Here is a 52,713-nt window from a genome sequence, read left to right on the forward strand (position 1 = left end):
CCGAGCTTTAAAGCAGCAGCCCCTTAAACCTATATGGGGAGAAATAGCGAGCCTGTGCTCAGCCAACAACCTGAGCCCCTCCTCATCTTCTTCCCACGCGCTCGCGTTCCTAAACGCAACTCCTGGAAGATCCTGAGTCCTCTCCCCCTCCTTAGCAGAGGAACTGCCAGGTGTAGAAGAGCCCTCAGGGTTTGAAGCACCTGAGGATGAGTTGTTCCCAGCCCAGAGCAGACTCGTGAAGTTGTTTAGGTTGCAAAAGACCCTCGACATCATCACGTCCAACAAAAAAAAAAAAGTCCTATACATGGCCCCAGTAACACCTGGGACAAGCTGGTTGATGACACTGCTTTAGGACAACGTGTACACAGGCTCCCGTGTCCCTACATCTCCTGAGCCACCCACCAAAGCAGCCAAGGTCAGGGAAGTGTTTTTATGAGGTTTGTCCTTATTTATAAAGTTTGTCGTTAAACAGCGCCTGAGTGCAGCTTGCTCTGGGGTCAGGCCACCCTCCGCTCCCTGCTGTAACCCTATGGGTGCTGGTGAGGCTGGAGGAGACTGAATCCTGCTGAATATCAACTCCCTCCTTGCTGACGATGCCATAGGAGCCAAGCAAAGGCCCTTATGGGCTCCATCCCCAATATCTTGTATGTGCTTCACGTGCTCCTGAGCTGCCACCAGCAGGTGACCGTATCCTTACCTGAATTTAAGGTAAATTCGGGAATTTGAAGCCAAGGCCTGGGTCCTTCCTCAGCCACAATCAAGGGGATTGAGAGTGGTTGTACGACAGCAGAGCCGTGCTCCCTGCTCACTCCAGCCATTCAGTTTTTCAACCAGGATGAAGCAACCTGCAGCTCCTGCTTTGCACCAGCTCCAAACCCGCACGGGAGAATTTAAAGATCTGCTCAGCGCCAGGGGTGAACAGGGGCTGATTTACACCTTGAGATACGGGCACACGAGCAAGCTTGCTCGTTTGTAAACCGAGGATGATTTATCCCTCTCGATTCAGTATCTTTCAGGAGGCACGGTATGTCAGCTCCATTCAGCAGCCCTTCTATTTATTATTTTATTCCCGCATAATCTGCGCTCTGAACAAAGCTGCACATTGTTCTAGCCCCTGGCTGACAAACAGAAACTGTTTCTCAAATTCCTGCTGCGTTGTTTTCCTCCCGTTTTGCTGAATCAGCTTTTGACTTTCATGAAAAAGCTTTATTAAAAAAAAAAAAAAGTGAAATCTGCTTTTCTAATTCCACCTCCCTAAGCAGCTTCAGCAGCGTTTTGTTGCTCCGACAAGCCAGGATGCTCTTTGTGCCAGGTTGCCCAGACTGCTCTGCCCCTAACATCCCATCCCAAAGCTCCGAGAAACAAAGCAAAGGATGCAGACTGGGCTTGGGCACATATTAACACAGCTTTTCCATCCTGCTTTTTTTGGGGGAAAAAAAAAGAAAAAAGTTTTTAAGGTGGGGCACAGCAGGTTGCAGATTTTAGGAGCTGTTTGGGTGAACTGTGCTCAGAACGGGTCCTCCACCCCACAGCGGAAAGGTCTGTGGGAGGTCACAGAAGCCAAGGAAAAGCTCCCAGTGCCCGTTAGGCTGCAGATGGCCTCCCTGGTCGTTGCAATTAGGGCTGACCTATTGCAAAACGCACGCCAAGCATCTCCCTCCTGGTTTCTGGACTCCTGGTGACTCTCCAGAGCCCCCGGAGATTACGCTGAAGCAATCGCAGATAGAATATTTTGACTGGCTGGCTGACCACAAGAAGGGGCTCTGGTTGTAACAGCAGAAGTAGATCCAAGGTTGGTCATCAACAGCGATACTTGTGGACAACCTTGAGGTCACAGTCTAGCCCAGACATACCAAATATACTCCAAACCCCTCAGCAAGCTGCCGAAACCAGACTCTGAGGTCGCTTGTCTCTGTTCCTACAGGATGCTTGAAACCTACCCAATTATTCGGGCCTTGACCCCGCAAATTCCTCCACGACCATAACCTCATTTTCACTGCACCTACAGGCCCCAACCACAGGCGAAACCGCTTCAGGTTTGGACATCAGCTGCTTATTGAAGCTTAGGAGGTGGGAAACGATCAATGTCACCAGCAACCCAGCCTGGCTGAAGGTGATTTTCAAGGGTAAAATCTGCTTAAAGACAAACATTTATGCTGGCTGCATCTCGAGCGCGTGGTTTTCCTCTTTGATTTGTATTGCAGATGCACAGCAAACACAGGACAGTGTTGCAGAGCCACGTGAAGGTTACCAAGGGACATCTCAGGACATGCCAAGTGTGCCCCCAGTTATCCATGTGGCAATCCCATACGCAGCTGTGTGCAAGCACAGGTTAGAATAAACAGGAAGACCCGGCCCGTCTGAGTCCCACACACGATGTCAAAGACCAACATTGACCAAAGAAGAAAAGAAAAGCCAAACTTATTTGGCAGCTACAGCCTTTTCCACTGTAGGACGTTATCAGAGCTCCTACCTGCAGGAGAAACAGTTCCTGATGTTGGGAATTGATGTCTCAATTCCCTGCCTCCGGGTAGAGTCTTGTCCCCAGCATCTTCTTTGCACCCTCAAGGGAACACACCAGGAGGACGGCATTTCTGTGGAGGTCCCTCATTAATCCTGTAGAGCTCCAGGGCAACCTCGCATCAGTTACAGAAGTAAAGCCAACTCCACTCATCCACGACCAGACCTCTCAGGTAACAGCTGAGGGACGGATTCCCCAAGCGCCTTCAGTCTGGGAGCGTTCAGGTCAGGGCACGCCAAACCAAAGGGTCCATTTGCTGTCAGATCGCAAGCCAAAGTGGTGCCAGACTGACTAAAACACAAAAAAAGACACAGAAGGGCCTGAAAGAAGAGCTTTGTGCAGAAAGACCACCGATAAAACACTTTTCTCTGTGACAACACATCTAGTTTTGACTGTATTGGCTTTTTATGGCCCAGTTTAGGGTCTTAAGATTACACATCTGAATTTTTTTTTTTTTATGGCTGTACTTTTAAGGTGTTCAGATGCCAAGAGAACAGGTTTGCAGGTGGGAGAAGAGCTGGCTTAAGTGCTGTCTTCAAGAGATAAACCCAGTAACTGGAGGATGGGACCCCTGTCTCTTGATGAGGGGCCTTGGCTGACCCTGTTTTATACTCATCTGCTGCTCTCATGTCCCTTATTCTTCAATCATCCAGAAAACAGACCTAAGATGGCAATGCTCCCTGCATAGAAGCCCTCTCCTAAAGCAGAGGAGACCGTGCCGTACCTAAATCTGAGGTCCCAGACCAGTTCTCCGGCATGTTTGCAAGCACACTCCCACCAGGACTCGGCATTTTATGGACTTTGTGGTTGATGTTTTCACTCTTGAAGAGACAAGAAACACAGGTTTTGCACAGGAGTTTCTACATACACAGGAGTTTTAGTCTACGAGCACCAATTTCTAGATCTGTAGGTAAAAATAAAACACTCTTCTCAAGTCTACACTCACCTGCTGCACAGGGTCTGGGCTTCTTGTCAATCCTCCCCAACCTCCTCTTCCTCACACCTTCAAGCAAAGCTGGCCCAAGCATACTGAGAGGACACTGGATCAGACCTCAAACTGCTGTAAGCTCTAGGCGCCTTTGGTGTGAAAATTGGCAAGTTCAGGGGTTATTAAAAAGGTGCTTTGAGTGCCAAGAGCCTCATGAGGCAGGGAAGGCCTCCCACCACGAAGGGGTTCTGCTCCCAGCTGGGGATCTCTGTCTACGTGACAGAATATAAACCCAGGGGAGCTTCCCAAACAGCTAACAATTATTTCAAGAGACACCTATTATTGCTTGTTTGCCCCTTTTTTGGTTCTGTTGAGGTTGGTCTTCACTAAAACTCGCCTTAGTATATTGTAATGCATTTATTTTGACACGAAACTATTGACTTTTTCACCCTCCTTCTTTTTGCCCCCCTCATTTAAGGTGCACTTGGGATTTATCCCACCCATACAAAGTGTGTGTTTAGACCACCAACATGCTGGGTAACTCCTGGCAGGAGCAAGGAGCCAACTTCAAGATGAGCAAGGGTTTCCCTTTGCATAGCAAGGGTCGCAAATGTCGACCTGCCCATGATGTGTGACCACGAGAAGTATCAAGGAGGCTTCCCAGAGCCCTTAGACCTCACTGGTAGGTATGGAAATCAGGCTGGAAGAATAAAAAGACACACTTGGGGATTAGTTTCGGAGCATATGGCTGCATGGGCTTTGCATTTTCAGCCACTGGCGCGTTAGAAGGGGGAGAGGCACTTGTAGGAGATGGAAAAGTTTTGTTGCACATGAGGAAGGAGAGAAACTTCATTATAATCGCTTGATCACTCAAAGCAAAGCAGCCCGGTGTACCAAGCCCATCACAGCTTTCCTCTCAGAAGTACTATCAAACATAAATCAACAGCAATTACATGCTATGCAAAATCGGAAAACCTGAGAAGGACCTGCTGTAGATTTCAAGAGAAGAGCAATTATTATTAATAAATAGATCCAACTCCCAGCATGGTCAGTGACGGAAAATAGGACCTCATTTAGTAGTACTCAAAATATCTTCCTAAAAAAAAAAAAGAAAGTTTTTCAAAGCACTCCATTTATACCTAGTAAATACAAAGGATGTGCATTAACATGCCTAAGTGAGCGATTTTTGCTCATGGGCTGTTGCAATAAAACCCAAGGTATCTTTTACATGAAGCCAAATGGAAGAGGTTACTTCAGCAGAACTAATATATATATATATTTTTAACCCAATGCCTCAAGGCCACAGTAGCATTTTGGGACTTGTTTCTGAAAAAAATGTTCCTGTTATTATGTACTGAAGACACAATATTCCCACTTCCATGCCCTGAAAGCTGCTTATCCGGTGAACGCAGAAATACAGCTTCACAGGTATGAAAGGCACCCTTTCCCAATCAGAGCTGATTTTTTCCTTGCTAAATAACTTATTGTTTGTTTGCTTTGAAAAATATGATAAGATAAAGGTTTATATTTTCTTTCTCTGCATTTAAAGTTAAGAACAGTTTGCTCTCCGTGGTCAAGCTTTTGCTTGCGTGATGATAAACCCACCCGATCCCGACTGGATCACGGGCAATACGGTTCCATCCACTTCAGCCCCGCAGCTCAAGAACGCATATATCAGGAAAGTATTCACGCTGACTGACCCCCATAAAGAAATAAAGAGTATCATTTCCTGTGGTTAGCTGTGCCAAGAGTTAAACACCTGATGACTTTCCTTTTACTCTATGCAACTCAGCCGCCAGTGGTAAATGCGTGTCCCTTTTTCCTAGGTTAAAATAGTATTTACTAATTAGGACTTTCTCCTGTGAAAGTAGTCATTTACACAGTGAAGTCACCACGTAATCATCTTGCTGATCCAATAAGTAGACAAGCTCTTCAAACACAGCAGAATTCAACTTCTTCCCCAACCCTTTTCCGTTGTCTCAGCCCAACTCGACTTCTGTTTACTCTCATGCACCTTGCCTAAATTGTCAACATCCCGTAGTATTATATCAGGTTTGTGGAGCTGAAACATTGGTCTGGCTATCACTATACACAACGGTAAAAATGATTATCCCTGGTAACTCCTCCAGAGTTTCTACATTGAGTTCTTTATCTTGTTTTCCTTAAAAAAAACAACACACCAACCATCCAACCAACCACAACAACAAAAAGAAAACCACCACAGTCTGCTCTTCAGACACCAAAGGTTTAGATCCGACTTAAATACCTGAGATGAGGATGCAATACCTGGTCTTTTGGAGTTTATCCTAGGTTCCTCCAAATCACCCCAATCGCAGCCCACTTAATCCTTTTTACGGACGCAGGGAACAGTACTGAAATCTTCATCAGTTTTCACAGAGTACAAAGAAGCCTTTCCAACGTCAAAGCATCTTACATCGATATACTGCCTTTATCAACCGAAGCCGTAATTTCCCCGGGTAGTGAAATAGGACTGTTTTGACAAAAATCTGCCACTTGGCAGTGGGGAGCTCAGCATTTAAGAGCACGCTGACAGCACCATATGCCAAACTTCCCATGAATTGTCCTGCTGGTTCATCTTTAAACAATTGCCTCTCTCCAGGTACATATGTTTTAGCTGATTTACATCACAGAGTGTTTTGCCAGGCCAGTCTGGCCAGCACAGCTAGGTTTTAAGGAATATTCCATGCTAAGCCCTTGGTGAGCAATGACCAAGCACCTCTTACGCACCTGAAATCCTCAGCAAGTAAAATCCCCGATCTTTGCTCTGCCTCACGTCATGATAAAAATCCTCTTAAGTGTCACAAGAACAAAATTTTTTCTGATTCCTTAGCCAGTTTGCACACTGCTGTCGTCTCGTTACTTGTCGTCTGCAAGCATGGCGAGCTCACAACAAAAACAGTGAACTGGGAATGGGAGCAAAGACTAGATGCTTTTTTCCATGTTTAAAACAGGGGAAGAGCAAACAAGGACCTAACTAGTAAAATCTCCACTGCTATGTGGTAAGAGAGAGAAGAAATTACAAAAAAATTATCAGATGTTACAGCATCTGAGTCTTATTTGCTACCAAGGAGAACAAGATAATGTACATTTTTCTTTGTTTCTCATAAACCATTTTTTTCATGCCAGGTTTCCAGAGCATGGTTCTGCAACACGGTGTTTTTCTTGACTGGGCTGAAGGATAATCCAGTTCTCTCTCATCTGGAAACACCTTACAAAAACACACTCAGCGTTTATGGAGTACCTTTAATCTTAGCTGAAGTGTTTATGGACCACGGGTCTAATTCCACATTCAGCTGCATCCCTGCAAGCCTGCGCTGGTTGGGAGAGAGAGGAATTAAAGGATGGCAAAAAAATCACTGCAATGTGTGCAACAGCAAAATACAAATTAACTCCGTATGAAGCCCATTTGGCTCTGGCAGGGCCTATTTGTTTTCTCCCTGTTTTTCTTTATTCCTGGCTATTCCTGCTGCTCAGCATCAGGAGAAGATAAAGAGAAGGCTGTAGTTCACCTCGCATAATAAAACAGAGTATTACAGGGTACTTAATTGGTGAGGGAAAGATAATAGATCTTGGAGGCCTCAAAATTGAGCAAAATCCCATTTTGCCAGGTGCTGTGCAGGTATCCGCTGAATAATAACGTTCCCCAGGGATCATATTGCATAAAGCAGCAATATGAAACGTGTGAAGAGAAATAAAGGCACAGGAAAAAAAATAAGGCAAATCAGCCAGATCACAAAACCCATCAAGAGCTCCTGCTAAAAACCTACATGGGCCACACAGGCCAAATAACCTCATGGGAAAGCTGCCTCCTTCCTGCATCCTCCAGGCAGTCTCAAGGGCTCAAGGTCTGTCAGCAAGCACGGCCTTAAGAGAACGACCTCCTTAAATAACACACAAAAATCCTGAAACCCTAAAGCCTTTTTAAAAAAAATACAGAAAACCTTTCAGCTGGAAGGACCGGGTCAACCGAAGGCTCAGCACCACCCTGATTTGCTGCAGAGCTGGGGGGAGAAATGCCGTGCATGAGGCACGTGCGTCTTCGTGCTACTCTGCCAACAACCAGGCTTCTGCCTGCTTAGGGGGTCTGCTCCGTCAGGGTCTGCAGAGCTTGAACAGCTTAAGGCTTTCATCTGGAGGGACTGAGACGTGCTGTTTTTCTTTGAGACCTCCCCACGGCATTCATTAACGTATATCGGGAGGAGCTCATTTGCCAGGAGTTTTCCCCAAACCTCTCCAGGTTTTGGAAGACAGACAGAAGTTGGGCACGCTCAGGGATTCCTGTCTTAAAAGTCTGACATCTTCCCCGATCCGACTGTTTCCTCTGCCTAGATCTATCAAGCAAAGTCTTTTCTGAACCATCCAGAGCCGTGAGATTTGCTGAAGCTTGAAACACCTCGGTCTCATGACAAGGACGGCGCTGGGTGCAGAGCACTGGGACGCGATAAATCCCCGCTCAGGACACACGGTGGGCAGCGGTGCAGAGCTCCGTGATCCCAGGGTCCTTTTTGGCTGCTCCCAACCTCAGAGAAAGCAAGGCAGACCATACAGAGGGGCTATTTTGTTTGAAGGGCTTAGCCCAAACGCTGCCAGGTGGAAGCCAGCCAAGATGCAGCAGACCGTGACGGACAGACCCGCACCATCCAGACAACAGCAGGCACCAGAGGCGAGAATTTGGCCAAGAAGGGCAAAACACACACGTCCACAGAGTCACTTACATGCAGGCCCATTTCGGTAGGGGGTCAAGTCCAATTAGGTACTTTATTACCCATTTAAGACTTGTCTGGCTTTCAGGGCTGGAAGAATGGCGGTGTGCGCACGTGAATCCGTGCCTCCACCAGGGACGAACGGTGATTTGCATTTGAAGCGAGCCACTGATCCCATTCCCAGGCGGTTTACTTGATGCATGGCTTAGCAGGAGGGGTGGTTCAGTTTTATTTACCCCGGGACTTGGCACAAGCCGATGGCTCCGCATTCACCAGGGGCTCCGAGGACATCAGCCCCGGCTGCCTCCTCTCGTTTTCAGAGACCACATAGAAAGACTGCAGGTTTGCATGGGAACGAAGGACTGTGCACCTCCAGCGCCAGGTCATCATCCCTAAAACTGAGGCTCTGAAGAGCTGGGTTGTTCTGTCGTTCTGGGTAGAAGTGATGATGTAGTCTTCATAAATCGGTTTTAGGAGAACACTGTCAAAAGTAAATATGCTTTTTATACAGGAACTTGTTCATTATCCAAGTGAAGCGTTCTCATACAGAAGCAGCCAGAACTTCTCTGGCTCTCACGTTGCTGGAAGAAGAAAATCGTGTGACATGTTGCTGGAGGATCAGTTTTTCCCTCGGTCGGCAGAATATCATCAGCTCTGACTCAGATCTTTTCACTTTAGCTAACTGCCCGTTGTCCAAAACACAGAACCCCATTTTCTCAACTTCCATGTGGTCACCCCTTGCATGATTGAGACAGAAAGCGCGTGGCTTGAATGCAAAAGAGAAGAATTTCTTAGAGGTATTTGGCAGAATGCCACTTCAGCCAAGTAACAACAGAGATGGGACTCGTACTCTTATCTCTTCACCTACTTGGGACTTGTACTCTTATCTTTTCACCTACTAGGTGATAAATGCTTCAACAAATTTAAGAAGTCAAGTGGCCTGCACGACAGAGCTCCTAATCCAGGAACAGATGTAAAATCCTTTCCATGTTAGCCAGTTTTGAAAGCTGGAACAGGCATTGGGAATATCCTTGTGCCACGGCTTGCAATCTTAAATGCAATGTACTTGATACGTGGCCACCACTATATTCTTGCTCGGTTGGTATAGCACCCGTGCGGAACAAGATGTCCTATATAAAAGCATTTTAGCAGTGCCCTCAGTACCGCAAAGTTTTTGCGGGCAGAAAAATATAACCTCCTAGTGGAAGGTGCCCCTGCACTCAAAGAGAAGATAGTGGTCAAACATCTAAGTGCTGGGATGTGATTGTTGAAGTTTTTGACCAACGTTTCCCACCGATGCATGGCTACCTTGCTGCAGCACCCAGGTAAGGATGGAAACTTCAGTTCCCGTATAGGAGGTACCTAGCAGAAACAGACAAAGCTCTTTCAACGTTTGGTTCGTTTTCCAAATAATACTGTTTGTGACAACCACATTGCACTGAAACGTGCTAAGCATCAGCCAAAATTAAGGAAAAAAAATAATTTGAACCTGAGCTGTTTCTTGAGCAAGGACTGGTGGCCTCAGTCACTTAGTGACGATAAGAAAGAGCAAGGCTTGGGGAAATTGAGGTAGAATACATGAAACAAGGTAAAAGAACATAAAAATCAGGGTTGAATCCTGCTGAAAAGGTGACCGAGAAAGGCTAGGATGGATATAATTGTCAAAAAACTAAGCACAGTAGGAAGCAAGCATGTGGTAGAAGACAGAGTGGTTTGAGTCTGGGTTCAGAAATACCACCAGGCTCAGCCAGCTGAGGTCCGTTATGAAACGGGACAATTTCAAGCAGTCCCAAAGAGACATGTCCCAGAGGTTACCAGAAATGCGAGGTTGATCAAGGACAACAGCACAAGCTGGATGGGGACGACGTGCATGAGAAACCTCAACAATAACAGGGAATGTAACAAGGGAGTGAGTCAAAGGGCTTCAAAATAAAGCATCATCAGGTTCCTAAATATAGTTCAGTTGTCGTGGATGTGAACTTGCACCAGTCTCCCACATGATGGAAAGAAGTCAAGAACAGTCAAAGAGCTGAGGTCAGTTGACAGGATGCGACACTCAATACGTGGACGTATAAAACAATTGTTTCAGGTGACAAATGACAGCAATAATAGATGCTGGGGAAGAGTCAGTGATTCATCAGATGCCCAGACACACAGAACAGTGAATGAGAAAAGTGAATGCTGACATCAAAGTCAGCCACAAAGAAAGTTCAGACACCAAATTAAGGCCCTAGATCTTGAAGGGAATACCGAAATGCCAAGGGGTGCAGAAGAACTGGCTCGCAAGGATCAAAAGCGAAGGTGCCTTTCCTTAGCAATCTGAGTGAAAAACTGAAAATCTGGCTTCTGAACATCTGTTCCAATGTGCAGGACTCAGGCAGCTGAAAATCCAGCCCTGGCCTCTTCGGAGCTGCTGCTGTGTCACAGGAGGAAGGGCTTTTCCTCCCCCATGTGCAAATAATGTAGGCAGAAACCTGATACACCGGTCCCTGAGCCTAGCCAGCAGCACACTGATGCACAGAGACCACTCTCCTGAGCTTAAAATAAGTAAATAAAAGCTCTGTTTGTAGACTTTCTACCTGAAACATTTGTTTAGAAAATTATCAGTTACACATGTTCAGGGAAGTCTGCTTGTTTAATATCCATCTGTTCCTTCTGGTGTAGAAACACAGATTTCCCATACCTAGCTGCATCTCTCAGGTCAGCATTGCACTTGTTGGGACAGTATTTTGGGAGCCATAATCCTGCAGTAGCTCAAAGCCTGGCCAGATCAGTACCTTTTTACCTTTTTCAGATGGTGGAGCACCCAGTTCTGCATCTGGTACATCCTGAAAGGAGCTGCTTAGGTTTATCCGACTGCCCAAACACAGTTTCGAGCTTTTTCCTAAATCCAGCCCTCACTGTATATCCTGACCTTCTGAAAAATCTTGCCTGAATACTTGGAAACACACCCTGGAGCGACTGCACCATAAGGTTTGGACCAGCATCTGAGAGCCTGAATGCTTTAAATGTCATGAACCTGCAAAACTGGGCAGGAGAACTGCCTCACTCCCAGTATTACTGGTATTCTCTGATTTTGCTTGGAACGGCCCGATACTGCAAAATACAGTCTCGGTAGACTTTCAGGGGTTTAGTAAACACTAGTCTGGATATTCATATCTCCATCTATTAATGTAAGCATTATGCAGTGCGTGCACTGCTGTTTCACTCACGGGTCAGCTTAAGGGCTCGCTGTGCTTAACCGGGCTCTGCTCAAGTCCGGCAGCACCACCCCAAAAGATCTGTTATCCAGAATCTGTGCTCGGGACTCAGGTTACACCAGGCTCCAGGGAATTAGTGGTTGGAGCTGGCCTTTTCATCCGGCCACTTCTGTAGTTTAAGCACCTGCGATCTGTGTATTCAGAAAGTCCTGGAGAAAAATGTAATAGGGGATGAAGAGATAAAGGGAAACAATCACAATATTAAACATCAGAAAAGCATGAGAGAAAACTGAGGGGGGAGAAAGCAAGACAAATCTTAACGATTGCATGAGAGGAAGGGGAAAAACAACAAGGATTGATTAAAAAAACCATTTTGGATACAGCTGCTAAGGGGAAATCTTTGCTACGGGGAATTCAGCAGTTGGCGGATGTGGATCGCTCCCTGTTGCTCTGCCTAGAAGTGCATCCTCACTTTTTTTGGCACTCCCAACCTGTCGTCTTTTTCTTCTGTTCAGCTTGTAAGTCATTTGGGATAGGACTTTTTGTTGTACGGCAGACTTGTCCAGCAAGACTCTGAGCATCGTGTCTTCTACAGGTGCTAACAAAGACCGCTCTACCCCAGGGAATTGAGTTTTGACAACCTAGAAACATAGTCAAGAGATTCCTTCTTTCCTGCCAAAAATGTAATTTGCCTTTTTTTAAAGCACACCCATGAAATACATAAACAGGAACACTAAGTTCTGTTTACGGGAAACCTACAGAAACTTGCTGCATAAAGAACAACCACCGCCAATTCTTTTCTCCATCAGGTGGTCCTCCCAGATGTCTCTACCTGGTGGGCATTCATCAGCTTCTCCTCGTGTTTCTGGGACTGCTCCAGGTAATTTTGAGTCAAGTTAACCAGGCGGCTCTGCTTTACCCTGCTTGGCTGCCTTGGCTTTTGCGGAGCGTTTTAGGGATTGCATAAATGACCAGACAGACATAAATTCCCCATGAATATATAATTGTTAAGGAGCATCTGTGTTTATGTCATGACAAACCTTCCCTGCTAGGATCCTATTTATCTAGCCACGGAGCTTGTGTATATATTTCTCTCCTCCTACTTAAACTCTCAACTGAGAATCCCTGTCAAAACCTCTGGATGCTCTTGGAAAGTTTGAAATTAGAGCAGATCTCCTTGGGTGGCTCTTACTTCTACAGTGGATCAAATCCAAACTGGAGGCCAAACTGCAAACAGTTTGGAGGCTGCTCTGGAAGGCTCCATCGAGTCAGCCTTGTACGAGGGCCAAGGCCTTACTTCTGCCCAGACTGTAACTCCCAGAAATGCGTTAAGACTGGGATCAAAGAAGAGAAGAAATGGAGAAGAATCACTGCTGGACTGCTAATCCTCCTCATCCCCACCACACCGTTCCAATTTCAGGCCACCAAGCAGAACACAATAGCTGCGTGATGGATGAGTTTGCCCGCTCACTGTACACAGGCCTTTCCCTAAGTTTAATCAGACCGTTTTAGTCACCTCTGGTGCACACGATTTGTGCCAGATCTGGATCTCTAAATCAATCAGCCCTTCAAAGGGAAAGGCTACACCTTCCCACATGTTTGCACAGCATCGAGGGCAATAAATCTGGTTCTGACAGGGCCTCCAGACAAACAATACCAAAAATAAGTACTCAGCGTCAAAGTACAGCAGCTTTCTCGTTCAATACCAGATGAAAATTGGGCTGGTATCTGCTCAGAGCGAGATGTTCACCAGGACCTTGGCTTTCCCCAGCCTCAGTCAGTCAAAACTCCTACCTGCTCACTCCTCAAAATCGATCTGGAAAATACTTTACATTCCTTTTTCGTACCACATAGCCTCGCTGCCAAATTGCACACGCCTACGTTTGGCAGGACTCCCTGACCTCGTTATGCTCTATCTATGAGTCAGAGTAGATTTCCCATGTATCTTCTGAATTAACGACACCAATACTCGCAGGGTGAAAGGATTCGCTGAGGAACGGCTCCAAGTCCCTCTCTCAGTTCTGAAGTAATTTCTGATCTTCACAGGAAACCCATTTTTCTTCAGGCAAAGCTACTGTGATTAAACAGCACAAGTCCTGCTTCAGCAAGAGCACCTGGGCCTACAGTGGAAGCTAGGAGAGGGCCAAGATCTTTGCCCTTCTTACACCCCTATAACATCTTTGCAGCTACCAACGGAGGTAAGAAAGCCACCGTTGGCTCTAAGATATCAATGCTTGAATGCATTGAGTGCTTTCTGTATGCCAACTGCCAGAAAGACATGATTAGGCCTCCCCTCCACGCTCCGTAGGTACGTCCCATGAGTTGCTGTGCCTGAGCCTTACCCCCCTCAATCCCTACGTGCTGTAGGGAGGCTACAACAGAGCCCTTTTTCTGGGGAACCCAAGGAGCCATCTCTTCTCAGGGAGGTGTTGCACCTCAAAGCAATCCACCAAACCTAATTCATCATTTTGAACCGTAATTCATCGCTTGCAGAGGCGCCAGCCCCACAGCAGTGCCCTGAGACCACCACAGCATGGCAACATCCAGCCAGCAGGCCTGGCTCTCCCTTTCCCTAACAAATAACATCTCTGCAGACCCGAGGATCACAGAATCGCAGAATTGTAGGGGTTGGAAGGGACCTCAAGAGATCATTGGGTCCAATCCCCATCATCGGTCCAACCCCCAAAAGGATGCCACTTCCTTCCTGGGGAAGGATCCGCTCACACCATTGGGTTATGCTCGGGTCATGTTTGTCAAGATCTATTTTCCCCTACAGTAAAGGCAGCCAGAGGCTTTGTTTATTTGTTTAATAATTTGTTTGGGTTTGTCGCAAATAGAAGAAATCAAACTTCAGAAAAAGCATCACGGCAAATTGCAAGACTTGTGAAAGAAACCCGTGACCTGGCAACGCTACAGTTACATACAGGAATTTGGGGATTTAAGAAATCAGGGCTTCAGAAAATGCATGCGCTAAGAAACTCTGGGCTGGAGAGCCAGCTTCAAACCCAACATGAAGCCAACCAGTTAGTTTTGCAGCTGTAGTCTTAATCCTATCATCTTTGGCTTTCACCTTCACCCCATAAAAATCCAGAGGAATCGAAAGCAATAGCTTAGCACTGAATTACTGCAACCAAGACCTTCCTGGCCAACCTATTCCCTGCACTTAACCGGTACACAGGCTTACTTAAATTGAAAAAACAAATGGGTAACTTGAAAATATAAAAAGGGCTGAGATTAACTGAACCATACTCCTTGCAATATCATTAGATATCTTCTTGAAATATCACTTTTTGATTCGCAAAGCTTAGGGACATGTGGCACATCCAGGGCCATAAAGGGCTTCAGAGCATGATATTAGAAGTTCTGGGAGAGCAAACCTCCAGATTATTGAAGTTAGCTAAAGAAAAAATTCAGGCTAGCCCCCCTTCCTTTGCAATTTTTGACTATTTTTTTTGGTGTTGTGTGGAACATTACAGAACACACAATAATTACTTTTTCTTACAGTGTTTTAGAGAATCTATTTCTATTTTTAGTTGTGCTTGGTAAAAATATCTATGAAATAAGAAGTCTATAGAAAAATACTCATTTATGAAAAGTATTTTTGAAACAAACTGCAACCACCAAAGAACAACAACAACAAAAGCCAACAAGCAACCACAATTTCTATTTCCCACCGGTTTAGCCATTACTGTGGGCTCAGACTTCTCCTGGATCAGGAAATAAACTTGGAAAGCTTTGCAACTTCTCATCACTCCTCTTTTCCAGCGTGCCATGCTCAGCACTTAGGAACTTTTTGTCCCTCATGGTTCAGGTGTTCCCCTTCCTCCACTTAAAATTTCTCATCAAGTCTTTAATAACTTTTATTTTGCATACAGAAGCAACAGCAAGATGTGCTGTATGAGGTGTGCTGCAGAGCAATGCGCAGTCCTGGCATTCCACATGCTCTGCACAGCTATTTACGAATCTTGCCCCTTTTCTTTTATAAAAATATATTTTTCATATTAGGTGTTTATCTCTGAGGAAAGAAATGACAAAACTCAAGGAATAAATAGCCCAAGATCTTGACTGTGCCTTGCTTACCCCAAGCAATGTGAGTCAACAATCCATAAATACACCTTTGAGAAGGTTCTTGTTGGTACTTGTGACTCCAGTTCCCGTTAAGCTTCACACAAATTGAACCCTAACGCTTCGTGGCTTTTGCCAAACCTCAGTGCTGATATAAACAGCTACGGACCTTCTGAGGTTGGCCACACAGCACCTGCTCATGCTGGGTTTAAGTTTTCCCCATCACAATTCCTATGGTCTTACCTACAACCTCAAAGCCTCTGCCTCATCCTTCCGGGTCTACTGTATGTCTTGGGATGTCAGAAAGGTCTGTGCCTGCTTGAGACTCTCAGCTCCATTTGGACATTCAAAATGAAGATGGCAAAGCTTGGCTCAGAAGTGTGCCTCCAACGTAGACACCAACTTTAGGGGAACGTTAGACAATGTCCGGCTGCACGTAAGCCTATGGGAAGCAAAGAATCGGCCATAAGAGAAAGGATGGTGCTGTAACTACTTCCAGGAATCAAAGATTATATATATAGTTAGTATCTACACATAAATAACGGGTGCATTTGCCAAAAAAATCAGGTGCAACTGCATGTTTTTGTGCCGTATCAAAGAGATTATGGCAGACATGACTTTGGTGCCCAAGCTGCCTCTTTTGCATCCACTCTTGCAAACCAAGTAACGAAGGCAATGAGTTAAACTACCGGGCAGCAGATTCAAAACAAACATCAGGAAGGTCCTTTTTCATCCAGCGCTTAATGAAACTGGGAAAAAAAATGGGGACAAAGTGGTGTAGGTGTCCATGTGAACAGGTTGTAGGTGGGATTAGACACTTCTAAGCCAAAATCCATCCAAGCTGCAGATACTGCCCCTGTCTTGAGAAGTCCCTATGATGCTGCCTGCACTCCAGGAGGACATAGCTGCAGAAATACCACTTTTTTTTTTTTTAATATAAGTTCCCCAAGCACCTGCTACCAGCCCCACAGAAGGGCAGCAGGCTGGGCAAACCACCTGCAAGCTGCTATAGCCAGAGCTCGGGGTAGCGTGCGGCACAACCACAGGCACAGCCTCACGCTGCAAGGCCCGTCTGAGCTCACCTATTTGCACTGATAACACAACAGCACGGCGTATTAATTGCAAACAGGAGGGAGACCGGAATACCAGCTGCTTGCTGCACGCGCCGATGGCCGGCCACCTCCCTGCTGTCAGCAGCTGCTGCCTCTCTTGCTACGGTTGGAAATCCTACGTAAAAGTGCCAGGGCAGAGACTTAGAAAAGCCTTTCCAGGGCAAACGCTCTCCCTGATGTGGGCTGGGAGCACCAATGCAAAGCAGGGAAATAGAAACAATAAAATATGTTAATTAACACTCTCGCTTACTGGAGAGCAGAGCTGGGCCCCAAGGGGCAGGCGACTTCGCAGCAAGCTTCATCTCTGCAGCACTGCTCCCTTCAGCTCCTAAAATCAGCGGTAGAAACCACTTTTCTTACAATTATCTGGAATATTCAAGATGTAATTTAACCCAGCCTCAGAGCTGCTCCCGTAGCCACCATCCCTCCGAGAAGCCCGGTGCCTCCCAGCGAGAGCCTGTAACTGCTATCTCCCCTCAGGTTGTTTTGTCTAGTCCTGAACACTTTGATTCGGGGAAAATGAAAACATCCCTGTCTGTTTTGAGCGATTTTTACTGGGATTTCATGCACAAGGACAATTCTGCAACACTCCTCTAAGTGACAACTGAGAGGACAATTAGTTTAACTGCAAGCACTAACCGCATTTTCCCCAGAATTTGGGAAGACTTTTTTTTTTTTTTTAATTACTGTTTCAATGCCAAGTGCAGCATCACTGCGAGCTGAGAGGATTAGCATTTACAGCCTGGAAGGGATTTTAATGGAGTAAATATTTTTAAGAGAAGGGAAAGAGCCTTTGTGGGAAAGTAAACTCACTGAGCTTCAAAAACTGGATGAAGGACAGAGAAGGGGACTTTGAGCTCTGCGAGATAACTGTGTCCCCCTCCCTATTCCCCAAAGGGAAACTTTTCCAGCCTGCATCTACTGGAAAGGCGATGGAGTACATGTGGGCACTGCATCTAGGACTCCCAGCTCTGCGGTCCCCTATGCCCTCTCCTTCCTACCTAGGCACTGCAAAGCAAGAACCATAGAAGTTGCACCTACACTCTTAAATAAAACAGCCAGAAAGTAAGTTCAAGCACTGAACCAGCTGTAATCCATACTAATAAACTGTTCACATTTCCTAGAAAGTTTTTTTCCCATGCACAACATGGATAGGACTGAGCCCAGCTGGGCTACCAGCACCCACGGCCAGACTGCCATCACCCAAAGCTGTCCTCCAGCAGCCTTCACACCGGGGATGCATGCGCCCCCTCAGGGAAGCACTGCAAAAAGTCCCAAATTCCCTGCTAAGCTGCTGCTGAACATATATCCAAGCTGTGTGCATGCAGGCTCCCCAGTCCTCATTCCCCTGAGCTCCTTAAAAAAGGAAAGAATCCCCCTAGCAAGCCTCTGTGCACAGATCCCTCCATTACACAGCGTGCTGTTACTTCTTTGCATCCTCATTTCATCACAAGAGAGACACTGAAGCAACACCTCTTACAGCATCGAACTGTCTTCTGAGAAAATTAGTGTGTGTCCTATTGCTTGAGTCATGCAAGTCTGGCCTGAATAAAATAAGAAACATAGTTGGATGTAGAGGTTTACTTACAGAAGTTTGCTCGTTTGGATGGCTATATTCGATTTATTTGTGTACAAGCAGCCCAGTTATTTGCATTAGAAAACCTACTACTGCAGCCACGCAAGAACGGATGTTGGTAGTCATTCTTGGATTGTTGCACACAGTATAACTGACATCAACTTTGAGAAACAACTCAGCTTTCTAGAAAGTACCTGTGGGAGAAGGGAAAGCCCCAGCAGCTGAAAGAATTCCTCGCTTCCCTTTGCTTGGGGTCTTCAATGTGAAGGGTTTGTCGACATGCCCAGTTTCCATCATCTCTCTGGATCTTTCAAAGGGCGATTACAAAACACGAGAGGATGAGTTTGTGAAACTGCAGCACTCGCCGGGAATACCTCACTTTGCAACGCATGTTCAGATCAATTTCTGTAAGAGTTTACTACAGTCACAGTTAATTAAATCCTTTTGAATATGCTGGTGTGATACACAGGAGATGAAGGATGCGTTGCTGCTCCTGCATGACGTCAGGAAGTTCATGCCACGATCCCACACAACGCTGGGAGGGGTGCATTCACACAGCTTGCTGCGAGGGATGACTGATCCGCTGCAAAAGCAAGAAAAGTAATAACAGCTAAATGGAGGAATCAAGCATCTTGTCATTTAAGATCCTTTTTCTTGACACCACCGAGAACGGCCCTCTCATGCTGCAGGAATTTTTCTTTATTCTGAGCAGACTTAATTTTTTCTCCCCTCCTTTTCACAAAAAAAAAAAAAAGATCAGGGAGAGGAAGAGAGAGCAAGACAAGGCAAGCAAAACACCTCCTGTTTTTTGGGGAACCAAGATCCCCTTTGACCATATCAGGACAACCTCAGGAAAAGTACATACCAGGTTGGGAATATTTTGCAGGTGGAGTCATAATCAACTGAAACCCAAAAAGCTCACTCGGCATCCTGTTTTCACAAGCACGGCCAAGATTCCTGCTTTGACTTGATCCTGAGCAAGCAAGCCAGCCCATCCCTGCCAGATGCCAAGGCAGGTTGTTCTGTTATCAACCGACAGCAGTTCGGTGACATGATCTTTTCTTTATTACTGTGGGTTAGGTTGGACGCACCATCGTTTGGAACACCAACAAACGACTTTAAAAGCCCCGAACAAACCCTTTCCCCCCCAACCCCTCTTTTGTATTTGTGATAGTGGTATTTGCTGTCGGAGCGCCCACCCTGAAATATGCTTTAACAAAATTAGTGCTTATTACATGTGGAGTCAGCTTTTAACGTCACATAAGCCAAGCCTGAAAGCAATTCTTGGGCTCTCCATGAAATCCCCTTGATCCCCGTGCTAAAAGGCAGCTATTTCCAGATGATACAAAGCACCTGTCTAACAGGGGGGTTTGGGGCAAGAAAATCCCATGCTCCAGCCAAAACAGCGGGAGGAACTTCTGCACTGTTGAACTGAATTCCTCGGTTGGCCACGTAGGCTAGATTACACGTTAATGTCATGCTTTGAGAAAAAATTCATCATTAAAGCATCCGAGTGAATTCCTGATCATCACCAAGTCAGGAGGAGGCATCCCCTGCTCCAGGCACACATGCAGCACAACCACCTTTCTCTGTGGCTATAAAGGGTGAGAGTTCAGCTGGCACACCAGTTACGAGCATAATTACGATCCTTGGAAGAGAGAGGAGAGTCTAAAGGTTGGCCATGCCTCTAAGCAAGTCAAGGTACCTGCTTGCAGGGGAGACCTTTGAGCAAACCTCAGTGAAGTCCAAGATGCTCCTTGAGTCTCTTGCATCGACATGTAAAACATCCCAGAAATTGCTTCAGAGAAAAGAGGACCTTGGTGCTGCTCTGGATAAACTGCTTGAAGTTATTTAGGGACCTGTTCTGCTCACGGTTGCACAATTTGATTTAATACTTTATCCAGAGCCAGTTCCTAGCTGTGACTGATCACAGAAAAGTTACAAAATAAGTCATATTTGCAAGGTAAAATTCAGCTGACGTCTCCCCTTCCTGTCTTCCCAGCATGACATAGCCTTTACTCATGGACTCGATTACTCCTAACCTACACATCTGACCCCATCCATCATCTGCAGGATCATTCAGAAAGCATCCCGACCCCACAGCGTCCCACTCCAAGCAGCCAAATGCCTCCAGCCACTGTCCTGCAGTGGTTCGAGCGGCGCAGAGAGCATCCAGCACGTCGCAAGGGCCACACACTGCACCGCCAGCACCTGGGGATGTCTCTTATGGAACAGAGTACATGAAAAAGCAGACAAAAGTAGGACTCGGAGCAGAAAAGAAGCTTGAAATTCTGTTGCCAAAGCACGGAATAAAACATCCAAAGGCTGAGGCACTGTGATCCAGCTGAAGCACCTGCCTCTGGGCCCGGCTCCTGTGAAGGACGGAATTTAGGAAGCAAATCTGAGTGTCCTTGACTGTCTGGATTTTGTTTCTGTGCTGTTACAGACGCAGTGCCAAGATTCGGAGCTGTACAGACTGAACGGAGAAGGGGCTTGCTAATCCCAAGCGTTCAAAGAGGATGAGTCAGGCCCTCGAAAACATCACAAAATCAGAAAACAGAAACAGTTCCCTTGTGACGTTCGAACGCCTGGGGCACGTTTGCTTTGCGGTCCACAGAATTCCCCTGCTGTGGCGAGGAGCAGCCGTCATTTCAAACAAAACCCTGAAATTTTGACAACGTTACCGAAATCCAGCTCGTGGGACCCCAAGAAAGAAACCCCTGGGAGGTCGTGGAAGCGATCACACCACCAGACGGGGTGATACTGCTGCAACAGGGGGTCTGAGCCTCTCAGCAGGACGAGGGATGACACAGCAGGATGGAGACACCACCGTGGTCCACCACAAGAGAGCAAAAACAAATATTTTGCAGGTCACCGAGTCATAGTCACCTCACTTAATCTTAGGCTGCTGGAAGTTTGACACACAAGTCTCAGCGAGAGGTTTCTTGCAGTCAGAGGAGATAATGGGCACTTTAGAAGATGACTTAACTTGGGTTTATCGTTTTCCTTAGGGAAGGATGAACATGCCTGGAGAATCCCTCCTGGCTGCAGAGGAGAAAAACAATTAACATTGGAGTTCACATTTTTCCTACCCTCACTTTATTCCCCGCTCAATGTCAGCAGCCGCCCTGAAAAGATTAAGTTCTTCCAAGCACTGTCAGCTGCAAACCCGTTAGCTTGTATTTTTGTTTTAAATGACACAAGGACACGAAGGCGTGATTCCTCCTGCATTTCCAGCAGGAAATATCTGCAGCCCTACAGCTCTGAAGCTGCAGACTAGGCACGCTTCTGATCTCTACCAGCTTTAATCCCAATTATCGACTGTTGCCCCATAATCTGCCTACTAGCAGCTCCTATCTAAGAGAAGCCAAAATAATACAAAATGCAGAAGGAAAGTTGGTGGGCAGAGCTGGCCAGGAATGTACTCCCTGCCACCCTTGAAGTTGTGTAGGTTTTTGCTTAAAGCCACTCTTTGTAGGGAGAGAGAAAATCCTAAAGGACCCTGGGAGTTAGAGTTTTTAAGTCTACAGTCAATTTGTTGTTCTTCTGTTTCCCCGAATTTGTCTTTCTGTGAACCAAAACCACATTTTCTCCTTCCTATCTCTCAGGTGTTCCTGTTGTCAGTTACCAGCAGTGACAAACGGTGAACTTTTTACATTCCGGCTTCTTAGAAAAACAGAAAAATCGAGCTTCTGCTAGGGATGTGCAGCCACTCGGCCTGCGCACAGGAGGAAAATGTCACCAACTAAGTATTAAGCGTCTCATCCAGGTGGACATTTAAATCCAGCTAATCCATCCAACAACGAAAGAGGGGAGGCAGGAGCAGAGAAGCCACTCCCGGAGGAGTTTGCTGCTTTTAGGGCCGGACAGCCCAACTTTCGCATCCAGCCCCAAATTCTTTTTTCACTGTGGTGTGGCAGCTCAAGCAGACGAAGCTTTCAAGGACAACATCCACTTCTGGCAAAAATATTTGATATAAACATTGGCGAGCCATTTTGAAGGAAGAGGGGACAGTGTTTACTGTCGCCGAGCAGTAGAACAGATAAATAAAAGCATTTTCAAGCATGTTCAGCTGAGAACTGCTACAGGAGAAGTACCGCTCGTTCACGAAGCCTTTGTAGGCCAAACATCAGCCCCCTCTCACCTGGTGCTGCCTGCACACTCTTGCTTCACAGGGAAGGAGCTGTTAGGAGATTTTAAGACCCCCGATAATTAATTCCGTCTTTTTCTGAAGTGTTTCTGCGAACACTGGCCCTTTACCTGCTCCCCCCATGCCACCTTCCTCTCACCCACGGCCCGGGGAGAGCTCGTGCTCAGAGCAAACACAACCTTGTGCTGACTGCTTACAGAGCAGGTAGGCCGTTCAGTTCTGGTTTTGGAGGTACACGTGGCGTACGCTCAGCCTCAGGCTTGCTCAGGAAATTGCCTTGCATCTAGAAGGAAAAAAAAAAAAAAACCCACACAACTCACCACCACAAATCAACCATCCGCAGAACATAAACCAGGGCACCGACGTGAGGCAGCTCTATCAGCACTTACCGCAGCGAGTGCTTCCTGAAACTTTAAACGTTTAAACAACGCGAGGGCTTTTGTCTTTCATAAAAGAAATCCGGTGCTGTAAATTAGCCAGCTCTCCAGGAAACATGACAGAAATCCGCTCACCCGTACCGACCTCCAGGGTTCAGCCCATAAAACCGAGAAGCTTTCCTTGTCAATAAGAGGAACTAAAAAGCTGAGTGTCTCTCAGACGTTTTTAGGGAACAAGGTCACCTCGCGGCCCACCGTGATGTCACCGCAATAAGAGAAGGTGTTTTGGGAAGAGCTGGACAGATGACAGGGCTGGGAGGGAACGGGTGACCAAAGCATGCCTGTCTCTCCTGGCCTTTAGGTGTTTTAAGGACAAACCCCAGCAGCAGCCCCAAAATCCTATTGGTAAGGCTCCGTTAGCTACCCATAACCTCAGCTCTGCAGCATCAGAGGCTCTTTTCCAAACAGAACAGCACTCTACCTTCATCTTTTTTTCCTTCCCCCCCTCATGTCCCCATTTCTTGTAAAGCCTAGAGGCAGATAACTGCTTGTAAGCCAACCCATAGCCAAGAAGGCAGCACAAAATTATCCTCAATTCCTGCAGAATTGGTGCAGGTGGCCACTAAGAGCAACGCCCTTTCCCTCGTGCGCTTGGGCTGGCAAATAACCTTTAATTCTAGGAAATTTCAGCGCGTGGAAACACAGATATCCCTCCCATTTCGCGTGGTTGTACCGACAGAGGGTATAACTTGGGGCTGCGGGGAAAGACAGATGGATTTCTCCCTGCAGAGTCACCTCTAGGGACATAGTTTAAAAAGCAGGTAGATGTTACGAACAACTCGGATCATTTCAGTGCTTAAATTATATCTTCCAGTGGGAAAGTCCATTTTTTTCCCACAGTTTTGGGGAAAGTACCATCATCCTGTAAGACTCTCCAGCACGCATCAGCTTCTTAATAGTTGTTTTTATCTGAAAAACTCTTTTTGCTTCCTGTTTTGTCTACTCTGGTACTTGAGGCTTTATGCAACACTATAAATCAGCGATGGTCTCCAGCTATGAAACGTGGGCTATCAACGATGAAAGCAGACACATAGACTTCGCTTGACTTTGTGACAAGATAGTTTTCTAAGACTTATTTTCTTTACCTGCTCCTTTGCATAAAAGACGTTTAGATTTGGCGCTTAGTGATATGGTTTAGTGGAGGACTTGTTAGTGTTAGGTCAGAGGTTGGACTGGGTGATCTTGGAGGTCTCTTCCAACCTAGGTGGTTCTGTGAAGCCCACATGTGCCCTCAGTACCCTCATGGGATCTCCAAGCCCCACGTCAGAGGCAGCAAGTGGGCCCAGAGACTTGACTCTGACCCTAAAAAACATCCTTGCCAAACAATAGAAAAGCCAGATAATAAAAACAGGAAACCACAAGTGGTTTCACCCGTGCTAAGTTAAGCTGTTTAAAAAAAGTCATACCCTGATGTGTTTTGTGAGATGGGCTAGCCTGGCACCCTCTGGTTCCCAGCTGCTTTGTCTGCCACCATGCCTCGAGGTATCCTACGCTTTCCAGAGCATCACCATCAGCTCCCAGTCAGTTTTTCCGACACTGAAGAAATCTTGTTTTGCTGTTGTTGACAACCCCAGCTTGCAGCCAAATCTCCCTCCAAGCAATCTGGCTAATTGACAGGAAAGGATGAACTTCTCAAGGACCTCTGTCCCAAGGGAATTTGGACAATCACCCCAGGAGGAGGCCTTGGAGCTCTGAAGACTCCCTGAAGCCCCCATCCACTAGCAAAGAGATCACCGGGTTCTGGGTGATCTGCAGAGCCCAAAAGCTGCCACAGAAACACTGACAAACAGCATCACCTACCAGAGAGAGTAGGGGTGGCCCCTTGGGTAAAAAAGGGCCTTAATTCTGCTGCGTTTTAGAAGAAGGAAACCAAAGGAATTCACCATCATCTGAAACTAGAGGGAGGAAATGAGAGGTAAAGGTAAGTGTAACCTGGGAGAAAAGCACTTTGGGATCTCCAGGAAACACAAGGACCTTGTGTTTGCTTCTCATCAGGAAAATTAAAGATCTAAACAGCCACTGTACTTGAACTAAATCAGTTATTATACAAGTATTGTGTGTTGGAATGGGACCCCCAAGTTTTGTTTCAGTGATGCCTCTGTCTCTCTTCCTTCCTCTTTCCTTCCTTCTTCTCTTCCTCTTTCCTTCAGCAAAGCAGGAAAGAAGAAAAAGAGTCCCATAGTCAGCAATGCCTCACATTTAAAAAAAAAAAAAAGACAAACATTTTCAATAGCATTTTCTACCTTTCTTTTGTCTACAGTTCTGCTGGAGTTGGGTCCACAGAGAAGACTCCATCCCCAGAGATGCCTAAAGCTAAGACAAGGAGTCACACGAGCTGACTGAGATCTCACACCGTGGCCATCCCTGCTTGAGGCAGGGGTGGATCATTCTCCTCTAGAGTTACACCCAACCTAGTTTACTCAGTGATATATTACGCTGCAGGGTCTCAAACACCTTTGTGAAGAGAATGCTGATGGGAAACGTTGTTCCACCTTGCTCTAGCTGTCTCCAAAGCATCTTGTCTACAACCAGGAGGAGGAGGGCATTTCCAGAGGGATTGTCCCAACATAAATATCACTACACGAGAAGATACCTAGTTCAATATGAGTTCAAGAAGAGGGTTTGTCCCCGTGTTAAAAAAAAAAAAAAAAAAGAAAAGCACAAAAAAATAGGCTGATCAGTTCCTTAAGCTCTCTCTCTAATACCTATGGAGAAGGTGGGATGACTAACTTGCACCACTTTCCTTCTTCAGCAGCCAAGATGGTGAGACACAGCTCACCTACACAATAAAGAACAGATCAAAGACTGCTATATCGTAAATAGAATTTGTATCTAATAACACGATGCTGCAAAACAGGAAAAACACGCAAAGGATTTCACGCAAGGGTGTGCCTTAACTCCCCAGATACTCAGAGATGGATCGTTTGTATGAAGAATACAGCACACTAAGAGATTTGGTAATGTACAGTGCTCCTGGGACCCCGAATGAGGAAATGATCTCATGTTTTATCTTCAAAAAGTCCCAGCTTTTCAGTTCTGTAAAACTTCTGCAATCTGTTGTCTTCATTCCTATCCCAGCGCAAAGATAAATCTGCTTTTGTAAATATATTTAGATGAAAAAGAGTCTATCGAATTATTATTCTATTAACATTGAGCTTCAAGCTATCGCTCATTTTAACAGCACGCATACATATTTTCATGAACTGGCTTCAAAAATCAAAGATTATTCTGAATACATTTAAACCGACAGTAAGAATTACTTTAAATGATAAAGGGAAATTTGGAGAAATGAACCACAGGTTTGAAGACTAGAAGCGTTCACACTACGATAATAAAAAAATCACTTCCCCCAACATTTGTTTAAAATTAATAATTTAAGTATTCCTTCCTTATTGCCATCCAAGAAAGTCGTATGTTCTCTGAGATTAACATATAGATGCATGAAGCTATTAAAAAAGCTATTAAAATAGGTAGACAAGCATTAAGAAATAAGTGAATAATTCACAGTAACTTGGTTCCCAAACACTATACTTCCCAATTCCATCAACACTCCAACAGTTCCATTGAACACCTTTAGACAGAAAATATTTCTCAAACCAGTTTAGTAACTGCACAGAGCAATCTCTCTAAAAATGAAGATCCCTTAGCTCATTTATGAGTACAACACTCTCAAAAAAAGTCTCTAAAGATTGAGGAAAAAAATACATCAATGCCTCTATTCCCTAGTTTGCAATCGCAATCTGTCAGAAACTAATGAAATGCAAGAGACCCTAATTAACAGTTTGGGATTGCAAGTCTTGAGCTACACAAAGCTAATATTCAACCACACTCTTTGTATGGAAGAAACAGCAAAATCCCACCACAACCAAATGAGCAGACACCCAGACAGCTTCTTCTATCTATACCTCCATCAACACCAGCATGTTCTCCTCCTTCTCCTCTCCAAAACCATGACCTCTACTAACCACAACGTAGGCTCATGAAGAAAATCAACAGAAATAAGACACCTTTTTTTCCAAAAGCGGACATTTCATCTGGAAGCCAAGGCAAAGACCACCTTCTACACCACTGCATAGCTTGAAGATCCTGCTTCTCCACCACCCAGCCTCCTGGTGCTCCTCTAGCACTGCTACAACCCCACTGCCCAACCCATTACAACGTTGAGGGGGACACAACCTCATTCATTAACCCTCCCAGCTGATGGGTTAATTAGCATCACGTGTGATTGCATTCTGTCAGCAGTAAGAGCACTTGTCCCTATGGCCAGGGCCCCCATCTACACAGAAACCAATGCAAAGTTGTTGCACTTGGGTGGTGGTTTTACTACAGGGTTATCTTTACTTCTATTTTCCACCTCCGTACCTGAGCTGAAACGACACCTGAACACATTGCGCTGAGCTTGGTGAGCTCAGTGCTGTTCCTGCATCCAGAGGTGTGTGATGAAGTGCATTTGTCATGTCACATCTTCAGCATTATTTTTTTTTTCAGAGTTTTTTGATTGCTTTTGGATTTCTGAAGCAAAGCTACATATCTCCTCCTGAAAGAGAGGCTCTTCTCACTTGGGAGAATTTGGTAACGAATTGCAGATGTGTTCAAAAACAATCCACCAGCGCTTCCCCTTGCAGGTGAGCTGCATCTTTCAGTGCAAATTCTGAAGATGTTCTCAGAAACAAAGGACACCTGCAGGCAAACTACACTAGGGAGCGGAGAGCTGCTTTACGCTGAGATAAGACACTGGATGTGGGAAGCAGCGGTGATTTATGGGCTGCTGAGAATGTCCTGGTTTGTATCAGTTAAGAGAGTTCCAGCAATTGGTGATGGAGCAAGTAATTGTCTGTGTGTTTCCTCCCCTGGCCAACTTCTCGCAGGTATCCACAGCAGCTGCATCGTTGCACAAATTGGGTGATGAGGAAACGTGGCTTCTGGATGAAAGTGAAAGCTCTGACTCACTCCTTAGGGTTAATTGATAACTGAGGTAATCCACCTGGAACTAACTGTTAGCTGGCTTCCTGGTGTTATTAGGCAATTTTCATTAACAAAAAAAAAAAGAGAGAGCTCTCCACTGAAAAACTGAAAATAGGGTAGCATGGAGTCCATCCATCTGGCCAAAGACATGACAAGACCTAAAGTCATCTTCAGTTCCACTCTAGATAAAGTCTCGTGATGACTGCAGGCGGTGGAAAGGTTCCTACGTGTCCTACAACATTTTCCATGATGCAACGTGGTGTGATGGTGGCTGCTTTTGCAACAGAAAGTCTAAAGGGGGTTTTGATCTCCAACCCGTCTTTGAAGACCCATCTTGGGTCTTCAGAGACCCATCTTGGGTCTTCTTTGAAGACCCATCTTGGCAGTTCAGAACATTTCCTAATATCAAAGTATACAAATCAGTCCACCCTTACCGTGATTTTAACTATAAGGACAACACAAAGAACATGGGAATTAGGTTAAGTTACGCTACAATCAATAAACTTAAGCACATTGTTGAAATAAATTCAGTAGAGGTAGGATATGAATGATTTTCCTGGCATGTGTAAAATACCAGCTTACCAAAAGGACAGGGGACGAGACTGATGTCAGTGTTTCCATTTTGGGAAAAGTAGTTATGTCACAATTACATTTATTTTTTCCATCCTACGTCTATCATCCCTTCTAATTCTCCTATCTGCACAGTAAAGATGACACAGATGTTAATACGTCCATGCTGACCTCACTTTAAATTCATTCAAAGATGACTGGTTTCCGTTCTGGAGAAGCACAGATGTTTGATCTCTCTTCTTGCACAGATCGTCCAGGAAGATGGTAAAGGAGAAAAACACTAATGTTTACGAGTACGTTACATTTTTGCAAGGGCAGAGCATCATTCACATCAGACAGCAATGAACTAAAACCATCTTTGTTTCAGACTTCAAACGGAAACGTAAAACAAGTTGAGTCAATGGTAATCCCATGGAAACAAAATGCAACTCTCATCCCCAATCCTTTGGGTTTAGAGATACAAATCGTTCACCCGGCACGGGACTGTGAGGGGTGAGCCAACACACAGCTCCGAATCCGACAACAGACTTCCTCCGTTCTTATTTATTAACATCAGATGAGTATGTCAGGATAAGCACGACTTTTTCCGAGGTACCATTCATCCTCTCCCTTTGCTGGAAGGAGCCCAGAACTACGCAGTGCGTATCAGCTCTTGCCCATTCCTAGGATATTTCATCGTGCTCCAGAGAAATGTACTCAGGCATCATCCTCCACTTCAAGCACGTGCAGGATCACGCTACAAAGCGCGTGGTGAACTCCTTGCCCAGGCCGTATTTCCCCAAAGGACAGCTCAGATTCATCTCTTCTCTCTCCTACTGCCAAGAACGGAGGTGAGACGTAGTGGATGCAATATCACACACATTTGGGGCACATTAACTGAGGTCACCCAAGGTGCACGGTGCAACTTGTGGTCAGTTTTCCTCTCCTGTCTGCACAAATCCAGGTTAATCCTTGCGTGGATTACGCTCTGTAACTGTAATGACCAAATTTCAAGCCGCGATGACAAGAGGTGTGTCCGCACCGCACAGTTCTCCTCTCTGAGGCTGAAAGTTTGCGATTAAATGAGGAAATAAACCACCACAATGCATGTTTTGAAGCTCCACAGTTTGCTCTGTGGCTCTTCTTTGTACAGTATTTGCCTTCAGCCGCGAGGCAGAGATGGTCACCACGTCCCGACGCTGCCTGCGACATGGGGCCCTGCCTGCCCTCCAACGCAGAAAGATTTATGAGCCCTTCCTTCAATCTCACAAGCCTTCATTTGCACCCTTTAACCTCCCCCGAACCCGCAGTGAGTCAGCACAACTTGTCTGCCGAGGCAAGATTGATGCGCGGCTCTGGAGCAGATAAAGCCTGCCCCTGGGTCAGCCAGGAGGGGTTTTGGCCATATTATTGCTGTCCCTTCTCCCGTCCCATGCCCCCGGAGAAGGAGGGAGTTCAGGCCCTGCGTGAAGATGCTCCGGCTGACGTTGCCTCGCTGACCCTCCCAAGGCAAGCCAAGGTCACGGCACAACTCTGCTGCTCAGAACCAAGTTTATCTTCCAGCCTCTTTGCACAAATCTTGTCCCACAAGTGTTTTTGGGGCCGCTGGAGAAGTTTTCTTCCAAAGGGGAAGAAAACACGAGCGCTGTCAATTGGCACGTACGAGTGAGAACGCGGCTGGCAAAACTATTTTCCCTGGGGTCCTGGCCCAACCCTTCCCACATGGTCACATCCCGACTCCCAAAAGTCTCCCAGAATAAATAAATACAAATAAAAACCATGCCTAAATTTGACGCTGTATTGTGCTTTGGGGGGGGGGGGGTAGGGGTCAGCAGCGAGAGTGAGCTCTCCCATGAACCGACAGAGCCACAGACCTTGATCTGGGAAGTCAAACCTACCACCTTAAACCACTTTATTTCTCAGAAGTTGCTCTGCAAATACATCACGGCCTTCACGTCGAAGCAGCACTGCCTACAAATGCCACGGCATCAGATGCGGCTTCTTTTATCCCCAGCAGAGGAGGGCTGGGGGCTAACGCCTGAAAGGATGCTTTTCTTTGGCGACGCCGACAGTTTCCTCAGCAGATTTCTCCCCCAACCCCCTCCCACCCTAACCCACTTTCACAAAGGAAAAAAAAAAAAAACATAAATGGCTCCTGTAGTGTCTGCAATGTAAAGAATTAGCTGAATGGGAAGAAATGAAGCATGGTCTTTATGTCCTAGTTACAGTCAGTGCAAACATTGCCGCTAATCCCCGTTGTTGGAGGGGACTGGGGAAGAGGCACAGATAGATCCCACTGGGAACATTTTGTCTTCCTCAATCTACACTTGAGATCACATTTTTTTTGCGTAATAAGATTGAGCTGTATTAAGAGGCCTGTGTAAAACGTAAAGCTGGGGGGGATATTGTTCGCGGTTTCTTCCACCAACTGTAACACCTACAATCTTCATGTGCAGGGAGGTCTTAGCAACCCATTCATTTCGCAGGAGAGAAAGAAAGCTATTCATTCCCTGCAAATCCCCTTTTGCCATGGCAACCCCCCCCCCCTTCCCACCCCTTGCACACAACAGTTGTGCGCAGGGGCCGCTTAAAACAACACAACAAAAAAACAAACCTTCGCCCATCCCGCGCTGACGGTTCTTGCTTTGCATTTTCTGGCCGCCTCCAGCCCCTGCTCCAGAGCGGGACTAACCCAGTAACGGGGGGAGAGAAGGGACAGAAGCGATGCTGTCATTTTATCTCATCCCCTGCCACCCCTGGTGGTATCATACCGGTGTCCCCAAACAGGACCATCCAGGAGATGGCATGTCCTGTCCCCCCTGTGAGGGTGGTCGTGCCACGGGGACAACATAGGACACTTATTTCTGTTCTTTGTGCCAAGGAGAGGGTTTTGGTGTGCCAAACCCCAGTAACTGAGTAGGATCAGCCCTGTTTGCTGCTGTGCCTTCCACAGGAACGTGCCCATGGCCTCATCCCAAGAGCTGCTGGGGGCCAGCCCAGCTCCCACCCGTCTGGGGACCTCCAGCCATCCTTGGACACAAGTCCTACCGCTCACAGCTGCAAACAGCAACTCCAGTTTGTGTTGCTCGTGGAGCTTTTAGAGGGTTACCAAAGCTGTGTTCAGGCTGCAGGGGAAGCCACAGGGGATGCAGGGGCCTTCTTGGTATGACAGCTTCAGCTCAAGGTCTCCCTTCTGCCTCTCCGCCTCTCTCCTTTCCTCACGTCCCAGCCCTTTGGAGCCGTTAGACCTGCAGGGAGGGCTGGGATAAAGGAACAAGATTCCACATGGCCGAGGGTTTTTGGGACACCTACGTTTTGGTCTTGCACTCAGACCACATCTTGAGTTACAACTTCAATCAGGGCAACCGAAAGAAAGAGATAAATGACCTGCCACTGTCTCACTGGAGGAGAAACTCTTCCCAGAAGGTGTGATTCCTCTTGTTACCCTGAACAAGGACTGATGTTCTGGTACTGGAGTCTCATTTAGCAAGAAACGAAGCAGAGAAATGCCAATCAAAATCCAGTGCTGAGACGACAAAACCTCCTCAGTGTGTCTTCAGTTTTGCTGCATCACCACATCCAACACCTCTGCCGACACCAGTGCTTCCCACAGCTGAAAAACGCATCAATTTCTGGTTAACCTGAAATAACATTTAAGAATAAATAAGGGATTCGTGGCACAACTGCAATTTCATTAAGTAGAATTAAGAACTGGTTTTGATTGAGAATTAACGATTTGTTTTATTTTTATAAATGTAAAGGGAATGCAAAACGTCAGGAAATAAACTAAGTCTTTGCACCAGGCATTTTTAGAAGAAATCCCAGCAATACCACAGATTTTAGCCTGCGCTTTATTGTTGACTGAGGTAAACGAAGCCCTTCCGGTGACCCAGACTTTTCCCCACTACGTCCTGGGCATAAAACCTTTCCTCTCCCAGGCTGGCCAGTTGGTCACACCACAGCCTGTTAACGTGTAGATATTTTAAACACCCTCCAGAACCTTTGGCAAATGACTCCGCGTGGGTTTTTCCAAGTACACAACTGATTTCCTGATTTTTAGTGGCTCTCCTCCTTCAAGAGTTTATCATCTCTGCAGGACACCTCTGCCTTCCCAGAAGATCCAGCACATAGCGGGGTCTATCCCAGCTGCAGCCAAAAAAAATAAAAAAAAGGAATTTGAGAGCCAGTGGCAGCTCCTGTCTTCAGAAACCAAGTTGTCTGTTCCTAAAAATGCCATCCAATTCAGCTGAATGGCACTTTGCTGGACCGTACTCCTCTGCATCCCCAATAATGAGCTTTTGAGATGGCTTGCTTGGATGTCTAGAAGTTAGTCGAGATGAAGCCCACCAAAAAGCCTCCCCAGAAATAAATCCTTTGGTGACAGACTTTGGCTCACAGGACACACCGCAACCGCGGGGCTGGGGTGAGAAAAGGGAGGAAAAGCAATCCAAAGGCCCCTTCGCTCTCAAATTTGCGCTCAGAAGGCCCTGACATGAGTAAAGGCAGATTAAAAAGTAAGCGGCTGTAGAAATTACAGCTCCCAGCTGTCTGGCCCGCCTCTTCCCCCCACAGCGTCCCCGTGTACATGGCACAGACAGCCTGGCTCAAGCAGCAGCTGTTAAACCACTGGAAATTTCACAGAGATTTGGGCTTTCTTTCATATGGGAAGCGTAAGCTGCAGCTGTTGAGCAGCTGCTCTGTGGGAGCTTAACCACCAGCATGGCAGAGCCGGGGACGCTAGCACAAGTACCTGGGAAGCAGGAGCAGCCAGAGCACCCCCTTTGAACCTGCCTGCATCTGAAGCTCGGGGCTTGGTCCTCGGTCCACACCCGAGCTTCATTTTGGCTCAGGAACGTGCTTCTTGAAGCTTCTCTTGCTGAGATGTCCTCTGCTTTGGCTCCCAGATGAAACCCAAAGGGAAGGTGCGTTGCAGAAGTGCTCCGATGCCTTCACGGATCTGTTCCACCTCTCCTCATCCTGGGAGTCCCCAGAGCGTTCAAGAATGGGATATTTGGATATCTCCAAACGCTTCTCACCTAACGAATCCTCAAAACCTTAAACACTGATGATCATTTGGTGTTTGTTAGGCTCCTCAGTACTGAAACGAAGCCTTGGGTTCATCACAGGGCATTCAGGAAAGACACGCCAGTGCAGAAGCTCGGACCACGTCTCTGGGGGGTGTAGGACCAGGCTGCAAGGGAATATCTCCTTGTTTGGACATTCAGACTTGATACCCACTGAAATTCTCCTTTTCTGGAGAGATTCAGCTGCTGACAACAAGCACAACCCCTGGGCAGCTGTGTCACCGTTCAACGTTACCTCCGTCGGTGTTAGCAACAGCGTATGGCTGCATGGGAGCTGCAGGGACCCCATTTGCTCCTTTAAGCCTCATTAAAAGCAAATTGGCTTCAGCACCTGGATGAACGCTGCCTTTCGACTTCAAAAGCTGTGCTGAAACAAAAGGTTGTATTGTTACGCAAAGGGCCACAGCCGTGCCCAAACAAACAGGCTCAGATGTCCCTCAACAAAAGCAGAATTGTTGCCTCTGTTGTTGGGACTTGCAGCTCCCGAAGTCCCCGAGCTGCCCGAGAGGGCCGGCCCCAGCCCCATGCTGCTGCTCCACACCAGCTGGCCTTCTCCCACCCACTGGGGCTCGACGCTTCCTATCCGTTCTCTGTGCCTTCCTCCAACACAAGAAGATGCTCAGGTGCGGCTGTCCGAGGGTCCAGTGATAGAGTCAACAGATGAAGTATGACCATTGATTTATAACGTCAGCTTCTTGATCAAAAACTGTCAATGCTCCACCATTTCCAGTGGAAAAACCTTTGGCATAATCATAACGTTCTCTTAATTTTACTATAGCCTCCATATCCACTCCAGACAGGTAAAGAAAAGCCAGCAGAACATCAGCAAAATCTCTCTTTAGAAGAAGAAACTAAGTAATTTCTGTACATTACTCTTCTTACAAAGAGAGCTCTAATTCATCTCATCCACTGATCCCATAAGCAGCAGGGAAGACCTTGTCATCCCACTGCTCTCAAAAAGGAACTGCGTAAAAGCTGGAGACAAAAATCAGATTGCTCATTGCTTCCACGTCTTCTGCTGTATTAGGCGTTGTGTAGAAAACTAAAAGTAGATCTATTTAACTGGTTGGTACTTATTAAAAAAATATTTACAACAAATGATCAGTTCCAGTGGCATAATCAGGCCCCCCGATAAGGCAGACAAATTTGTGTACTATCCACTGGAAAAAAATAAGCGCTGAAGAACACTATTGCGTATCCCCTCTGTTGTGGAGTATGTTTTTGCCACAGACACTCATGGTGCAAATGCTTTCCTAATTTCTTTGCCTGGAGTTAATTAAAAGCGAAGTTCAGGCTGCACATTTTGAGCAGTCACATCCCCAACAACGGCTTCATTGAGGATGTATATTAAAAATAAATAAAATGCTTGCTCCGGTTTAAGTCGTAGCAGCCTCCGCCAAAAGATATAACACTGTCAACACCAAACTCCTGAAGCAGAAAATGCTCTGCTGGCAGCACAGCCCCTGCGAGAGCACCCAAGTGGCTGCAGGAGCCTCACACACACGTTTCGGGGCGATGGAGCAGAGAAGTGTTGGGAGATAAGCAGTGTCAGCGCTGTTGCCTGGACTATTTCAATTTAGGAGCAGGGGAGACCTCAGATCTACCCACTCCTGAATTTCCCAGGGCTTTTGGATTTGTGTCGCGGCACGAGTTTGTCTATTCTCGCCCTTTGACATGCTCTCAAAACCAACAAGGCTGTTGAACTCCCGTTGAGGAGCAGCATTTCCAGAGGCTGGCACGTTCTCCACCTCCCCAGCCCCAATAAAAAAAAAGACAAAAACCCAAGCAGCACAACCAAACCTTCCTCACCCTCCTCTACACAAATCCCCCAGGTGCTGTGATGTGAGGGAATGGACCTGTAGGTTTCAGGGTGGGCAAAAGTGGCAAATATTTCAAACCCTAGAGAACTTACTTCATGCAGCATCATCTCTCCTTTCCTTTTAAAGACAAGATTTCATGCCTTTGGAATCTCAAGAATTTTGGAATCAGCTCCGATAATTTTTATTAGGTGAGAAATATCGCAGTGCTAATTGACCTTTTTGATCAGCAATCCTGAAATATGCCTACGCGAGGCCGCTGATAAAATCTGCGGGTAGTATTAGCATTGGCAGGACAGCAGCTAGCAGGGAGGGCAGGGCAATTGCACGGGATGACGGGGATACCTCAGCCAGCCAAAAGTATTCAGACAAATCCCAGTTTCACCGAGCTGTGTGGAAAGTTGCAGTTACAGTTGGTATCTACGCAGTGGGAAAATATGTCCTGGAAGGTTTCAGTTGGAAAGGGTGCGGGGGCTGCGTCTGCAGTGATGGTGAAAAACTGTTAGCAATGCAAAAAAAAGAAAGTTTTGATAAATTACTCACAGGTAGAAGTAGTATTTTCAGGTGCCTGCACCAAGAAGCAAATCCAGCTGTATATTCAGCCACCATCCCAAGGGGGATCCTTGGGAAAGCATCCTGTGCATGGGCAGACCCAAACTGCCCCCACAGCAGTCACCCCAGGCCCACGATCTGGGGAGAGGGGGATGAAGGGCTCGGCCGAGCCGCTCGTGGTCAGGGTACTCGGAGATGAATCAGGATCTGTGCTGGCCCTCGAAGCTAGAAGACTTGCTCTAGGCTAACAGCGAGCTAAGGAGAGGCTGGGAAGGTCTCGCGGTGGGCTCCATCCACCTGGGGATCTGGGCGTGCCCCCAGGAACACCCCCCCCCCCCCCCAGCAAAAGGAGGGCTCAAGGGGGTCTTGCTCATTGCATTTAAGAGCTTAGATGGGGAGGAAAAGTAAATGGGTGCTAATGGGACAGCAGCAGCTGAAGGCAGACAACTGCAAATTGAGAGTGAAGTGCCTTTTGGCAAAGCACTCGGTTACTCGCATGGGAGATGATAGATCTGCATTTCTTGATGTCTTCAGCCCCAGACGGTGCCTTTCTCAATGGCGTGCCTCAGCCAAATACAACCGACTGTGAATAATGGGGGGAAATAAAGAGGAACTGGATAACTTATCCTTTGTTGAAGAGGCCCTTGGCAGGGTGAATCAGCTTTCGGAGGGAAGCACCACTTGGTAAGAAGGACTCTCCGAGGCATGGCCTGTTCTTTTCAGAGTAAGAAAAACCTCAAAGAATCCCATCTAGTTCTTCCTGCTGTGCTAGCCAGCCCTGATCCTACTCAGGGGACAGCTTTGTCTCTCTCCAGTTGTGTCAGGATATTTGTCATCACTGCAGAGGGGAGTTCTCAGAAGTCGCCGGGTGCTTTAATCCTTCCCCTGCAGAAGCCAGCTTCTCTCCAAGTTTATTTCTCCTCCTCTTTCTGAGAGCCGGGCAAGCGTGAGAGAAGCCTGTGGCCTGGGCATGCCAACGAAGCCCTTGGGGGGAACAGAAAAGCCTCTGAGTAAAGCACTTCATCCACAATATCAGTAAAAATGCACTTAACTGGAACTCAGCAGGGCTTGGGTCGGTCAGAAGGGAGTCTCTGCGCCAAGGATGACCGTGGGGTTTGTAGGGGATGCAGTGTATCGGGGCAGCAGGTCCCAGCATAAATCCATCTATCCATAAGGACAACACATTCTAGAAAAAAAAAAAAGCAGAAATGCAGCCATTTAAGAAATCAAACCCATTACGGTGAGAGGCTCAGCTCTCAGCTTTTAGGAAAACACGTGTCTGTGTCCTTACAGCATCACTGCTGTGGCCATCGCGTCGGAGCAGGATGCTGGAAGGTGTTAGCTCAGCAATAAATCCTTTCAGAAATTCAGGACGAGTTCCTGTACGTACAACACGATGTTTTCTGCCCTGGTATTGACAAACTGAGCAAACTGAAAGGCAACGACACCTTTATTTAGTGTTTTTTTTTTCTCCTCCATTCTTAGAGCTGAGCAACGTAAAAGCTCATTTCCTTAGCAGCCTGTGCTGTAGGGTTTCCCTTCCATCCAAAGGCTCCTGGTAGACACCTTGCCATAACTTTATGCTTATGAAATTGCTCCAACCTCTGCAGCTCGGCTCTCCATCGAACAATGCATTCTCTGTGAACCTCTGAATAGAAAACATCAGCCCATGGTGATAGAGCTCCATTTAGCACCCAGCCCTAGACATGGGATAAAAGTGCTTTTCAACGTGTACTTGGGGGAAAAAAAAAAAGTGTCTTTTAATGCTCACACAGTACTCCTTTTAAAACGCTAACACCACTTAAGGCTATTGATAAGAAGAAGTTGGGCTAATCTTAGCGAGAGGTTCCCACGACCTTTCAGTACGTGCAACACTGCAACTCTTCGTAAAATTATCTTTGCAGGGAAAACAATGTAAAATATACCAAAAGGATTCGGAGCAGACAAATGACCGCTTGTTAGGAACCCAAAACATAAGCAGAGATGTTGGTATGAACCTGGTGCTGAGGCTAGCACAATCCAGAGTGGTTCGGTGGGAATACTGAGGAGCAAAATAAGAGCAAGTCAAAGGCACCAGCAGTGATTTCATGCACCTGGGGAACTCCCTGCCCTGTGATATCCTCTCAGATAGGCTGAAGTAGTGAAGCAGCAGGGATAGAGACAGTGATTCTCTTCGCTTTCTTCGCAAGAACAACAGAAAACTCATATAAAGTTTTTAAACCTCTTTTTTTTAGGAAGCAAACCTGTGGAAGTTTGCAAGAATCAGTGGATATTAGATGCTGTGAAATGAATCCTTAAGCAAACTCACGTAAGCCAGCAGCAGCGTGGTCTGAAGAAAGGCTGGATCAGAGAAGAGAGACAAAAGGAGATTTCTCCTCCCCTGTGTCTCTGTGTACAGTAAAGCGTGCTCGCCAAGAAGCTGCTCAGCACCTCTGCCAAACAAAGCTTTTAGTCTGCATGTCACAGCCGGCCAGGCAGACTGAAATCCCGAGGAACTACGACAGCTGGAATAAAATAGGAATCTTGGCAGAGCAAACGGCTCCAAACGGTGCAGGATAGTAACAGAAAAACTTGGAGGGCTTGGGAGATCATCCTGAAGTGGAAAATGAAATTCGAACAGGTCTCGCGGTGCAGGAAGAAGCACGCTTTTGAAACGTGTCACCTCGTGCCACTCTTTGGGGGGAGTAACGCTCAAAACCAGCTAGCTGGAAAAGTCATCGGTTTTCTAGTTCAGAACCAGACCTTTTCCACGCCTAAACGATAGGAGAAGCATTTCAGCCTTTTTATGGCATGGAAAAAATAAAAATAAATAACTCAAACTCCCGAGACTGCACCTTTGGCTGCCATTGCAGGATGGTGGTCAGACACGTGCTCATAGCCAGGCTGGTGCCCCTGGCTATTGCTCCGGTGCGTATCCTGATGTGATCTCTGGGCTTGCCACTTCACAGGCCAACCTCCAGCAATCCCCTTAAAAGCAGCAACAAAAAAAAAAACAGAACAGAGTTGTTACAGAGGGGTTTTAGCACAGAGGTTCCCCCCAGCACACGTATGGGGTTTGTACTGGTACCCTTTGCCCAGATGTCCAGAAGCCTAACTTCTTCAGCATGTATTTAAACATTTCTTAAACTAAAACTTATTCACTCTGATGCAAATGCGCACAAAAACATGCAAAAAACAAACTAGATTCCTTCATTTTCATCAACCCTTGGAGATGACAGCAGTAATTTTCTACAGGCTGTCTTCTTAACATTTTTTTTTTTTAATGTGGCTATTATGAGACAGAACCTGCAGTTTTGACTCAAGTAAAACTCTTTTTCTGCTGTCAGTGAGCAGTTTTTTTCCCAGTAAAAGCCATCATTTTTTTTTTTTTTTACTAGTAACAGCTGTTGTCCTGGACTCAGCTCAGCAGCACCCGCTTTCCTCATCAGATGTGCCTGATACAAGCTTCACTTTTGGAAAACCAGGCAGAGCACAGACCTTTGGCTTTCTTCTTTTTAACCAGCTGCAGCTTGAGGCATCCCTGGCCTTCAGGGATGAGCAGGGCACGAGTTTGGCCCCCTGATTTCGGTAAGAGTTCGGTGACTTTTGGCATCACAGCATCAGGATGAAGACAGCTCGCCGGGCTCATTGCTGGGCGCTGCCCAGCGACAGAGAGGAAGACCAGACCCCAAACCACAGTGCCTTGAACGCTTAAACATCAATCCTCCTGTGCCCCCACCGTTGTCGATGGGATTTGGGTTCCTAAACACCTTGGTAGTCCTGGTAGATTCAGAAAAAAATGATCTTTTTGCTGCCGTTCAGTGCAATGCCAGACACTTCAGCTTCCTACAATCAGCCTCAAGGCTTCTTTGTCTAACGCGACTTATTCGTAATTACTCAAGCTGCTAATTTTACTCTCATGGAAATGGCGCTGGGATGCAAAGCATGAAGGCAGCTATGCAGATGGGGGATAATGGATGGCAGGAGGAAAGAATGAAGCTTGCATGGCGCAAGAATGGTGCTGGGTGCTGAGCAGCTTCCAAACAGAGAAGCTTTGGGGAAGTCCCTAGAAAATCAGGTGGTGCAAACAAGCTCCTCTTCAGATGAAGCACGGAAAAGCTGGAAGGGTGAAACATTCCTTATCAGCTGGAAAAAATCCATCCTGGTGCCACAGGGCTCCCCACTTGAGCACCACAGGCGTCTCTTTTAGCACCAGGTCTGAAGTTCAGCCACCCCAAAGGCAGAGCCCTCGGAAATCCTGACCCAGCCACCTCCAAGGTCTTTGTGTCTTCATTTCCTCTGTAGGCAAACTCCAAATGCTGCCTTTAAGCTCATATTTTGTCACCGCATCTCCACCTGGCAGCTGAGTGGCCACATCCAGGGAATAAATACGCGGAGTTGAGCACTCAGCCACCAGGTCCTCTCTCGCTTTTGGATGCAACGTCAACGCGAGCAGATGCACGCAGCAATTATCAGGAGGCTACCCTAGACACTTCTATTTCAGTGCCTGTATTTACCCACAGAACCAGCACTTGGTTTCCATCTCAAACCTCATTACTCTTTAATAAAAGGAGTTCACGCTCAGTGCATGCATTAGCTCCCTGGCTGGCCTTACCCTATATTTGGCATGCCGTAAAGACGTCAGGAGAGGACAAGATGAGATTCCCACAGAAAGCTGATGTTGTTACTTGTCTCGCATAACGTTGAGAAGTGCTGAAAAGCAAAATGCAGCCTTTAAAAAAAAACACAACTATCAGAAGTTCAATGAATTCAACAAGTTAATAGACTTCAGCACTAATTTGCCCAACAGTAAACCTTCACTTACAAACCACAGATGTGGGCTGAGGTTTTCACATGTCTCTGTTAATTTTTAACATAATGCGTCTGAGCCCTACGGCCAGCATTTTCAACCTTTATTATTTCCTGGGCCTCTAACCTTTTTCCATGGAGGGTTTGGCCATGTGTGCAGGGACGTTGGTGGTTCATTGACTTTCCCTGGCTTCTTTGCACGGGTCCCCTGCAAGGCGCCCGTGGACTTCTGCAGCCCCACAGACCAAAAAACAGGTTTTGCTCTGCATTTCTTCTTACAGAAGAGAACAAACAAAGATTTGGGATCTGTCTTCATTAATGGAAACAAGAGAAGATGATGTTAACCTCTAAGAGAGAAAGAGAGATTCCAGCTGCTTCTATCTAGAAGAAAGAGCAGCAAGTGCCAGCCAACGTGCTGAGCCAGCTAAGGACGATCTCTGTAATTGAAGATAACCTTAAGAAAGCATTTTCTTGTTTTATCTTCCTTTATCTTTGTTCCTTTACTCCAAATCTATGTTTTCAGTCCTCTTTCATCTTCCCGTCTTGTCTAGCGGTGCGGCTGGGTGAGCACGAGCCGAGACACAACAAGGTGTTCTCCTCCCCGGCTGTGCAGAGCCTTCAAACAGGGATACAGGAACACGGCGACCCAGCTCTGGCACCCCAAGGTGCTGCTCCAGTGGGCGAGGAGGTTTGCTTTGGGTCAGACACAGCTTGGTCACGAGCTGGCAATGGTCCCACGCAGGAGGAAAAAAGTGTCTCCTGTGACCAAAATCTCAAGAAAGGTCTGATCTACAGATCACAGATGGATGATAGAAGATAGATGGATGTGTGCATGAACCCACAGTCTCTGAAAAACGTGCAGTGATCACCTAATATCTGCGTACTACTCATCAGGGACAACTCACCTACACCTTGATGCTCTCCTTGGCCTCGGTACCTCACTGAAACTGTTGGGGCAAGAGGTATCTTAAGTCAAATAACATCCTATGTGGTGTGACAGCAGCTGATGCTGTTCAGAACTGCTCCTCAGCTTTTAATGCCATTTTTGTTTCAGCTTACCCACTGCCTTGTCTCAATTTTAGCCATCTTTATCCATATACATAGCCACGTAAGTACTTCCAGCTCTGCCAAGCCACAACGGGCAACTTTCCGTGTGAGGCCCTAATTTATCACGTGGCCAAAATCCCTCATGTTTTGGGTTTTCAAACGCAATTTTGTGAAGCAGCACGCTCTCAGGCAGTAGCTCAGTGTGTCTATCTAATCACAATTTTTAACAGTCCCTACGATGCGTTGGGTTGCAGCTACATGAATCAGTGCCTTGTAAGAGAACAGAATTATTTCTCGAGTCTTGACCAGGTAAACAGTGGTTTTAACATATCCAATATTCTCTGGAAGTCAAATTACAGCCAAATAATAGACTGAGGCACTTCCAAACCCTGTAAAATGTACTGAAAACCAAAACACTTCCATACCTGCTCGACAAAGAAGGTACAAAATTATTAACTACTCTGCATGGGGCTGCGGTTTTCCCCTCCTGGGAGGCCATTAGCACAAGCTTTCAGTTCCACATGGAAACCACATGCACTTGTTACAGTTGTACGTACTGAAAATCATCAGCACTGTATTATCCTTTCACAAAGCTGGAAACGTGCCCAGAGAAACTCCACGATCCTTCAGCAGGCATCAGAGAGAAGAAAAAGCATTCCCGTTTCCATCGTATGTCTTCTTTATATCTCTAAAAGATAATTTAAGATTAAAAGCAAAGCCAAGTGGTGGAATTATGCTTACCTGAGCCTTGCACATCTGGAGCAGAATGCTACCTTTCGTGATGGGATAAGAAAGAAAATCAGAGCATCCTCGCTCTCCTACACTGTTGCTGGCTCAGATTCACGGTGTTTAGCAGTTTCTTTAAAATCTTAGCTCCTGAGCTTCTGTGATCGAGCTACAGTGATTTCAAGCAGTTTTCTGTGCTGGGAAGACGACATAGGTAAGTGATTAATTTCTGGTTAATTATTTTAATCAGTGCTGAGGGTGACGCTGAATTCCAGTGCTCCTCTAGGAGAGAGGTGAGGAGGGACAGTTTCAGGCGACACCTTCACTTCTAGAAATGTCCACATCCAAGCAAACGGTTGACACCCATGCCTAAGCTATCGCTGGAAACCTGGCACCATCAAGCACCTTCGCTGAGCTCGAGAGGCCAAAGGAGAGCCTCTCCTACAGCTGCATTTGGGGCTGCTGATATAAAGCACAGTTGCGTAAGTTGTGACAGCTGCCAGAGAAAAACCATCAGGCTGATAACAAGTGTCATGAGGAAGTAGAGACCTCGTGGCATATCCAAACCCTGCGGCTTCCTAGACTAATCTTGTGTCCAAATCCACACAGCATTTCCGAGTACAAAAGCTCTTGCTGTCCAGTACTAAAATCTGGCCTTGCTCCTTTTTGGATGCTGTCCTAGCCTGGAAACCCTCCTGGTCCCTGGTGTAGGCTATGTCTATAACCTAACCTCACAAGAAACTCCAAGCACTTTAAGCAAGCTGAACAAATATTTGAACGAGGCAGCAACAGGGTGTCTGCAGAGCTGCCTTCTGACCTGCTTGTGCTTTCCCAGCTCTCCAGGCATCTTGTTTTGAAGAGGCTTCTGCTTCCAGAGCCCAGAAGGATTTCTGAAAAATCCCCCTTAGGACTGAAGCCTCAGAAGCCCCGTCCACACACAAACTCTTGTGCAACGGGCTACTGACCGAGTTCAGGACCTCTAGGCACCGCTGCAACAGATTATTTTCTTTCCAGCTGCATTTCTCCTTCCATCGTGTTTTTGCACGCATAATCATAGAAAAACAGAAGGAACTATCAGGAAACAAATTTTTCATTTTCTCTTTCGGGCTCCTCAGTTCAAAGGCTGCTTTCCTAGGAAATAATTGCCCCAAAAATCAGCAGACAGCACTTCTGGAGGGGCGGGGTGGTGGAATTTTTTCACCTAAATTCTGCTGCCTACAAAAATAAGAAGCTGACAGCACCAAGGAATGGTTCTGCCTCTATGAAGCGTTAAAAATCAGTCCGTTTTCCAAATTTGGGGGGAAAAAAGGGGGAAAATGGTTGCCAACACCTATGTCAGCAAAAATATTATCACTCGATAAAGTGTTACTGGAGAATTGGGTTATAGAGATGCCAGTCAGAGTACAGAATAAAGTACATTGTTGGAAGGGGCTGTTTCCTTGTTGCACCAGATGATAACACCTACCTTACAAACATCCAGCTACAGGTGGAAAAGCCACCCACGGCTACCGAGGAGTGCAGTTCATCTTCAGAGCCTGGTCGGAAGGGAAAGTAAAAAAGGGAAAAGGGTTGAGGATGTGCATTAGCAGAACTAAAACCATTAATAAGCAAAATTAAGCGACCCACTTCAACAGGTTTTCAAAATACACGTCTCCTGAACACCTACGTGCAAGACTGACCTATACGATTCTCCCCAAAGTCCTGGCCCCTAAGTTCACAGCAAATGATCCAGGCATGAGAGATTTTTAATATTTTACTGATACGAGATTGCACTGGGGGTTTTCTTTGAGCAGCAGCAGCTGATGGCAGCGAACCAAATTCCCCATCTAACATTTCAAGGAAACGAGAAGTGCCTCAGCCCGTGATGAAAACGTCTTCTGTCAGTGCGTAGCGTGCACATATCCGCTGAGTTCATTCGGCAGAAATCCCCCTCTAAAGCGGTCTGAAGCTTTCTCAGAAGACGAATCCCTGAGAATTTCTCTGAAGCGAGGAATTTCTCTTTGCCAGAAGTGTAAATTTGATGAAAAAAATTAGTTTTCCAGTACTTAGAGAAAGCTTTCTCAGTGAGGTTTTCTTTTAAATGCTTCTGGTAGGCTTCCCCTTCCCCAGTCAGCCTCTCCGAAGGGATCCCACAGATCCTTCCCAGCAGGACGGGATGCTCTAAGGGCCAGTCCATTCCCCCAGCACTCACCTTACGCAAACAGCAAGGAAAACCTCATCGGGCCACTGTTGCTTCTTCCCCCTGAAGACAAGAAGCACAAAATTTGGATGAATTTTGGCCAGAAGGAATTGTATTTGTCTACAGACTGTAGGATGAGCCTTCCCTCAGTGATCTTACAGCTGGCACGCCTGGTGATTACAGCCAGGGCTTCTTCCCACTCATGCCCCGCTCACCCAGGGAAGCTGCTGCTCCCATTTCAGCTCTCCTCAGCACCTTTCACAGCACGCCAGGCAAAGGTGCAGGAGCAGAGCCCTGAGAAAACACTGCTACCTGCTCTCTTTTGGAGGCACATCTCAAAAAACTATTTTCTATCTCCTTTTCGTACGAAAGCCCTGAAAGCCCAGCCTAGATGGTTGAGACCAGCTGCACTTCGCTTCTTCACTAGAAGCTGAAGGGATGAGAACAGCCTCACCGATACATAAATTTCATGGGAAACGAAATATTTAAGTGCTGGTAAAGCTCGGGATCACACTCAGCCCGGCACAGCGGCAGCAGACAGGTGGATGGGGTCCTTTAGGTCCTGAGGAACAGCAAGTTCTTTTTTTTTTTTCCCCTCTCCTGGAGCCTCATTCCAAAAACGCTGGCAAGTTATTTGCTTGCAGAAATATTCAGCTGAGTCTGGGACTGCCCTTCCTGAAGCCGGTGCGGGACTATTTACCTGGGCAGAGCAGAGCAGGGCGTCACCTTGGCTTGGGTCTGATCCGGTCACCCAACAGCCAGCCTGGGGCCATAGCACGGATGAAAAAGAAATCCCTTTTCCTCCTCTGCTGGGGGAGGAGGCAGCCTGAAAGTTATTTTGACTCTTTACAGAGCCTGCAAGGAGGCTGAGAAGGTGAAGACAGCTTTGCTCACTCTCCTGTGCCGTTCCCCTGTGCATCTGAGCCCGCGGTGAGGCGGGTGGTCGAGTTGTGCGGGATTAGGGAGAAAACACCTGTATTAGGCGAAGGCAAGGGATATTAGAGGGTCAAAGGCCATGGGAGAAAAAAAATCACAGTCCTACCCACAGGAGGAGCAGCAAGAGCATATTAGGACTGCAGGCATCTCCTGTCTAAACCTTGTTGACCATTTTCCCCTCATCGACAAAGCTTTGAGGAGGTCACGTTGGGAAACTGTGCTGTAATTTGCCCCACTTCCCATCCTTTCTCTCCGATTTTCTCCCTCGACTTCTGCCATACTAAAGATGCATCAGGATGGCACCCACGTCCCTGCTGCAAGGGGGGACGGAGGCCAGGGGGGTTGCAGAGAACACGTCACAGGGACGGGTGTCCTCTGGCATCCCCAGACAGCACTCATGGTCCCAAGAGGATGAAGGTCTGACTTCCCAGGGCATTTTTTTGGGGGGGGTACAACACTTCCCAGTTCATTTTTGGGGGGGTACAACGCAGGGGGCCACCAGCCACCCACCTGCCCTGTGACATCTTTTTCCTAGGGCTCTCCTCGTCTTCTGTTTTAGGACGAATCACGCACAGCAGGAGGGACATGGAGGGTAATAGGAAACAAACACCTCCCAGGTCTGGCAGCCCCGCAGCTGATAATGAGAAACACTTTCTCTAACAGAAGGCTTTTGAAGACAGAAACATTAAAAAAAAAAGGCTTAACGTTAGAAATCGGGACAAATCGTGCCAACACAAGGATTATGTAAACTCGATTTCTTGTCGGTGAGTTGGTCCCTGCGGCCACTCCGGGGAGGGAAGGGGGCACGCTTCCAAGGCAGACAGCGAGCATTTTGCCAGGAGGACGCACAGAGGTGGGTGATGCTCCAGGGAAGCCCAGGCTAAGCCGTCAGGGGCTTATGTGCCCCCCCTTAATTCCCACAGCACCCAACAGCAAAGGGCTCGGGGGGGTCCCGTCCCTGGGGGGAAAAAATCCCACTCCTGCCACAGCTTCTGGCTTTGCAGGGGCTAGGGAGCTCGTGATAACAGCCCAGCAGGTATTCACAGCCCGCAGGGCATTCCCAGCCTTGTATTTCCCCCAGGAAAGCAGTGCCTCGTGTTCCCAGCATGGTTAAGTAACCTTTTTTTTCCCCCCCCCCCTCTTATTTTCTCCCCCCTCCCCACGCACACACCGGTAGCCCCTGCCCCATCTCCCGTTCGCACACGAGCTGAAGCCGCCAGAGGACCGAAGGCGCTGTTATTAATAATGCTCTTTTATGTGGGTTTAATCATCTCCCGGGATCTGCCAGACCGCAAAACTTGAAACTATGAATGTGACTCACTCCGGGAGCCGGCGTTCATTGGCCACCAAACTCTCCTGATTTCGCCCCGTCAAAGTCCCGTTCCTATTGGAAGAGAGGGCCTGAGGTGTTACCTCTGCTGTAATCGAATGTCACTGACTCGCAGTAACCCCAGAGGCCCGTATCACCCCATCTCCTAGCCTGCCCTCCAAATCACTCATTCAATCCCCAAGCAGCCCGGCAACAAACCCGGAGCGCAGCCTGCGAAGCTCTTGCAGAAATTCCCCTCGCTACGGACCCGCTTCCTCCGTTTACGGGCCAACGTATTTCACAGAGCGAGGCTATCTGCAAGAGCAGGGGGGGAAAAAAAAAAAAAAGATTATCCTCAAACATATTAAATGTCCGGATTTGCCACGGTGCGCTTACAAAAAAAAAAGAGGATTTCTGATGCAAAGCCTCAGTCTGTTTTGAATTAGTATCAGATCCTGCTCCGGAGCTGTTCCCTGACCTGGAGGGGAGCGCTGGAGATAAACGCAGCCCAGATAGAGATGGATGGATTTCAGAAACATTTCTAGAGTCAAACACAGCCTTGGGAAGCGATTCATAAAAAAGAAAGCCGATCCATATGGATGCCGTATAGCTCAGCGCTGGCAATTTAAGGCAAGCCATAGCTCGTAAAACATTAAAACACATTGAATTGCTGTGATGCGCACAGATTGCTTCGGCTGCTGCTCTTCTGCCTCTCCCAGAGCTACAGCTAGACAGAGGAGCTCAGGTCAGGCCAATGTCATCCTGCACCTGCAAGCCATGGAGTGGATCAGAGACTCACGAAAGGGACAAAACTGTAATCTGCGCGCTTCGCTTACACATCGCCTCTCTCTCAAACCCAGCAAAGCAGAAGGGAGAGGATTCCCAGTTACGCGGAAGCAGAAAACGTCCAATTTCACAGAGGTGCTGGGCTCAGCTGCTGAAAAGGAAACTTATACCAGAAGTTTGACCCTTTACCTGAGCTTCAGGTGGCAATAGATGAGATGGACACGCTGTCCCAGGGCCCGCGTGTACCTTGTTAGTTCAGATGTTAAAAAAAAAAAAGGAATGAAGTCTGAAGCTTACGTTTTAGGGAAGGAGAGCACTGTGTCTTTGCGGCAATTCACGTTAAATAGTAACTAGCCTGAAAACTTCCTCCGGCCTCTGCACGGTTCCCTTGCAAGCTTTCTCCACCCGCTGCGGTATTCAGTCTGTGCAAGATTCAGGGGGTGAGGCTGCACGAAAGGAGGATATTTTTGCCTTTTCAGAAAATAAGTTAAACAATTTGGTTAATAAACTAAAGAATTTTGTTAAAGCCTGACAGTCTAAATTACAGCAGATGACATTAGGTAGTGCTCCTTTTGGGGAGACACCTTTTCTCTCCCCCTCTCCCCACTTTATTCCAGACACACTCTGAAACGCAACTAAAACCTTAAAAACGTAACTTGTTTTACATGCTTCTCGAAAGCCTTCAGTATCCCGGTGTATCATGCCGATTACTCAAGTTAATACGTTTTTTCCCAGGCATCTCCACTGAGCAGATTTCCTCCCTCCTCTGCAACCAGAAGGAAGGTGGTACCAGGGGTCAAAGAGGAACAGAAAGTCCCAAGGAAGGATGGATGGAGAAGAAAAGGATGTCTCCTCTCTAGCTGTTTGCTTTGAGTAGGACGGGACATTCACAATACATGACAGGCTTCACATCACATGGGAAAGGTCACTCACATCCCTGGTTTTTCCATCCTGCCTTTGCACAACGCGTTCGGCTTCCCAGCGAGCTGTGACCACGTCACTCCTTGCAAGCCACAGTCCTATACCGACATCTTTTGCCAACACCCGCTTCATTCCACAAATGTTATTAAAAAAAACCCCACTAAATTACTTGAGAGTAATGTAATTGAGAGGTCAGTGGAGTTACAAAGCACGCACATGGCTGTTTTTCCAATTACTCACGCACTGGAGAAAATCCTTGTTTACCCCATATTAGCAGGCCCCTCGTCTGTTACAAGACCAAAAATAACCAGACTAAAATAGAAACATACTCGTTTGGTCACCGTGACTTTAGGGTCAGTCTCTATCCTCTCTTGGAGCCTTGAACGCTGGCCAGCGTTCCCCAGTTGCCATCATCCCATGCCGGGAAGGAGATGCAGCAAGGCAGCTCCTGAACCTAGAAGCCTAATACAAGAGGATAGGCACAAAACTGAAACAAACTTTTTTTTTTAATCTTAAATGTAAATACCTTATCACTGATTACCAGCGCTATTATCTTCCTGAGCCATTCCACAGCTTCGATTTGCTGTAATTCACCCCTGAGATAAGTCGTTCAGCGAGCTGAATCAGCTACAAGGTATTATACGCCCGTGCCATGCTTTTGAGAAAAACTCGAGTGCAGGTGTCTCAACTGAGGTCGGGCTTTCCAGCATTCACAGATACCATAAGGCTATCGGGCTCCTGAAGGCAGCGCGCACTGCAGGCTTTCCTAGAAGCCTTCTCCATGAGTTTTGTTGCCAGGTCACGGCTATTTATGGCTGTTCGTAAGACAGAGAGAAGCAGGAAAGCACAGTCTGGATTTCATCCCGACCGAGCACGCTGCGTTACCGCAAGGTACAGCCGTTTGCCCGCTCCGGCCCCACAGCCCGGTTAACTTCAGAGATGTTGTGAGGGAGCGATGTGCTTCAACACAGGCAGTGGGGTTTTTTTTTTTTTCATAAAAAGCGAGTGTTTCAGGAAACCTTCCAAGGCAGCCAGCGGCGCTGCGTTGGGCAAGCCAAAACATGATGCGCGCTGGACACCGCTTCCCCACTGCGGCCTGCCAGCTCCTTTCCCCAGCCAGCTGTTTTACGAGATGACAAGTTTTTCCATGCACCAGGATGGAATTTAAAAAGCAGCGGTCAAGCTAGCAGCAAGACACACAGATGGTTTCACTGTCAGGACAGCAGCAGACACACATCTTCCTGCCAGCAGAGGCTCGGACCCACGCTGTCTGGGCCTCAGGTCTCCCCATTGACTCAGACCAATCGTCCTCGTTCCTAGAAAAACTTTATGAACTCTGATGGGATTCAAGATAGAAGAGCCAGACCCACCCCAGAGCCGGAGCAGAACCGTAATTAAAGGTACAAGAGCGAAGAAATCCTGCTGGGAGGTTCTGCTTCTGATCTAGGCGTGCTTTTTTACGAGCCCACCGCCACACAGCAGCACTGAGGGGACTCCTCTCCGCCTCGGGTGGATGTTGGATGGACCCTTTCATCCCTCCCACCACGTGTACCAGCCCGAATATTTACTTGTTCCGCAGGTGTGGCTGACTCCCGGCCTCTTTGGAGAGCCACCACGTGCTCCAAGAGCCGTTGGTGACCGTTGCTTTCCAGTCATTACGCTCGCAATAAAAAATGGAGAAAGCCCATAAAAGCAGAGGGGGAAAAAAAAAAATCCAGCTCGAGCGCAGGCTCAGCCCAGGAAGGGGCAGGAGTTACATCGGGCTCAAATCTTGGCCTGGGCTTGCTGCCAGGCACAAAAAGCTTCCTGCAGACCTGGTGCGGAGACAGAGCTTTGTCACGGCCTGGGCCTGAAGGCCTAGGTCTGAACCACCTCCGAAGGGGCTTCCAGGAACCCCTGTGCACCGATGGTGGACCGTGGCTGGAGCGAGGTGGGACAGGCAGCAAAGCGTCTTCAGGCCCCAGCGTTAGGCAGCAGCTTGTGGGGGCTAAAACTTGCAGAATCAGGGTGTGAAGTTCACCCAGATCCCATCATAGGCACCACAGCTTTGTGGTGGGTCGCTCTCTGGAGCAGGACTCCTTAGGCTGACCGGCACGAGAGCTGCAAAATCCGTCTCCATCTCTAGCACCGAGCCATTTCCTCACCTCAAGCCAAAGACCTAAGCTCCGTGCCTCAGTTTCCCTGCCTGCTACAGGAGCCCGGAAGCCTTCCAGCAAAAGTAATGCCCCGTGTGAGAAGCAGGGATCGTTGCAGAGTAAATATAATCCGTGTAAATATAGTAGTTTCTCGTGTTACTTGCGGCTTGCTTCCTCTCTCTGCTGGCTCGCAGGAGGTGGAGCGTCACCGCAGGGAGCCCCGCTCACGCCACCGCCGTTTCGGGACACGTTGTTCGATTCGCACCAGCCTCCTACATCATGTTTCTTTCAGGAATGCAACAAAAAGAGCGTGGGAAGCACGGAGGGACCAAGCCACTGATCTACGGCACTCAGAAAAATCCCGGCGCGCTTGCTCCTTTCTCCCTTGCCTCTGCTCCTTTGTAGTCGTGACCTCTCCCTGACGAGGCCAAACTTCTCCTTGATGGTATTTCAGAGCTGACCAGGGCACTGAATGAAGAATTAGCCAGAACACAGCATTCTTTGTTAAAATACTTATTTTAACGTATGTAAATGGGGCAGGTTCCTGCTCAAACTCGTACACCCATCAGCAGGTACGGACCTTTCGTGAGTGGCAGAAGCCAGAGCGTAGCCAAGCGCACGTTTCCGTGTAACGCAGGCTGCATTCCTCCATCACAGCCTTCCCAGAGCAATTTGATTGTGTAAAGTGAAAATCAAACACGACATTTTGCAGGGCAAGAACTCTTTTCATCCCTTCCAGCAGGCTCGGGGTTCTCATGCTGTCTCTTCTCGCCGCCAAGTTGTCAGAGCTGGCTTAGGGATCCCAAACAAGGCCCAACATCCCACAACGCAAGCTGGCAGTACCTCCAGACCTCCCCAAGAAATCTCATTGCTCCTCGTTCTGTTTTTCCTGACATTCCTTTGTCCCTTACCTTTTCAGAGGTGACACTAGATGTCCCGGATGCAAATTAACTGGAAACCTTCACAAGAAGGCGGCAGCAACTTGCAGATCACAGCACTAATTGTGGGACTATCTCCTGTAAGCACCAAGCTGTTTAGATACCACCTGGTGCACGAGGTGGAGAAAAAAAGGGCAGAGAAGTCTCGTTCACCTGTTGCTTTCCTGTCAATGGTAAAGTACTCTTGTAAAACGCTTTTCAGACACTGACTGCTGCTATCGGGGTCATCCTGGGGCTTCGTGTACCGAGAGATGGACATCCAGATCCTGTTCACAGCTCCACATCTTGTCCAATGCTTAGGTCAACCCCATCGACAAACCCAAAAATCAAGGTTTGACTTGAGGCAATAAAGAAGAAAGAAAAGGAAATTAAAAAAAACGAAAGAGAGGAGGAGGAAGATTAGAGGCTAAAGGGCATCCAGAGCCTCGTACAAAGCACTCCTCTTTCTTTTTGATCTTGTTCTTGGTCAAGAAGATCCTTCCCACTTCTGTGCAGTCACAGGCCACATTGTGGTCTGCTTTCTTGACAAGAAGAAACACAACGCCAGATATTTGCAGAGAGCATCTGCTCTCACACAAACCTGAATAAGGGTCACATTTTCAAAGAGGCCAGCGCCCATTATATCCCAAGCCAAGGACATGAGAGGGCCCAAAAGATCTGAGGGTTGCCTGCAGCTCTACAACATGCTTTCCACACAAACGTAGACGAGCAGTTTAGGGCCCCTCTCCTTTCCACCACGCCTCGGTCTCCCCGATCATATAACAGTGCACATTCCTCCCTCATCAAAGAGGCAGTTGCAAAGTTTGTGAGCAGAAGTGTGCTCAGCAAAGCGCTGGGATCGTTGGGTGAGAAAATCTGAGCATAATGCACACGGGTAATGCTTCTATCGTGCCCAGAAAAAGAGCTGTCCTTATCATGTATCCACCTGACACTTTCATACAGCTGGGGTCTTACTCCCAGATGGGGCTTTTACCTGCAATAGCAATCGAATTTTGGCTGGGTTTCTTAGGGAGTGAGGCTTGCACGAGTAACTGAGCAGGTCTCTGCTTTGGTCTCCTTAGTTTGAGACTGTAGTCAGCATTGACACCTCTTTCTTGGGGTTCCTCATCGTATCAAGACTTATAAACAGCAGGAGGAATAACAGTTTTGGTGGACTTCAGAATACATCCTACTTTTTAAAAAAAAAAACACAAAACAACTCTACAAAGTAAAGTTCTCCAGGGAAAGCACAGAGCATTTCCAGCCACTGAAGGGAAGGGTTTCCGATG

The 52,713-nt window shown here is 47.1% G+C and overlaps 1 long non-coding RNA gene across 1 annotated transcript; it reads right to left on the minus strand.

The window, feature by feature from the left end:
* Positions 1–742: 742 nt before the first annotated feature.
* Positions 743–52,365, minus strand: LOC106037323 (uncharacterized). Its single transcript, XR_010827856.1, has 20 exons — positions 47,641–52,365; positions 46,885–46,980; positions 46,678–46,740; positions 45,867–46,023; positions 45,121–45,393; positions 44,433–44,483; positions 43,707–43,776; positions 42,257–42,438; positions 40,596–40,778; positions 40,275–40,372; positions 38,515–38,647; positions 36,972–38,433; positions 32,228–36,866; positions 27,076–31,840; positions 18,992–22,559; positions 18,321–18,709; positions 15,682–15,880; positions 3,468–3,598; positions 3,246–3,342; positions 743–2,812 (listed from the first exon to the last, which is right to left on the minus strand). It is a non-coding gene; the product is annotated as an uncharacterized lncRNA (long non-coding RNA).
* Positions 52,366–52,713: the final 348 nt, after the last annotated feature.

This window comes from Anser cygnoides, chromosome Z (assembly GCF_040182565.1).
Source record: "Anser cygnoides isolate HZ-2024a breed goose chromosome Z, Taihu_goose_T2T_genome, whole genome shotgun sequence".
Lineage (NCBI taxonomy): Eukaryota > Metazoa > Chordata > Aves > Anseriformes > Anatidae > Anser > Anser cygnoides.